This window comes from Miscanthus floridulus, chromosome 8 (assembly GCF_019320115.1).
Source record: "Miscanthus floridulus cultivar M001 chromosome 8, ASM1932011v1, whole genome shotgun sequence".
Classification (NCBI taxonomy): Eukaryota; Viridiplantae; Streptophyta; class Magnoliopsida; order Poales; family Poaceae; genus Miscanthus; species Miscanthus floridulus.
In genome coordinates this window covers 47,682,492-47,754,580 of record NC_089587.1, presented here as the reverse complement: position 1 = coordinate 47,754,580, position 72,089 = coordinate 47,682,492, and the positions used below count along the sequence as shown (strand labels likewise).

The window sequence follows — 72,089 nt, the reverse complement described above, 5'->3', positions numbered from 1 at the left end:
GAATCCCGATTCGACATTAAAAGTATATTGATTCTTTCCCAATAAACGAAGACTCTTTTCTGTAAATACTGCGTATTTGATTCCATCCATAAATCGACTTTCCCTCCTATGCTCTGAGTTCCAGTATCGATAAGAATTCGAGTTCTTATTGTTCTTATGTTATGGTATGAATATACCATACCAATTCGTTATGTATGGATGATGGATGAGATTCCATGGATAGAGAGCCAGTTCCAATAGACTTATGGAACGTTCCCGTTCGCGTGCATCCAGCAGGAATTGAACCCGCAAATTTACCAATTATGAGTTGGGCGCTTTCACCATTCAGCCATGGATGCTTAACAGGGATCATCGTACATCGTAAATAACCAATTTTCATATAGAAAGACATATCATAGAAAAATGAAATCGAAAATATTCGGAGATGGCAAATATTCGGAGATGACTATGACTCTCCGGATCCTCGAATTGAAAGAGAGATTGAGAGGGATCAAGAATCCTAATTCTCGCTATTTGGAATGGATCCAATTCTATTGAGTCTGACCCATAGTGATCATTTCTCTTTAGCAAAGAATGACCTTGGTTATCAAAGGATTGAACAACCGAGATCCATTTACTTATGATACCTAGTTGACATTGCTAACAAGGATCTAATGAATTATGAGTTTAATAGATCCTCTTTAGCAGAAAGACGTATATTCCTTGCTCATTATCAGACAATCACTTATTCCCTCGTGTGGGGCTAATCGTTTTCATTTACCATCTCATGGAAAACCCTTTTCGTTCCGCTTAGCCCTATCGGGTATTTTAGTGATAGGTTCTATAGGAACTGGACGATTCTATTTGGTCAAATACCTAACGAAAAATTCCTATTTTCCTTTCATTAAGGTACGAGGGCTTCTTATTCCACAAGAACGAAAGCACCTTTTCATTCTTTCATATACTAGGGGTTTTTACTTGGAAAAGACAATGTTCCATACTAAAGGATTCGGGTCCATAACCACGAGTTCCAGTGCACTAGATCTTGTAGCACTTAGCAACGAGGCCCTATCCATTAGTATTCCACATAAGAAATCCATTATAGAAACTAATACAATTAGATTAGCTCTTCATAGACAAACTTGGGGTTTGCGAGCCAAGATAAGACCGGCTCGGGATCATGGGACCCTTTTCTATCAGATAGGAGGGGATCTTGTACAAAATAGACTTCTAAGTAATAACCCCATAGATCCTATATCTATCTATATAAAGAGGCAATCGTGTCAGGAAGCGGCTTTTTCTTTGGCCAAACGGTACTTCGAACTTGGAACGAGCATGAAGAGATTAACGAGACTTCTTTCTCTTTTGAGTTTTTCTGGCGGACCGGTCGCGCAAGATCTTTGGTCTTCCCTCGGAACCGATGAAAAAGTGGGTCGCTTCTTATGGACTCGCTCAGAATGATTCTTCTCTATCTATAGTTCATGGCCTATTAGAAGTAGAAGGTGCTCTGGTGCAATCCTTACCGACAGAAAAAGATTGCAGTCGGGTTGATAATAATCGAGTGCCATTACTTCGTCGGTCCGAACCAAGGAATCCGTTAGAAATGTTTTGAAATGGATATTGTTCTCTCTTTGATTAGGGATGCTATATGAAAAGAAGTGGAGTTTGAAAAAGGGAACGGAATGGTCAAACCGGAACTGCTAGAGGAACGAATTTTCAATAGCATAACTTGGGCTCCTAGAATATGGGGCCCTTGGGACAATCTATTTGATTGCAGGGACAGGTACGCTGAATATGACTGGGGATTTTCCTATGGGTATTGGAGCGGGTCCAAGCAGATTAAAGAGGATGAGTTGTCAGAGACTGCTATTTATTCGAATTATTTATGGTATATTTATCATAAAAAGGGGGAGGTGCAAGAGACTGATTCGGACTTCTTGCAGAGTGGAACAATGCAGTACCAGACACGAGATATATCTTTCAAAGAAGAAGGCTTTTTTCGAATAAGCCAATTGATTTGGGACCTTCGGATCCATTCTTTTTCCTATTCAAAGATCAGGCCTTTGTCTCTGTGTTTTCACGTCGAGAATTCTTTGCAGATGAAGATGAAGAGATGGCAAAGCGGCTTAGTACCAGTACCTGGAGAAAAAAGCCTCCTAAACATATGGCTAGCAACTGGTTCACCAGGAGTACGCAAGAAAGGCAAAAGCACTACGAATTAGTGATTTAGGAATGGGAATGGGAATGGGCTAGAACCTTTTTCTTGGAGTATATAATTAATGGTCTTTTCATTCTAATACTCTATCCGAGAGTTCTCAGTATTTAGCAAAGCTGTTCCTATCTAACGGAAGGCTCCTGGATTAAATGACTAAGACATTGTTTGTGGAGAAAGAGGTGGCTTTTCCCGGATGAAATTAAACATTTCATTTGTGTAACAGGAGAAAGATTTCATACTCCTTAACCGTAAAGATATGTGGCCATGAAAAAGGGAGGGGATTCAGTGGAACAGGATTGGCCGGGCGGTAGAGTCGTGGAAACACTTGTTGATTCCTATTTTGGACCCTAGCTCCATGGAACAATATGCTACTGCGGAAACGTGGAAGAATTGCAATCTTAGATCAAAACAACACTATGTATGGATGATATGAACTGCCTAAATAAGAATTCAGGAGCGTCGAACAACCTGAGTACCAACTACACCAAACAATTTGCATTAATGAAACTGTGTAAATCCACTGGATAATAAAAAATACGCATGTCTGATGAAATGGTTGTTGCTATCTGCTTCCATAACGAATCCTCAGAAAAATCGTATAATAGTCTCATTGGCCCTTTCTCTTCGTCTCAGATCGATGGATCTTCTCGATTGGAAGATCTCCCATATAGATAATACACATTCCAGTTGACCGAGCCTAATGCTAGTTGTTTTGTTCCGAAGCAAAGATATCCGCGGAGGCCGTTCGTTCGTCCTATTCTGATATTCAGGACCAAGAGATACTGGATGATTCTCTTTCGGATAGGCCCTGAAAGGAGAAGAGAAGCTGAAATGCCACCAAGATCAATAACCAAAGATCAGAGTTTATTTCAATCCCGCCATCTCATCTTCCTTTTCATATTGAAAGTAGCAAGGCACTCCACTACGGGTACGGAGGCCAGATAGAAGGATTGAAGAATCCTGATGTTCCGGGGAAGTGAAGAAGGAGACGATGGGGAGGGAGCTGATAGAGGGAGTTCTTCACACAACTCAATATCAGGGCCTTCTACTAAGAGTGTAGCAAACTACTAAGAGTGTAGCAAATTCCCTTTCTTCTCCCTTCTAGTTGAAGCCTTTCCTGTCTATGGGAGTGCCATATTTGATTCTTTGTTCTTTAGTGCTAAGCCTAATCTAAATGCTTCCATGTCAATATCCTAGCCGAGGGAAATGTTTACAGCCGAGCTCGTGTGAAGTGTTTTCACAGATGTCTTGTTCTTGGCTATCAAAAGGGAGAGCCTAGGGATAATTGATACACGGATTTCCAAATCTATAAAGAAAGACATATATCATATAATGACTCTACTGAAGATATTGAGACACGACCTGGTCCCCTTCGAGTCCAAGTATCAGGTGAGCGCTATCCCCATCCGGCCTTCACCAAATGTCCAGTATTGGCAAATGACAAATGACAAGAGCCTACCGGTACATCCTCCAAGCCAAGATGCGGACTTTAATGATAAATGCCAGGGTTATATCAATCATGCAATACCTAATAGTCCAGCTATCAGCCTATCTGCATCTTCTAAGACAATAAAATCCTTCTATTAGAGAATGAAGAGCTTCTTCACACAAGATCTTTAACTTAAGTAAGGACTTGGTTTTCTTACCACTGCTTCCGTGGGCTGATCCGAGGGACAACACTAGGTTCCTGTCACACCGTATTCCAGTCAGAAAATAAGGACCATATGACTATTGGAAAAGGTAATAACTAAAGTGCATTTCATCCCTGCTCTCGCTTACTGTGCGCGCTTTCCTTTCGCCCACATCAAGGCAAAAACTCAGTATATAAAGTCTACCGGACAAGATTCATTCAATCAACCATAAAGCAGGGAGGCATATGAGTTAGACGAGGCACGATCGTGAGTTAAAGAAAGAGCATCGACCCTACCTACGTATTTTTGATAAAGTGCAGTATCTCTTCTTAGCCGGATGAGCCTTTTTCTTTTCGAGAACTAGTACCGCCAATTCAAGCCGTCATACTTCTCCTCGTACCTTGCGAAAAAACTGGCTTGCGTAGCGTAGGTCTCCTGCATGCCTATCTTGCGATAGCTAGTGATAAGTGGATTCAAGGGATCGAGCCAGATCTAACAGAAACAAATAGAAATCCTACAAAAAGAAGGTGGGCTTTAGCTGAATCGAGCTGGGTGGGAGAAGATACGCTTATGAGAAACCAGCAAAGACATTATTAGACCGCTCAGAAATGGAAGGAATAGCTGCTGCGAAGGTAAACCATAATGCTGCTGAGTGATCTCTTGGAGATAGAGGTGAGACTTGGAGTCAAGAACTTGTCTCTCTATCGGCAGCATCTTGATCTCGATGTGCCTATCTTGGGAACTGCTCTTTTTTAGAAACTGGAAACTGAGTTAATGGAGTCAAGCAAGAAAGAAGCTTGTTAGGAATGGCCATTGATTCCCTTGCTTTGGCCAGGTCCTATATTCGTTCCCCATCCCAAGGGCCTGAGGCAGGTTCGGAATAATAGCAACATGAATACTCGAGCGAACGAGAACTCAAACGCTCTTTTCATCGGTTCACGGTGCGCTAAGCAATGGCTCAAATATCAAATCAAATCTATTCTCAACTCCTTGCGGAAAAACCTGTTTGTTATAGTATAGTAGGCAATCAAGTTGTTTGAAAGTGAATTCATGTCCTGAGTAATAGCTGAGATGGGAGTCTTGGGCTGGGAAATCGAATCCAAGATATGATGGCTAACTGACTCTAACATTGGTATCTTTCGTCCACTGCTTTGAGGCTACTTTTAGGCTGCAGAGTCAAGTTAGGCGCACAAAAGGCATGGTTGGGGACCAATACGTACACATCCTCTCCAGAGGCGGGTATTGAAGTTGCCCGAACAGAACACTAAGGTCAACAGTTCCCGATTTGAGAAAGAAGCAAGTTCTTTTTGACCGAGAAGCAGAAGCCAATACAGCGGTGGAAAAGGATGGAATGTTGGACTATGGCCTTGCTTTATGGCAGTTACAAAACACATGAAGTTGAGAAGGGGTCCCGGAGTCTTATCCAAGTTCTTTCGGGAAACCGAGTTCTTTTCCAATAAGGCTCTGTCAACAGAATATGCTTGGTAGTCCACCGAGGGGTATCCCGCGATGGTAGATTTATCGGTGGGGTGCGCGTAATCAGGAACCGGATGGTGACACAAGGCGTAGAGATAGCGATTTAGACATGTTTGGGCCGTCTGATCGACGTAATACCCTACGTCCTGTGTCTTTGGTGTATTGTATTGATCTGTATGTAGATCTGATCTGATGGATTCTCATGCTAGGGGACCCCTACCTCTCCTTATATACTCTAGAGGAGGTAGGGTTATAAGTAAAGTAGCCTATTTGGTACTATACAATATCTTGTGGTGCACACCGAGCAGCGTCGTGCACGCCTTAACCTTGTGGGCCAGGCCACCCCTAGGGGCGCAGCCCATGTCTTGGGGGCCATACCCCCACAGCTAGTCTCCGAGCCTGATAGTAGGTGACATAGTCACATGGTGCCAGGGTTAGAAAGTAGAAGACCAGCCGAGCAGGCAGCCAGTCCCCGGGCATAGCCTCGAGATGAGAACAAGCACAATCACCGCAAGGTGAAGTGTGCCCACTTAGTCCTCGAGCCTGCTGGAAGATGAAGAATAAATCTTGTAGCAGGGTCAAAGAAAAAGAAGTCTAAAAGCTTGTCGACATCGTCCGACATGTGCGTACCAAGACCCTAGACGTGCTACCCAAGATTAGCACCTTGATCCGAATAGCATGGAGCAGCTTGATAGCACACCGACAAGACGTAACAAGATCCGAGCATCGAGGAGTCCCCGGCGTAGCCGGTGATGTCCAACCAACCAGGGAGTTCCCAGCGTAGCTGGTGATAATCGAGAACCGAGGAGCGAGGAGTCCCCGGCATAGGCGGCGATGATCGAGCACCAAGGAGCGAGGAGTGAGGAGTCCCCGGCATAGGCGGCGATGACCGAGCACCGAGGAGCGAGGAGTCTCCGGCGTCGCTGACGATGACCAAGCACCGAGGAGTCCTCGGCGTAGGTGGCGATGACCGAGCACCGAGGAGCGAGGAGCGAGGAGTCCCCAGTGTAGGCGGTGATGACCAAGCATTGAGGAGCGAAGAGTCCCCGACATCGACGACGATGACCGAGCACCGAGGAGCGGGGAGCGAGGAGTCCCCGGCATAGGCGGCAATGACCGAGCACCGAGGAGTCCCTAGCGTCGCTGGCGATGACTGAGGAGCAAGGAGTCCCCGACGTAGGTGGCGATGACCGAGCACCGAGGAGCGAGGAGTCCCTGGCATTGGTGGCGATGACCGAGCACCGAGGAGCAAGGAGTCCCCACCGTAGGCGGCGATGACCAAGCACCGAGGAGCGAGGAGCAAGGAGTCCCTAGTGTAGGCGGCTATGACCGAGCATCGAGGAGCGAGGAGTTCCCAGCGTCGCTGGCGATGATCGAGCACCGAGGAGCAAGGAGTCCCCAATGTTGCTGGCGATGACCGAGCACCGAGGAGTGAGGAGTCCCCGACGTCATTGGTGATGTCCGGGCATCGAGGAGCGAGGAGTCCCCGGCGTCGCTGGTGACGACCGAGCACCGAGAAGCATGGAGTCCTCGGCGTCGCTGGCAATAACCGAGCACCGAGGAGTGAGGAGTCCCCGACGTAGGCGGCGAGGTCCGAGCACCGAGGAATCCCCGACGTAGGTGGCAATGTCCGAGCACCGAGGAGTCCTTGGCAATAGGCAGTGAGGTCTGAGCATCGACGTCCATGTGGTGAAGTGTGCCCACTTAGTCCTCGAGCATGAAGAATCCGAGCACTGAGGAGTAACCGGCGTAGCTGGCGATGAAGCACGATCGATGAACAGTCCGATCAACTGATCGGCGATGGAGTCCATGAACCGAGTGGTCCAACCAGTTGATCGGTGGGGAAAGCCCGAGCACTAGGTGATTCGATCACCTGGACGATGATCCTACAATGCAAACATGTAGAACGGGTAGTACATGACGCACAAATAAATAAACTCTAGAGAAAAATTAGTAATGGTGATGAAACGGCGTATGCAGTTCGGCGATCAATTGGCATGAAAATATATTTATGTTTAATATAAACCGCCCGACCAGTTAGTGTGTAGCTGAGTCTCTAGCCCTAGCTAGCCCATAGTCCACAACGTCGAGCGCAGAGCCCGTGCACGTGTAGGAGGAATAGGCATGACCAAGGAGCCGCTGCCGACCACCCATAACGCAGAGCGCAGAGCCCGTAGCACGTGTAGGGAGGAGCCAAAGACAAGGCCGTCTCTAGAGGCATCCAAGCATCAATAGGACTATTTAGGGGTTCAGAAAATTGTTTGGAGAGCAAACATGAAGAAAACAGTTCAGAGAAACATCATGGCAATATATGGAGACTGGAGAATATTTAGGAAAATATTAAAGCGTGACTTAGCTTTGGACGGAGCATCTGGTCGACAATGTATGGTGTTATCTGGTTGGCATTGGTGGTGAACACCTAGCGGGCTCGGAGGTGGTTCTGAGATCGAATCTGCTATCGGAGGGGCTGGTGTAGCAGCGATGAATCATCATCGTGGACCAGCATGGATCTCCATGAGATTGACGATGAGAATGCGTTGTTGATTTGAGGTCCATCTGGTTTGCCATGGATCAAGCGCACACCCCTACCTGGCGCGCTAACTGTCGATAAAATATGCTCGACAGTCCACCGAGGGGTATCCCATGATGGTAGATTTGTCGGTGGGGGTGCGCGTAATCAGGAACCGGATGGTGACACAAGGCGCAGAGACAGCGATTTAGACAGGTTTGGGCCGTCTGATTGATGTAATACCCTACGTCCTGTGTCTTTGGTGTATTGTATTGATCTGCATGTAGATCCGATCTGATGGATTCTCATGCTAGGGGACCCCTACCTCTCCTTATATACTCTGGAGGAGGTAAGGTTATAAGTAAAGTAGCCTATTTGGTACTATACAATGTCTTGCGGTGTACGCCGCGTAGCGCCGTGCACGCCTTAACCTTATGGGCCGAGCCACCCCTAGGGGAGCAACCCTTGTCTTAGGGGCCATACCCCCATAGGCTCCGGGACATGACATCAACCTATCGAGAATACAACTCGGAGTACAGTCAGAGTACTCTAAAGAAGGTGAGTCTTTTTCCGTTCGGTCTCGGCAACATGGCAACGCCTTATCAGGCACAGCTTGAAAGATCTCTTAATCCAGTGCTTGGAATACCACTGACAGGAGCTCAGAAAGGTCTCGTACTAACCGTAACATCTCTAGACTGCATCATCCACTGGCCAGGTTCTGTTCCTAAGGATAGCAGTACCCGGCTAGTTGACACAACAATGACAACAGCTCTACCCTACTAAGAAGGAGACTTGATCTATGACCCTAAAGCCTCTACTGAAGTTATCAACAACTCTGATAGTACGGAAACCAACACTGATGACAGAACAACTCACGCTCGAGAAGTATTCATGATTCGCCGTCCCCGATCACCATTGGTCCCCCCAGAAGCGCCCGACGTCAGGTCTTCAGATGAGTCCAAATCCAACATATCACCATTTACCTAGGGGCATGATGGTGAGACCGAGAGTTAGAGGCAAGCCAGAGATAGAAAGAACAAATTGAAACAAGGACATCAACACCGTGCTAAGCAGTGCAAGGAAGCTTGGATCAAATATGAGTCAGACCTAGCCGAGTACAATAGAAAAAAATCAGAGTGAGAGGTCAAAGAAGGACGAGCGGCGAATACACCCTATGATAAGATCCGAGAAGCACTAGAAGAACTCAGGGCGACTTCACATCCCAATGAAAAACATGAACAGCTCTAGGACTTCCTCCGATCAATAGTCCTAAGAACGCACAACAGAAAGGCCCGCTCAAGACTACCTAACAGGTCAACATCTCATGAGCAGGAAGATCAAAATCAAAGGAAGTCCGCTTTCGAGAGACTTGGACCAAGTGGAAGTCACAACAGAGAAAGCAGAAGAAACCATAGTCAAAACGACCGAGTTGAACAACCAAGAAAGGCCAGAAGCAAAGCACCTACTTAGACAGCCACGCAAAACTACTCTCACCAAGACAACAGTTGGCAAGAAGGGGGCGCTGAATTAGAATACACAGAAGCCAGAACGCACGATAGATTCCCCTGTTTTGCAAATAGACTTGCTTCAATACGACTGCCTCACAAGTTCAAGCCGTCCAACCACTCCAAGTATGATGGCAAGACTGAACTAAAGCAATGGCTCAGGATTTACTCGCAATCGATTGAATTGGCTGGAGGAGATGATGACATCAAGACCTTGTTCTTTCCCATAGCCCTAGAAACCATGCTACTTCAATGGTTTGACAAATTGAATCCAGGATCAATTAGAAATTGGGAGGACTTGCAAAGAGCTTTCTGTGAAAATTTCGCAGGTATCATTACACACCCAATCACCCACGCAGACTTAAAAGGACTCAAGCAGAATGGAGGTGAAAGTCTCATAAATTACTATCGATGATTTGGCGAACTACGAGCTCAAGTATATGACATCACCCAACGAGAAGTAATCGAAGCTCTCTCTCATGGAATCATGGCTAGGTGGCAATTTCAAGACTTCTGCAAAGAGAACCTAAGAAACAATGAAGAATTCAGATGAATAGTGGAAAAGATGATTACTGTAGAAGAAAAGACACGAGAGAGATTCCCGGATAGAAACAACCGAGACAACCCGGACAAGCAAAATCATCGAAACAACAGACAACAGGAAAGAAAACATGGACCAGACAACACCGTAGCAGTGACTGACAAATCAAGGAAGTTTTCCAAGCCCAGAAGTTATGACAACATTGAAAACATGCGTTGCATCTTGCACCCCAAAGGAAATCACACCATCGAAGATTGCTACACCTTCAAAGATCGATACACAAGAAAAGATAGTAAGGAGAATACCAAAGAAGGCAATCAGAAAAAAGAAGAAGACAACCATGAAGACAAGGGATTCTAAAAATCCAGGGGGACAGTAGCAGTAATCTTTGCTGGGTTTACAGATTCTAGAAGCAAACATCAAGAAAAGCTAGCGTTATGAACCATCATGGCAGCAGAACCGGCTACACCAAGATATCTCAATTGGTCATAGTATCCAATCCAATTTTCAAGAGAAGACCAATGGACTAGCGTAGGAAATGCAGGCCATTACCCACTGGTTCTAGATCCAACTATTGCCAGTATGACTGTCACGAAAGTACTAATCGATGAGGGAGCCGAACTCAATATCATTTTTTTAGAAACTTTAAGGAAGATGGGACTACAACTCGCTGGATGATTACACCAACAAGCACACCTTTTTATGGCATAGTATCCGACAAGGCAGCAATGCCACTTAGACAAATCACTCTACCGGTTACTTTTGGGACTCCCTCAAACTACCGTACAGAGTTCATCAAGTTTGAAGTTGCGGACTTCGATTCATCATATCACGCAATCCTCGGGTGCCCAGCACTAGCAAAATTCATGGCAATACCGCATTATCCATACCTATTGCTTAAGATGCCAGGGCCTAACGGTGTCCTTTCTCTTCGAAGTGATTTGAAGCGCGCTTTTGACTGCGATGTTCAGGCAATCTAAATTGCAGCAAAAGCACAGGCCGCCGATAGAAGAAAAGAAATAGCCACTATTGCAGCAGAAACGAGCCCAAAAGAGCTAGAGATACCGGCTAAAAAACTCAGCATCCTAGCACCACCAAAAGAAGCCAACATCAAGCAAATCGACCTGGGCACCGGTGATCCCTCCAAAACGGCAACCATCAGCGCCCACCTCTCGGTAGAATAGGAACTCGCGCTCACCAACTTTCTTCGGGACAACAAAGATATCTTTGCTTGGAAGTCGGCTGACATGCCAGGGGTCCCAAGAGGGTTGGCTAAGCACAGAATTGATATCAATGAAGGCTCCAAGCCTATTAAGCAACGACTATGACAATTCTCACCCGACAAGAAGGCAGCAATTAAAAAAGAAATCACAAAACTCATGGCAGTCGGATTCATCAGAGAAATCCTCCATCCAGATTGGCTAGCAAACCCAGTTCTAGTACAGAAAAAGAATACGGACGAGTGGCACATGTATGTCGACTACATAGATCTCAACAAACACTGCCCAAAAGATCTGTTCAGACTACCATGCATTGATCAGATAGTTGATTCAATAGTAGGATCTGCCCTATTATCCTTCCTTGATTGCTATTCAGGATACCACCAGATCGCATTAAAGGAACAAGACCAGAGCAAGACATCTTTCATCACTCCATTTGGTGCCTACTGCTACAAAACCATGTCATTTGGACTCAAGAATGCTGGGGCCACTTACCAAAGAGCTATCCAAACATGTCTTGGTGATTAGATTGGCAAAAACGTAGAGGCATACGTGGATGACATAGTAGTAAAGACAAAGAACCCAGATACACTAATTGAAGACTTAAAGCAAACCTTCGAAAACCTAAAAAGATGGAGGTGGAAATTGAACCCAAACAAGTGTGTATTCGGAGTTCCTTCAGGACAACTACTCGGATTCTTGGTCAGTCATCGTGGAATCAAAGCAAGTGCCAAACAAATTTGAGCCATAACAGAGATGGGCCCTCCTGGAAGTGTTAAAGATGTGTAGAAACTAACAGGCTGCATGGTGGCCCTCAATCGTTTTATATCAAGACTGGGCGAAAAAGGGTTACCTTTCTTTAAATTACTAAAGAAGACAGACAAGTTCGAGTGGACAGAAGAAGCCAACGAAGCTTTCAAGAAGCTCAAGGCATACCTCACCTCCTCACCCATTCTCACACCTCCGAACCTCTGAAGAAACATGAAGACATGATGCTATACATTGCGGCAACTTCTACTGTGGTCAGCACAACGATTGTCGTAGAAAGAGAAGAAGAAGGGCATGTATATAAAGTACAACGCCCCGTATACTACATCAGCGAAGTACTGTCAGAATCAAAAATCCGGTACCCACATGTGCAAAAACTACTCTACGCCCTCCTGATCACTTCATGTAAGCTTCGTCACTATTTTGAAAGCCACAAGATTACCGTGGTGACAGATTTCTCACTTGGAGACATCCTACACAACAGAGATGCAACAGGGCGCATATCTAAGTGGGTAGTTAAACTTGGTGCTCTCAATATCGATTTCACCCCATGGAAGGTAATTAAATCTCAAGCCCTGGCTGATTTTATTGCCGAGTGGACAGAAATTCAACAACCTATGTCAAATACCATCCTTGATCATTGGAAGATGTACTTTGATGGATCACTCAAGCTAGGCAGAGCCGGTGCAGGCGTTCTCCTCATTTCTCCAAATGGAAAACAACTCAAGTATATCCTTCAGATACTATGGCAAGCTACAAACAATGAAGCAGAATACGAAGCCCTCATCCATGGGCTACGAGTGGTAATTACCCTCGGAATCAAGCATTTACTCGTATACGGCGATTCAGCAGTAGTCATCAATCAAGTCAACAAAGATTGGGATTGCACCAAAGAAAACATGGGCGCCTACTGTGCTGAAATACGAAAGCTTAAAAAACATTTTCAAGGATTAGAAATTCTACACGTCCTGCACGATTCTAATATTACGGCAGACGTCCTCGCCAAGCTCGGATCAGACAGGGCGAAGGTCCCACCCGGTGTTTTCATAGAGGAGTTATTAGCTCCCTATATCAAACAATCCGGTGAGATAACCCCTGAAATCTTAGCTAAAGGCACCCAGATTTTGGTAATCACCACTTCATAGACTCAGGTTTTTATTGATTACATCAAAGAGAATAAGTTGCCAGCGGAAAAAGAGGAAGCTACCCGAGTTGTTCGCAGAAGCAAGAACTATGTCCTAGTGGGAGACAAACTCTACAGAAGAGCCGCATCATCAGGAGTACTCCTAAAATGTGTCTCATTTGAAGAGGGCAAAGAGATCCTAGATGAAATACACTCAGGTTGCTGTGGAAATCATGCCGTTTCAAGAACTCTAGTCGACAAAGCATTCCGCACCGGATTCTACTGGCCAACCGCTTTGAAAGGCACAGAAGAACTTGTCAGAAGATGCAAAGGTTGTCAAATATTCACAAGACAAGCTCATGTGCCAGCTCACAATCTCATCTGCATCCCACCCGCTTGGCCTTTCTCCTGCTGGGGGCTAGATCAAGTAGGACCTCTTAAGAAAGCAAAAGGCGGTTTTGAGTACATCTTCGTAGCAATTGACAAGTTCACCAAGTGGATTGAATACAAACCACTCGCAAAATATAGCACAGCCAAAGCGGTCGAGTTCATCCAAGACATTATGCACCGCTTTGGCATGCCCAATCGAATCATCATAGATTTGGGTTCTCCCTTCACAGCCACAGAATTCCAAAGTTGGGCACAGGACTGCGGCTTTAGAATAGATTACGCATCAGTCGCACATCCAGAGGCCAACGGACAAGTAGAAAGGGCTAATGGACTCATATTAGCTGGATTAAAACCAAGATTGTATGAAGAACTAGTGGATTATGGATCAAAATGGATTGAAGAATTACCCAAGGTCGTATGGGGGCTACGAACTCAAATAAGCCGGGCCACCGGATACTCACCTTTCTTCCTGGTTTACGGATCAGAAGCCGTACTACCTACCGACTTGATCTGGACTTCACCAAGGATAGAACAATATGATGAAGGAGAAGCAGAACACACCCGAAGATTAGAGCTCAACTGTATAGAAGAAGTCAGAGTAAACGCTACCCTTCAATCAGCAAAATACCTCCAAGGATTAAGGCGCCACTACAACAAGAATACCCTGTCTCGATCATTACAAGTCAGAGACCTAGTACTAAGAAGAATACAAAAAACTGACGGACGCCATAAACTACTCAGTCCATGGGAAGGTCCTTTTATCGTCAAAAATGTCACCGGACCAGGCACATACAAGTTGGTAACTGAAGACAGAAAAAAAGTCAACAATACATGGCACATCAACCAACTAAGAAGATTCTATGCATGAAAACAACTTAAGGAAAAATATATACACAAGCCACAAGAGATCAATGTTCATGATCAATAAAGATGGTGCTCATCAACAACATATGTACTATTATAACTTATCAATGTTCATGATCAATAAAGATGGTTCTTTCTTGACAACATATGTCTTATTATGGCTCTCCCCGAGTTGTTTCCAATGAGCATACCGGCCGAGAGCAAAAGAGCTAAAAAGATGCTTGAGCCTGCCGATAAGGGTAGCTAATAAGCTAGCACCCGAACAAAAAAGCAAAATGGCTGAAAAATGCCTGAGCATACTGGTCGAGAGCAAAAGAGCTGAAAAGATGCTTGAGCCTGCCGATGAGGGTAGCTAATAAGCTAACACTTGAACAAAAAAGTAAAATGGCTAAAAAGACACCTGAGCATACCGACCGAGAGCAAAAGAGCTAAAAGGATGCTTGAGCCTGCTGATGAGGGTAGCTAATAAGCTAACACCCGAACAAAAAAGCAAAATGGCTGAAAAGATGCCTGAGCATACCGGCCGAGAGAAAAAGAGCTAAAAAGATGCTTGAGCCCGCCGATGAGGGTAGCTAATAAGCCAACACCCAAACAAAAAAAGCAAAATGGCTAAAAAACGCCTGAGCATACCGGCCGAGAGCAAAAGAGCTCAAAAGATGCTTGAGCCCTCCGATGAGGGTAGCTAACAAGATAACACTTGAACCAAAAAAGCAAAATGGCTGAAAATACGCCTGAGCATACCGGCCGAGAGCAAAAGAGCTAAAAAGATGCTTGAGCCCGCCGATGAGGGTAGCTAACAAGCTAACACCCGAACCAAAAAGCAAAATGGCTTAAAATACGCCTAAGCATACCGGCCAAGAGCAAAAGAGCTGAAAAGATGCTTGAGCCTGCTGATGAGGGTAGCTAATAAGCTAACACCCGAACCAAAAAGCAAAATGGCTAAAAATACGCCTGAGCATATCGGCCGAGAGCAAAAGAGCCGAAAAGATGCTTGAGCCCACCGATAAGGGTAGCTAATAAGCTAACACCCGAACCAAAAAGTAAAACAACTGAAACTAAGCCTGAGCATAAATCAGAGTAATTTCAAGACAAGACCCTCTAGCCCCTTGTTCCAAATAGCAAGAGGCTCGGGGGCTACACTCAAAAGATCCCAAGAAGCACTATATGGTTTCACTCAGGAAAGCACTCAGACAACATTTGTACCTACTCAGCAGGACCTGAAGGAACAAGACGAGGCTTTCAGAACTCTACCATGAAGTGCTCGGGGGCTTGACGATTCTAGGATGTTTTTGCAACCAAGGAAAGGACCAGACGTCGACCATATCTCGAGTTAAGCCGAAAAGAAGAAGCTAAAGATACTCAAGATCGTCAGTCCTAAGTCTTTTTAGTACTAACAAGAACACAAAGTTTGTCAAGACAACGATCTATACCGAGTTGTTTACAAGTCACAGACGAAATCCAGACAAGCACTCGACAAATCAAGGAAGTCTATCAAGACATCAATCTACATGTACCGAGTTGTTTACAAGGCACAAACGAAAGCCAAACAAGCACTCGATAAATCAAGGAAGTCTGTCAAGACATCAATCTGCATATACCGAGTTGTTTACAAGGCATAAATGAAAGCTAGAAAAGCACTCGATAGATTAAGAAAGTTTGTCAAGACAATGATTTACCTAAACTGAGACATCAGCAGAATAAAGAATGATAGCCTAGAAGACAAGATTCTTTCCATTATAAATGGTTTCAAAAAATAGAAGATTACACACCTTACAAGACCCAACGAACTCAATACTATGACAAGCAAAGTAGCAAAGAGAAACCCGGACACGGCTAGGCTCTGGAATGACTACGTGTTCCAAATTACTACTCGGTAGGACAAACCGCCCTCGGCTACACTGTTTTCTTCAAAGGATGGACGTAGTGCATCCAAGGTGGAAATCAGCAGCACAGCAAGACAACATAGAGCAGAGAAGGCCGGCGGGCATCTGTCTACCCAAGTCCGATGTGATGCTAGATATGGTGTTGATCTACACCGGATAGTCTCAGGGCAGGCGATGAGGATCAACCCAGAACTGCCAGATGAAGGATCGCATCCCACATCACAAGGCTCCCTCCAACTACCGCCACATACTCCCAAGTACAATGTTGCTACAGGATTAGCCTACCTCTAATCCCTATCACAAGACTCCTTCTAGCTACGGCAAGATACACAAGAACTACAAAATACGCTCGGGGGCTGCTCTACTTCAGTAACTATCATATTCATGACTATGGAGATTTCATACCACGCAACAAAGTGCTCGATGAATCAAAACAGCAAACCAGAAAGGTATTTATAGACCAAAGAAGCGGTGCACATAGACCGGGAGCACCAACGGAACAAACCTAACAAAGGACACAGTGAAAAGACAGAATTCAATGAAAGAGGACTCAGGCGTAAAGGAACAGTACTCAAGGACGAGCATATTCGAAAGGATATACCAACACTGTACAACTCATGAGCAAACAATATTTACACTCAACCACTACCATACAACCACATCTGACAATAGCAGACTACCAGAAAATATGCCAAGACCCTACACCCGAGTTCTTTTTGAATAAAAGAACCCGGATATATGCTCGGGGGGTGCATCAGGAGAGGTTTTTCAGCTCTTTTGAACAACATAAGATTCAAGACCCTCCAACTTTTTATTCCAAATAGCAAGAGGCTCGGGGGCTACACTCAGTGAGTGCACTTTTTCCTTCAAAAAAGCGCACATCACTCAGAAGACTTCTTCAAGACAGACCACTTCAAGGCCACACGATAAAAAGAACCCGGACATAGCTATATCTGAGCTCTTTTTACAAAGGACCCGGGTATATGCTCAGGAGCCCTTCGACGAAGAATCAGAACGATTTCAAGAGAAAACCCTCCAGCTCCTTGTGCCAAACAGCAAGAGGCTCAGGGGCTACACCCAAGTGGGAGTACTTTTTTCTTCAAAAAGGTATAGACCACGCGAAGATCTCACAAAGCGCTACATGGTTTCGCTCAAGAAAGCACTCGGACGATGCTTGTTCCTGCTCGACGAGACCTGAAGGAACAAGACGAGGTTTCCAGGGCTCAACCATAAAGTGCTCGGGGGCTTGTCGGTGCGGGACCCACGGGATACCCTATAAGGAAGGGAGAAGATCTAGTCTAACTAGGATTCTTCCCGTGTAATCTTAGTAGTAGTATTATTCTATAATCCTACTAGGAACACTTATTGTAAACCGACTAGGATTCTGACCTCCTGACTATATAAAGGAGGGCAGGGTTCCTAGAGCAAGACAGAGATAACACAACACTTTACAATCAATCCAACGCAAAGGCTAACGCCGACTGGACATAGGGCTATTACTCGATCAAAGATCGAGGGTCCGAACCAGGATAAATCGACTGTCTCTTGCGTTAACCATCGAGTTCTGCATACGCTGAAGCCCGAACATACTGCCCAGGTACCCCCATGGTAGGCTATCGGTGGTCAAACATCGACACAGACCCAGAAATAGGAGACTGAGAAGTCAAACATCGTGAACCCTAAGACCAAACTAACCAACGGTAGACTTGAACTTCTTTGAAAACCAGATCCCTTCTTCTCAGATTACACCATCGCCTCTGTCAGACGAACCTAGTTCCATAATGGCGACTGGATCTCATAGCTCTACTTCGAATTCGAGAGGGATGGGGATGAAGAAGAAGAGCAAGGACCAAGGGCATCTTATAGTGGCGAACGGAGATGGGGCGTAGTGCACTGGAAGTGAAGACGACATGGATGGGATACACTGCCGGTTCATGCTGTGGAGATAAAGTCGGCCATGGTGCACTCCCTGCATAAGCGAGCGAAGGGTGGAATAAAGGAGAGGAGAGAGGGTTCGCTCGACGAGGGAGGCGTGCGGGCGGCCGTGTCCCCAAAAGAAGAAAGAAGGGAGGGGGGGTCCAGTACGGGGACGAGGGCGAGGATCAAGAGCGGTCCAGAGGCCGGGAAAAGGAGCAACGCACGGTGCACGAGGACGGCGAGTGCGGCACGATGTCGCGGACATGCGAGGACAGGGTGCTAATGGGCACGATGTCGCTGCAGCTGGCCGTGACCATCCCGCCATCCGCCAGAAGCGTGAGTGCGCGGGCGCTGGCTCTAAGCCGACCAACCACCAGCAGGGCAGGCTAGCCCAGATCTAGCCACCCGGCAGCCACTGTAGGTGCTTGGGAAGGCGTGTGCGAGCTGGCCCTACAGGCCACCGCCCGATCGGCCGCTAGCCTCGGCCTCTGGGCACGCGCAAGGCGCGGCCTACGCCAGTAGCCTAGCCCCACTGGAATGCGAGCGCGTAGACGTCTGACCTTCCCAGCTCACCACCGCGTAACATAGATGGATGAAGCTACAATTTATTGGTATTCAAAATTAGCGTCCTAAGCTTGAAAATATTGGCAACCTATAATAGGAGACTAATCGCCATATTGGTCTCTATGAATCCAATATGGAATACGTTAATCATCTCCATGTGGCATAGCGAGCATCCAACAGGTGGCGACGATCAACCGAGGAAGTATGAGGAGCTGCATATATACAGGGAATTGAGTCATAAATAGAGAAAATAGGAAGACTATAGGATAGGGATGGGATAATTTGATGTAAAATGTGTGTCCAACAATTGTGCTAGCTTCGTAATAATAGTAATGCTACAGTATTTGAGAGGGTTAATTTAGAAGCGTATAATTAATTTATAGAACCATATGAAAAGACAGACCTGGCTGTAGCAAACAAATGGAACCGAAGCATAATTGCATATATGGCATAATTTAATTATTAGGTAAGCACGATGAAGGGAAATGTTGGTGACGCAAACACAACTGGACAATTGTAGTAACCTAATTTCGCAAGTATCCTGTAGAAGGACCCGAACTTACATTGAAAAAAAACAGTGGCGGCCAAATTGTCTCAGCGTAAGGATAATGTCATAATGCAGGTCACCAAGAGCAGGTAAGAAGGTGATTTGTAATAGAAGGTAGAGGAACTCAAAAGGAGAATTTCAGCAACCTAACTGACAGAAACTGCTCCCCATGTTATTGTCTAGGAATCCATGATACAGTACAATAATAATTATGTGTAAGGTGTGATAACCATGACAATGACAGATTCAGTTAAGGGGAATGTTTATCATCAGTTGAGATAAAATAACTGCACAATGACAATGTAGGAGACTGCACATGATCTGTACTTGGTAAGACCTTATTCATAGGATGTTTGTATAAAGCATATAGGTCTAGATCATCATGAGACACAAATAAGCAGAAATGCAAGAATTGGTCATTAGAAAATTCTAACAGCAATGATGAGTACGTTTGGAATACCTAGGTGCCTAAAGAACATTGTTTTATGCTTTTACCTATGGCAACATGGAGCATGTAAAAAACCATCAGCAACGTTTTTTTCTAGGGCCATTAGAAACATATGCAACAATTTTTGTTGCCCCAGTAGTAATGTACGAAGCTAACTGATGCAGTGATGGTGTGATGCACCCATTTGCAGAGATCTTTTCGCCAAAAAAAGGAAACACAGACTATACATATAGCAATATTAGCATCTTGATGTATTTGGTGCCTTGACATGTTCACCTAGAGAACACTAATGTCAGAAATAAGAACAGAATGATTCAAATATAGTAAACTCAACTATACTCAGGACCACATCATAATGGGGAAACAATAAAATGATGCGGATGTAGACGTATAAGATATACGAAAACAAGACTATTAGTTGTACCCTTGTATCTTATAGATGGGCTGAAACGCACCAGCGATAACAAATCAGCAGACTGCACCATGGAAACGGCAGTAGCCCAACGGAGTCGTAGCACCTTCAAAATTGGCTGGGGATCACAAAATCCAAACAGCAAGTAGAGAGTTTCGGAACCTCGCTCTTGCATGACGTTTTTTGCAACGAAGCAATAAATACTCAATAGGCATAGCTGCATGTAAGGCATTACGTAATTCAGTAAATTCCTAAAATGTCAATGTATTTTTGACTCTCCAAAAGGGTAAAGAACCAACAGAGCAAGTAGGGAGGTGGCCTGTCACTATGTTATGTTCAAGGCCGGCGCACACTTTTTTGTTGCAATATGACTGGAGAAAAGAAAAGTCGGTGTCAATATATATAACAGAAAATGACTGCAGATCTTAGCACTATACATGGTAATTTGGCAAGAGCAAACTAACCTAGCAGAGGAAAACATGGAGAGGAGGCCTAATTATTTGTAAAATGAGATTCATCAATTCCCTTACACAAACCATAGCAGAGGAAATATACAATTCGTATTGCAAATTGAGACTGTATATAATTGCTACTGTATATGTTTGCTATTGACATCTAACTGAATCACATCTGCATATGGTTTCCAAAAAAATGACAGAATAAAAAGAAAGGAGGTAGAGAATACATCGTGTTGAGGCTCCTGGGGGACGACGCTGGTGCAGCTTCCATGCGAAGGAGAGGGCCGTAGGCGGAGGGGGGTGCCTGCATCGGGGCAGGCTGGTCCGTGGCGGTGCCACCACGCAAGGGCTGCCCGCATGCAGGGTGCCACACACCGCCGCGACGGGGCTGACCGTGCTGGTTCCCGCCGTCGCGGGGCAGCGAGGGAGGCGGGCGTCCATCGCAGAGCGGCAGACAGACATACGTGGCGCAATGCGGAAGACCTAGTCTATAGGGGAGGGATGGCGCGGCGACGCGATGAGGACGCGCAGAGCGGCGGCGCCGCCAGCAGGGGTGGAGAGGGAGCGTGGGAACGGGAGGTTGCAGAGAGAGGTGGACGCGTCGAGAAGTTTCTGGTGGCCTTCGGTGGGAGATGGGGAGAGGATAAGGTTTGAGGGGGAGCCGCGTAGACCACCTACACCAGTCGCCCCCACGGGGCAGCCGCGGCCACCGGCGGTGCCCGCTTAGCCGTTGGCGCCGTGTCGGAGGCATGGACCCCGGGCGCGCTCATGCTGGTGCGTCGCGCACACGCAACGGGGATCTGCCGACGCTCGTGGCCTGGCGGCGCGCCGCCACCCCAAAAAAGAAGGCGCGCGAGAGAGAGATGCGAGCAGCGGGGGGATACAAGCAAGCAAGTGTCAGCAGTGCACCCGCCTCGTCCTATTCGCCTGGATGCGCTGCCGCGTGGAGAGAGAGAGAGAGAGAGAGGCAAAGAGAGAGGAGGTCGAGAGTAGAGAGAGAGGGAGGAAGGAGGCGGAGGGGGAAAACTCACCCGCGGCTCATAGATGCACGCACGTAGCAACAAGCATACAAGCAAGCAAGTGTCAGCAGTGCACCCGCACACACAAATAGATAGCTTTTGCATGCATGCAAAGCAAGCAAGGCCCCACCAGCATGCACGCACGCGTACTCGCATGTGTGTCGACCACCATGCTAATTAGGCACCGGCCATGCATGCCGAGAATCCACCGTCCCCTGCTACGCGCCACCGTCCATTTTGCGTGCCGCGTACAATCACCAGGAAAGCCCTACTTCATTGAATGCGCCTACTTACTTTATCTATCCACTGCCGAATGCACGGAGGAAGGCTGGTTGTGACATGCTTCATCTGAGTCGTGGAATTTCGATCTAACGCACCAACTAAATAGAACATATGTGGACACCTTGGGAGGCCGCCTATTCGGCGTGCCTTTATATCTTTAATATATTTTCTTTCCTGGTTTTTGTGGTTGCCTACACAAGAATCGATCACATGAATTGTATAAATGAGAATTTAGTTGCTTTCGGACATAATGTAGACTAGCCAATTTTATTTGCAAATTTAACCAGGTGCATAGAAATGTTTTAGTTTGCTGATTCTTCAGGTTCTTGTAGACTGAATTTATGTATTGGGTTATCTGTTAATCAATGACAAGGTTGGCTTGGTGATCTCGGTGAATATTGGTGTCATATATGGACAACATGTAAAATCAGACCTTGCCATCAGACAGTACTGCATAATTTTTATGTCAATGGTGAATTTTGGTTTTTACTCTGGATGCCTTTCAAAATCTATTTGTATAGGGCTCTCCATGTGAACAAGGACTTTATAAATGTTCATGCTGGCAGCAAAGTGGTCTCTTTCTTTGTCAAGGTTAGTGAATTTGCTATTGTTCCTGATTGAGCTCTCATCTTTGGCATATCAAGTGATGGAAACCAAGAAATGTATCATTGTTATCTATGGCTTTTTTTTTTTTGAGGAAAACAGGAGGGGCATGCCCCTACTGTAAGGCTTTATTTGAGGCTTTGACAGTATCATTTCAAATAGGTAAAATAGAAGGCCTTTCACTTGCAATATATGTATGATCAGGAAGCATAGTTAAAAAAATGGTCTATCGACAAGAGCTAACAAATGTTATCGTCGTCTTCAGCAACATGGCACTTGTGAATTATGTGGCCAGCAAAAGAAAAATGTTTTCATTCCATGAAAATATCATGTGCCCTCATGTTGTTGCTCTACAACAAGCATGACATAGTATTGTGCTCTACCTAACGTGAACATATGTTAGTCAGGGCCAGAATGGCTACTTCTGATCATCGATAGTATGTAATCGAGGTCATTCAAACTTACTCTAGCTCATTACAAAATTTTATCTTGTTTTATATTTTACCGTAGCGTTAGCACGGGCATCATGGCACATTACTACGAAGCTTCAAGCCTAAGGGTGTAGCAGCCAAGGCAGACGCTTTTCACATGCTGTCTGGAATGTGGAAGACCCCTGTCGAGAGGTATTTTATGTGGTTAGGTGGATTTCAACCGTCAGAGATTCTGAAGGTTTATGGTCTCTCCTCACTTGTTCTTATTGCGTCAATGTGCTTCTGTCAAAGCTGATTCCCTGCTGTTTATCATAGCATAAATCTCATGCATATAAATATTAGACAGGTGAACAATATTTGAGGAGGGTTCTTCCAATTTGAGCTTGAAGTCCACCTGAACCACCTCATGCATATCAATTAACCATATTTTTTGCTGGACTTGACTCTTGTTGGTAGATTGATTTTTTATGGTATATCAATTAATTTTTCTTTGATAATGATATCAATTAATTATTGGATCAAAGGGAGTGTGTGATTGGATAACTTGTTAGTGTTTTAAATGGCATCTTGGAATTTTCTTTTCTACAATTATGGATTGCAAACAAATTCTAGCATACACTAGACATATTTTACCTTTTATCTGGTTCAGTGCATCCTTGGGTGTTGTTGGCAGTTTCATATGTACATGCTTGTATATATAATAACTGAATAATGTTGTAACATTGCAGGGATGTCGAGGAAGCAGAAGTTGTAGCATGCTTGGAGGGGATTCGGTAGAAGCAAAACAGAAGCTGTAGCATGCTCAAGTCTAACAGCTCGTGAGTTTTCTTTCTTTCTTTTTCTTTTGTTGGCACGTGCAAGTACAACCTGATCGCTCCTTGGTGGCATTGATCGCCCATGAGCTCAGCAGGAAGGCTGGTAGCTGCAAAGCTCAAGAATTGATAAGTTTGGAGTGAGCGAAATAAAGTTGTGCATGAACATGTATGTTTGGCCAATATGTCATGGCAGACAGGTAGAGACTGAGTATTGTTTTCAGATTTGTGTCAAGAGTCTTGTTTGTAATGATATTATTGATTCCGTGATAATAAAGCTCTCTTTGGCAAAAATGTGGGTGTCTTGTAGTAATTTTGGGAAAAAATCTTTTGAAACTAAGTATTGTGCTGGTAAACCATTTTTTGTTGTGTGATTTGCACGGGCATTAGGTAAATCACTTTTTGGTTGTGTGATTTGCATTACTAAATGTCCCCGTAGCGTTAACACGGGCATTATACTAGTCCATACAAAGTTTAGGATTTGGTCCAAGCGGTGGAGCCAAACCAGGGGGCCCTAGACCATTTCATTTGGCGTTGGTCCTCCTCCCAACTATACTGCAGCGTCTGCTCCTTGACCTTACATGGTCACACACAGCTTGCTGGCGCTAAAGAGCTTTGGAAGGCTGGAGCGCCTGCCAAATGTAAATTCTTATGTTGGCTCGCTCTCGACTCTTGGGTGGCTGCCAAATGTAAACTTGTATGTTGGCTCGCTCTACATAGTCGGATCGTTGGCGTCGACACTACATAGTCAGATCGTTGGCGTCGACACTACATAGTCAGATCGTTGGCGTCGACACTACATAGTCGGATCGTTGGCGTCGACATAATCTCGAGAGCAGCAGTTCTTGTGCTGTCATCAAATCTCCACAGCAGCAGTTCTCGGCCCTCTGCGACAGGACAAGGAGAGAATTGATCACCTCCTACTTGGAAGCTCTTTTCTTTTTTTGATAAAAACACTCAAAAGAGTGTTTCATATCTGATACATGTCAAGGTAAACAAAGACTAGTACAAAAGATAGACAAAAAGACACAAAACGACCTAAAAAAACAAAGGTACATCAAAGACCATACCGGTCGTCTTCTTTCGAACATTCACTGCCTTTCGGAGCTTGAAGATCAGACTGCAAAGACAACCAAGAAAAGGGCCACCTGCAAACACCCCCACCAAACATAGCTTTAAAGACCAAAAAATCCACTCGTCGTTGACAATAAGATCCAGTATCCATTGAAAGGACGTCGACTGGAGAAATCCTGCAAAATACACAGGCTTACAACCCTTTACCATCAAAACAGTGTATCGAAGATTTCAGGCCTATACTTGGAGTAACATGCAAGGTGACCCTCTTCTGGAGCAGCTAGACTGGTTCTTTACCTCAGTCAATTGGACCATCTCATATCCAAATACAGAAGTCACCCCGCTGGCCAAAATCACCTCCGATCACATCCCATGCAAAGTGTCCATTGGTACCGTTATCCTGCGCTCCAAAATATTCAGATTTGAGAACTTCTGGGCAGAACACCAAGGTTTCTTGGACACAGTCAGCAGCTGCTGGTCATCCACTCCACAGTTGGACTCATCTGCTAAAACCTTGTCGGCCAAGTTCAAGAACTTGAGAACAGCTCTGAAAAAATGGAGCCGGGGCCTCTCCAATCTATCCCTGCTGAAAACCAATTGTAACACAGTCATTTCATTTCTAGACGCCTTGGAAGATTCCAGAGGTCTTTTTAATACAGAAAACAACCTCAGAAGACTAGTCAAAACACAGTGAGCAAAGTTGCTGCGCTACAAAAATCTCTACTGGAAGAAGCGATACACAGTAAACAGGATTAAATTGGGTGATGAATGCACCAAGTTTTTCCATGGAATGGCGACTATCTCTTACAGAAGAAACTCCATTTCACAGCTGCAAAATGAGCAGGGCATTTGGATTCATGGTCATCATGGCAAAGCTGGTCTTCTTTGGCAATCTTTTAAGAAAAGAATGGGTATTTCTTCAAACCCTGTAATGATCTTCGATCTCTCACGATTTATTGAACCCACCCTGGGTTTAGATGAGCTCATTATTCCCTTTCAGCATGAAGAAATTGATCTAATCATTAGGAGAATGCCTCCTGACAAGGCTCTGGGTCCGGATGGTTTTAATGGGCTATTCCTGAAGAAGTGTTGGCACATTGTCAAAAATAATCTTTATACTCTCTGTGATGACTTCTACAATGGTACAATTAATTTGGAATGCATCAACACTTCTTTCATCAAGCTGGTGCCTAAAATCAGCAACCCGGAGGGGGTCAACGACTTCAGACCGATTTCTCTCCTGAATGGCAGTCTCAAAACCTTGACTAAGATACTCGCCAACAGGCTCCAGGCAGTGATCTTGAAACTCATACACCAAAATCAATACGGGTTCATTCAAACCCGCTCGATTCAGGACTGCCTAGCTTGGTGCTTTGAGTACATCTAGCAGTGTCACCAGTCCCGGCGTGCAGCCATCATTCTGAAGCTAGACTTCGAGAAAGCGTTCGACACAATTGAGCACTCTACCATTTTGCAGATGATGCAACACATGGGGTTCCCGGACGAATGGCTGTCATGGATTCATTGTATTCTATCATCTGGGTCATCTGCAGTGCTCCTCAACGGTGTACCTGGGAAATTCTTCAAGTGTAAGCGTGGGGTGCGGCAAGGAGAGCCGCTATCCCCTCTTCCCCTCTTCTTTTCGTTATTGCGGCTGAGCTCCTTCAGTACTTGGTCAACAAGGCAGCGGAAAGAAATCTCCTCAAAGCGCCAATCCCATAGGCAAACGGAGACTTTCCTATCATCCAATACGCCGACGACACATTACTTATCCTCTAGGCTGATGCAAATCAACTCTTTTCCTGAAAGCTTTGTTGAGCAGCTTTGAGGAATCTTCAGGGCTCCGATTAATGTACAGCCAGATAGAATGACCATCTTAGCGAGCACCTTTGGTTATCAAATTGGTTCGCTGTCGTTCACATACCTCGGCCTTCCAATGGGAACGACGACAAAGCCACGCATTGAAGACTTGACACCGATGATGGACAGAATTGAAAGGCGCCTATCAGCTTTCTCTACCTGGCTATCCTATTCGGGAAGGCTTGAGATGGTAAACTCGGCTATTACTCCGATAACCACATACACCCTCAGTACCATCAAGGTCCCAAAAGGAGTCATTGACAACATAGATCGTGCCAGGAAAAAGTGTCTGTGGCGAGGTAGTGATCCTGAGGCCAAGGGCGGCAACTTGGTTGCCTGGCTGACTGTTATGAAGCCAAAGGAAAAAGGTAGACTTGGCGTCATCAACTTGAGACTTCAAAATGATGCACTACTCATGAAACACCTACATAAGTTCTATAACAAAGCGGAAGTTCCTTGGGTCCGCCTTATATGGGACAGGTACTACCACAACAAAGTCCCGCATGCTTCTCGTGAAATTGGATCCTTCTGGTGGCGGGACATTTTGAGGCTTAGCACCATCTAGAGCTATTGCTAAATGCACGATAGCTGACGGCTCCACGGCTTGTTTTTGGGAAGATCTCTGGTCAGATGTGGTGCTGTCTAGCCAGTTCCCTCGGCTCTTTACCTTCGCTCGAAATGAAACTATCCCTGTGCAAGTGGTCATACAGGCCGAAGATCTAGACTCGCTCTTCATTTTGCCTCTGTCTACACAAGCCCATGATGAGCTACAGATCCTTCAGCAGCAGCTCAGTGACATACAGTATGACGAAGACTCGACCGATATCTGGGAACCAATATGGGGACCTACATACTCTTCCCTAAAATTTTATGCATATGTCTTCCATGCCATGGATACTCATCCAATCTACAAGCTGGTCTGGAAATCCTGCTGCACACCCCGTGTTAAATTTTTTGCGTGGCTCATCCTAGTGGACAGACTGAACACTAAGGTAATGTTGCGAAGAAGACATCTGAACACCCATGTGCAGCGCTAATATTGAAGAAAACATAGCATCTCTTCTTCTCGTGCCCCTTCGCACAGCAGTGCTGGTCCATCATCAACTTCAGCTGGTACCTGGCACTTCCAATCCAGGAACGTTTTATGAAGGAGAAGGAGCTCCAAGGATTACCTTTCTTCACAGAGGCTGCTCTCATCGGTGCATGGGAGCTTTGGAAGCTCTGCAACGATAAGATCTTCCAACGCAGAGACCCCACTATTGTAACTTGGCTAGCTAATTTTAAGAATCAGTGTTTTGCTCAGGCTGTTAGGTTCAAGGACGACCTTAGGTCCTCCTTTTGCTTTTGGTTAGATGCTTACAGTTAAAACCAGGTCTGTATATCCGTAAACTCCGGTTAAATTAATTTAAAACCAAACTGTGGGGATCTCCCCCACACTATTTTGCCTAAAAAAAAAGATTTCAGGTCTTGTAGTAGAACAAACCAAAAGAAGAGGTTGAGATCGCTGCGTCGAAAGTCAACCAACTACTTCCTTTGATAAGGACACCAACTGCCAAGATCTGAAGAAGATCAACAGATCTGACGGACCAAACTCTAATTGCTCCTTCACCGACACAAACAACGTCGAGGTAGGGATAGACCGGAGAGACCTTATTCTAAAGTATCATCGTCGCCACCATCACGTCGATGACACCAAAACTCTCATGAGCTCGCACAGTTGGCGAAACAAAACAAACACTTAACGGTTTGGCATTTTAGTGTGCCGACTTGTGTGGAGCAACATGTAACTCGGGATTATATCCCAAACTCTGAGTAGTTAATAAAGCTCTCTTCTTCGAAAAAAATAAAAATACTCTCTCCTCTTGCTCTCGCTACGGTCTAGTTATGCTCTTTCAAAACGGAAATACTCTCTTAGGGCATCCGGACGCTCCCGTTGTCGTGGGCCATGACAGCCTGAGAGGCCCACTGCGTCTTGCCCATATTCCAATCCATAAGTTTGTAAAAAAAATCCACTCCAGAATGTTCGGAGCCTGGCTTCACGTGACCTCCACTCGACGCCGAGCCCGCGCCACCGCGGATTCCAGCGTGGTCCACTCCGAACTCTCCCCCAAAGGTCGCAGCCATGGCGGAGGACGCCCCCGACGTTGCCGCCGAGGGCAGCCAGCCTACGACCCCCGAGGATCCACCAACGCCGCCCCGGCGGCTGCCGCGAGCGCTAAGGTCACGAAGGTGCTGCTATCGTTGCTCAACATCTGGCCACCATTGTAGCGCATGTGCAACGCCGTGGTGCGCCGCCTTGTGCAGACGCTTGCGACGCCCAGCGTCCTCTTCCAGCGCTACGGCGTCGTCCCGAAGCCCGATGTTGAGCGCGCCACCGCGGCCATCGAGGCCGAGGCCTTCGCCGCCTCCTCCAAGTCCATTGTCGTCGAGTCCCCGAACTCTGTCGAGAGGAGGGGGCTACCGCAGTTCCCCACCAGGTAGGCCGTGGTCGCTGACAATGTCGTATTTCAAGCGTTTCATATGTTTCAGACGTACGTTTTCAAGTATTTCATCTGGATGTTGCCTATGTTGCAATAGCTATATAGGCATGTTGCAAGCGTATTTCATGTTGCTAGCGTATGTTTTAAATGTTTCAGGTGTTTTAGACGTATGTTGCAAATATTTTATCTGGATGTTTCAGATGTAGATCCACATGTTGCAATGGCTATACATATATGTTTCAAGTGTTTCATCTATTTTAGATGTATGTTGTAGATATTTCATTTGGATGTTTCAAAAGTAGATTCGGTGTTGCAAATGTTGTTATGGCTATACACACATATTTCAAGTGCATGTTTCAAGTGTTTCATCTGTTTCAGACGTATGTTGCAAGTGTTTCATTTGGATGTTTCAAAAGTAGATCTCGTGAAAGCACGTGCTGCTGCTGCTAGTGCGCCGCCGTGGGTCACCGCGCGCGTCTGCTGGTGCTGATGCTTCCATTGCGAGCATGCGGGCGCGTGAAACGAAGCTGGCTCAAGGTGGTCCCCGCGCATGCGTGGACCCGCGCGACCTTTCGGAGCAAGATGGGTGCGGGCGCGAGGGAGCTGGGTGTGTCAGGCATGGGCTCGGCGCGAGGGAGCTAGGTGTGTTAGGCGCGGGCGCGAAAGCACCGTCCGACACTAGCGCCCCGAATCGGACGTTCGGACGCTAGCAAGTCCGTTTTTTCAAAATTTAATTACTGGAATTGTTACACCGTGTGATTTTGTGGAACGGAAGCCATTACCAATGGGCCGTGTTTCTTCGGGTTACACGGGCTGGGCTCTATCATGGTTTGACGTGGTTAGGTTTTAACGGGTGGGCTGCTAAAGCAAGCGGTTGGACCGGAGCGGGTTCGGGTCGAACTCGGCACCCGCGGGCACAGCTGCTTCTTCATCCACACCCAGCGAATCCTCGCCGCTGGAGTCACGCAACCGCCGTCTCCTCGCCGGCACTCTCTGCCGCCGCTGCCTCTCTCCTCGTCGTCTCTACCACCGCCTGCACACGCTGAAATAAGGAGGGAGAATCAGAGGATCAGCAGAACCGCTAGCCCTCACCCTCGTCGCCCCCTGGTGCAATTACCCCGCCCGCCTCCTCCGTCCCCCGCCGCTTCCCCTCGGCGTCCTCTTCCTTCCCATGCCGTCCATACCAAGCGACCGCAGTCGCTCTGAGCGTTGTTGATCCGGTCACCCTTTCCCCAGATCCTCTCCTGCGACATCTCAGTTCTTCATCACCAAAAGATGGTCGGCGGCGGCAACGAGTTCCGGTTCTTCTTGTCCTGCGACATCAGCCACCCGCTCGCCTTCCGCGTTCTCCACGCAGGTATATCACTACTACCTCTCTTCTCCACCTCAATTTGGTTGCCAATTCGGTCCTGATGTACTCGCCGTGCTACCACCCGCTACAAAAATCCATCTTTTTCCAATGTTTTTCACACAACAAATTCGCCCCCAACAGCGATCTGAATCCAATATTCCTATATTCTCATTTGCAGATTTGTAACTGCTACCATCACAGCATTTTACTGTTTTGCACTGTTATTGCACAGCACTGATCTCTTTTCTGTTCTAAGTGCCTGTTTGGATAGCAAGGGCTAATTGTTGTCCAGCTAAAAAATAGCCAAAATTAGCTCTAGCCCATCCAAACATGGGCTAATAAGTGGGGTTAGTTTTTTAGCCAAGCCTCCAACTAATTGTTAGCTGGCCAACCCCATCTAATTTGGCCTAATTTTTAGTCTCAGCTAATAACTAGCCCTCTGTTCTATTTGTCCCGAACCAAATTTGTGCTGGGTTGTTTGTAAGTAAAGTAAATAGTACACGATGAAGCTCGAGAGGACATAATTTCTTTTTGATCAAGGGAAAGAATCTAGGGTTATTGCTCAAATTCAATGTTTATCTTTAATCCTCCACACTACCTGTTTTCTTCTTCGTAATGCATCTCAATCCTCCACGTTAATGCAATGATACTAAGTTCTCTTGCTTATTCGAGAATACCGGTCTACATTTTATCCCACAGGAGAAGAAAACCTTTTTACTTATTTGTTCTATACTGCTGCCAAATAAAACTTTCCTGTGTTCACTAGTATGCATCATCATAATTAAAATGATTAATACGTTGTTCGTCTTTGTCTTTCATATATATATTTCATATTCTCAACATTTCCTGTTTCCAGAACATATCTTGTTGACCGACCAAAAAGTCCCAGAGCTCTTTGTTGAGTGCAAGCTATACATCAATGGGATACAATTTGGGTTGCCTGTAAAAACAAGGTACAGATTTTTATTTTTATGTATTCTATAATTATATCAGCCAATTGACTGCACTCACCAGTTCTGTTTCTTGGAATTTTAATGCACATTTTTTCTCATGCTAGGTTGGAACCTTCAGGACCGAAATACTGTTGGAATGAGCTCATAACACTAAGTACCAAATACAGGGACCTAACGTCCCTCTCACAGCTTGCATTTACGGTATATTTCTTGGATTTGTACACCACTCGTGTCAGTTGCTTTTTTACTCAAACTACACAAGAGAGCTGTATGTCATTTCATTAAAAAACAAAAGGGTACAAGAGCTAGGGGAAAACAGCCCCACACAAACACACTCCTGTCAATTGTTAATGAAAGGAATTATATCTTTGTGGGTGTCAAGGTTGATATCTTTTTTAGCAGACCTGTGGAGGGGTTCCGTGTGAGTATAGGATTCAAAAAATTGAGCACATGTTTAATCTGATAAAAATGTCACTAGATGGGTCATACTCAACATGTTGTATAGTTCATTTTATTGGTAGAAAGTTTTAGCTTCTCATTTAAGTGGAGACATTGATTTATTTCCAAGTGCACCTTGAATAAACAAATAGGATGGTGTTTTTTCAGTCAATTTTATTGGAGATCACCATAATGATGAATCAAATTTATTGACCTGATTATACCTTGATGGTAGTGGTATCACATTATATTAGGGAAGTAATTTTGCTATGCCCAATGAGTATGTGGTGTATCATGTTAATAAGTTCAGTTCATAGGATAATTGCCCACCTGTATGGTTTTCCTTGTGTTTTAGCTTCGTATGTATTTTAATCTCTGATGTAGGTGTGGGATGTCTCATCTGGTGAGGACCCTGAGATTGTTGGTGGAGCCACCATATTTCTTTTCAACAGCAAAAGGCAGCTTAAAACAGGAAGACAGAAGCTGCGGCTATGGCCCAAAAAGGAGGCAGACGGAGGAGTCCCCACCACAACTCCTGGCAAGGTAACACTCCGCTTTACTCTTCTTGAACTCAGGATTCATCTGTTGTAGTTCTCTCTCAGCTAATCTCTGCACTTCTTTTTTACTTCTATTACCTCAAGGTGGACTTACCTTTTTTTCCCTATGTAACTTGTAGGTTCCTAGGAATGAGAGGGGTGAGATAGAGCGTTTGGAAAGGCTTGTTAACAAGTATGAGAGAGGGCAGATACAACATGTTGATTGGCTTGATCGTCTTGCCCTCAGTGCTATGGACAAAGCTAAGGAGAAAGAGTGTGAGAGGAAAGAAAATTTGTACCCTAGCCTGGTTGTTGAACTGTGCAGTTTTGAACATAGAATTGTCTTCCAGGTTAACATTACTGACCTTGTTATACATATATGTTATGGCACTGAGCTATTTTTCCCCCTGTAACTCTTTTACCTGTAAAATTGATCCTTTTTTTTTTGCACAAGGTGATCCTTGTGTATTTAGAATAGTCTTCTGCTACTCTCATAGTTGGAGGAATTTACATTTTGAAGTTGTTGAGTCATATAATATTTATTTATCTGAACATGACTTCTCCTGCTTGCAAGTTATAGAAAGTGTAATTTTATCTTCACCAGAGAAATGCTGAGTGTTACTTGTCCATGCAGGAATCTGGAGCAAATTTTTATACACCGGCCCCAGTATCGTTATCCAACGAGCTGGTTACTGTATGGGACCCAGAACTTGGACGAACCAATCCATCTGAGCACAAGCAGTTAAAGCTTGCTAGGAGCTTGACTCGTGGGATAGTTGATAGAGATCTAAAACCAAGCTCAAATGAGCGAAAGTACATGAAATATGCATTATTTTTCCCCCTCCTTTTCCCCTCTGTCAACTTATGATCTTTCGTGAGGAATTTTCTGACTTTTAGTTTCATGCTGTCATGAACTTGTGAGACAACCACATTCATATGTGAGCTGACTGAATTAGAAGATGCTGGAAGCAGAATTTTGTCGTTTATGTTTGCACAATTGGTTGTTTTCTAGCTGATTGATTTTGTCCTTTGTAGGTTACTACAAACAATTATTAAGTTTCCTCCTACACGCACTTTGGAAGTGGATGAGAAGCAGTTGGTGTGGAAGTTTCGTTTCTCTTTGATGTCTGAGAAGAAAGCTCTAACAAAATTCGTTCGCTCAGTGGATTGGAGTGATAACCAAGTTAGTAAAAGAAATCCCTATGTGCAAGTTCTGCTTTTGTTTTGTAATGTCATATTTGGTCTGGCTGGACTAAGTGATGCACATAAAAGTGTACTGCAAACCTGCAATTAGCTTATTTGATGTCAAATTTTTTCGTCATCTCAAATTCTTTTATTATATACTGGAACGAAGTGTATTGATTTTTTTGGAGCTGTGAACACTGCATGATCTGTTTCCTAAATGTGATAATGCTTTGCAGGAAGCTAAGCAAGCTGTTGAGTTGATTGGAAAGTGGGAAATGATTGATGTGGCTGATGCACTAGAGCTTCTCTCACCTGATTTTGAAAGTGACGAAGTATGCTGTCTGCCACCTTTATTTGTGCATGTTTCTGGTCTTCTTTTGTTTAGTTTGTTTTTTTTTCCATTAGATTACATATAAATGTTTCTTCTTCGCCCTTTGTTTAGTTACGCGAATTAGTCCTGAATCCCAGCGCCGTTCTTTTCTGGAATTTTTTGTGGCAGTTTGCTATCAACAAGCAGAAAGAAATACATTCTTTCGGCAAATTTCTTTGTTTGTGTTTTGCAGTAGGTTGCCTGTTTATCTTCTTTCTCCAGTGTTATTGAAACAATGCCTGCTGCTCTTCCTTAAAATCATATTTATTGTGTTGGTTTATTCTTATTCTTGAAATCAGCATCTTGAGGGAAAAAAGTGTGTTTTGTGGGGTTTCGTAGTCTACATATGTCCATCAATTATAGGCATGCAGGTGGATGACAGCAGTCGCTCTACAGGGTTCACTAGGTTGCCCTGCAGTAGGTGGTGGTAGGCAACAGAGTGTCAATCCAGTGCCATCTGCCAGTAAGGCCCAAGTGAACAGCCATCAATCCAGATGGAGTGTCGAGGCCCAAGTTGCTCACATCAGTCTGTATGGTCCAGAATGGATATGAGTTGCTTGTGTAAGCATTGCGGGCATGACCTGCTGTAGTCATTTAAGACAAAGGAAAATCAGAGAGAGGCCTCAATGAAGTTGTATAAAAGTTTTTTTATGGAACATGAGGGACATGACAGTTACTTCATTCAATACAATTCCTCCTCTCTTCTCCAATTCAGATCTAATCCTTCCCAATTCTTCTAATCCTGATCCTAAAATTCAATCCACCTACCTGTACCCTAACACAGAGCTGCACCTGGAAGCAGTGAGATGGTGGGGTTTTGGCTGGGTTGGAAGTAGGATTGCAGTTGTATGCATTTGCATGGTGCTTATCTGGCACACTATCACCATTTACTATCCACCTTGTTTTCTTGTTTACTTGATACCCAAAATGCTGTTGCAGTAAAGAGTTGTCAGCGTTACACTGAGCTGTAGATTTTTATCCAAGATATGTATCATTTACGTGAGATGATCTAATGTACCCTCTTTCTCGACTTCTTGTTGGCTTTCCTGTTTTTCATTTTTTTCATTTTCAAAAGGTTTGTGCACTGGTAATAGTTTTTTGTTCCTGGAGAAATGTTTATTAGTTAAGGTTATATAAATGATTATCTTATTATCTCATTTCCTAAAGAATATTGAATAATTAGACTCTGACTCTTGCTATATGCTTTATTATCTCATATTATTCTGTAAGGTAACAATTGTTTTTGTGCAAAGGTTCGCGGTTATGCTGTCAGCGTACTTGAAAGGGCTGATGATGAAGAATTACAGTGCTATTTACTTCAGTTAGTGCAAGCTCTTCGGTTTGAAAGATCTGACAAGTCCCGTCTAGCACTCTTTCTTGTAAACCGTGGTATGTTTAAATACCTATGTAAATATTTGTTCACAACTTCATCTGCCACATTTGATCACTGTGAAATTTGATGAAGTAACATACTACTTGTTTGTTGAAAGGAGAAAAATGTCATTTTGTGTCTTCATGACTTCCATGGCTGTACTTTGAATTATTTTAGCACCAAGTGCAATCCAACCAAAACACTTAATATTTTTATTACTGTTGCAAAATTGATTATTCATTGTAAACTTTGAGGTCACCACGAAGCTTGCGTGACTTGCGGAAATTTTACCTGCAGACCTTTTGTCAACTTATGTTGTTTATTATGTCATCACGAAACTGTTTCCATAGAGAACTATCTGCAGTGTTTTGATCTTTTTTCCCACTCCATTGCAGCTTTGTCAAACATCGAAATTGCTAGCTTCCTCCGGTGGTATATATTAGTTGAGCTTCACAGTCATGCATATGCAAGACGATATTATGGCACATATGACATGCTTGAAAATAGTATGATGAAAGTACGGTTTTCTTCCTTTTTTACAATCTTCTTGGTTCTTTCATTCCCTGTCTGTAACTTTGCAGTGTTTATATGTATATGTTGTTGTTTCTGTTCTTAACAGTTGGTTGGTAGGGAGGATGGGGATGAAGATGGGTTTCGACTGTGGCAGAGTTTAACCCGGCAGACTGACCTCACTGCTCAATTGTGTTCTATTATGAAGGATGTAAGAAATGTAAGAGGTAGCGCACAAAAGAAAATTGAAAAATTAAGGCAGCTATTATCAGGAGTTTTCAGCGAGCTTACAAACTTTGATGAGGTAAATCTGTATTGTTGTTAGTGCTAAAACATATGATCACAGATTAACTTTACTTTGTAGCTGTAACTAACTTGTTCGTTTGAACTGATTCCAGCCAATTCGTTCACCATTAGCACCAACTCTTCTCCTAACAGGAGTTGTGCCTCAAGAATCGTCTATATTTAAAAGCGCCTTGAACCCTTTGCGCCTGACATTTAAAACAGCAAACGGGGTAACATCCAAGATTATTTACAAAAAGGGAGATGACCTCCGGCAAGATCAGTTGGTAAGTAATCAATGTTGCTTTACATATGCTATTGAATGGTTTACTTCAGTTCCAGTCTGTACACAATATTACCCTCATTACTATGGTTCTGGTTCCTGACATTCTGAAGTCTGAACGAGTGATATTATTTATCAGTTTATTATTTGACACTTTAATTGAATGTAATGAAACATTGTGAGCTATAACATGTGTAACATTTCAAGGATGTCCATTTAGATGACTTGAGTGGGAGAAAGAGAATCATAGCTAATTGTTTCTGTATGATTATAGGTTATTCAAACGGTTTCTTTGATGGACCGCTTACTCAAATTAGAAAATCTAGATTTGCACCTTACTCCATACCGAGTTCTTGCAACTGGACAAGATGAAGGGATGCTTGAATTTATTCCTTCCAGTTCTCTCGCACAGGTAACTTGGTAGTGGAAGCTCTTGTTGCCAAATGCCAAATGCTCTTTCCACTGCAATGAACTTCCTAATAATTCTATCTTCTGTTTATTACTTCTCTCTATTTCTACAAACTTCATAAAGATAGCTATGTTGATTTAAGTAGCATGTTCCCAGATTCTATCAGAACATCGCAGTATTACAAGTTACCTACAGAAGTTCCATCCTGATGAGGATGGTCCTTTTGGTATAACGGCTCAATGTTTGGAGACATTCATAAAAAGCTGCGCCGGTTACTCTGTCATTACATATATATTGGGGGTTGGAGACAGGTTTGTCTTCTTTACACCTGGTTTGAAGCACCTCTTTGATAGTAACCTTCTAGTTTGTTTTCTGCTCTATGTAATGTAACAAACCAAGGAGTTATTACAATATTATGATCAGGAAGCTAGGATGAGGACTCTGAACTTATTTATGTGTTTACTTCATTTGTTTCTTTTGTGAAGATTGTGAAGGCATGAAAATATGTAAATCTGTACATAAATAAGTTCACAGTATTGCCCAATTAATATTCAAGTATCGTAGTGCTCATCATACTTCAATGGAAGTTTGTTCATGGTCAGGACATATTCTGTAGCAATGTTTTTACATCCTCTTTCTCCTGATAGATGAAGTTACCCATGTTGAACATGGACGATGATACGACTTATAGAAATGCAAATTTAACAATAATAACATTTTTTTCCTTTCTCTACTCTCTAGGCATCTGGATAATCTTCTTCTAACTGATGATGGATGCCTTTTTCATGTTGACTTTGCTTTTATCCTTGGTCGAGACCCAAAGCCATTTCCACCACCGATGAAACTTTGTAAAGAAATGGTTGAGGCCATGGGCGGTGCAGAAAGGTAATTAGTTGAACAATTTCATCAAGTCTTTGCACTTTCATTCATTTGCCTCATGGATATGTACTGTCAAAACTTGCTTTCGTGTTTCAGCCAATATTATACAAGATTCAAGTCCTACTGTTGCGAAGCATACAACATTCTAAGAAAGTCAAGCAGTCTCATCTTGAATCTATTCAAGCTTATGGAACGATCAGGCATTCCAGATATCTCTGTTGATGAAAGCGGAGGTCTCAAGGTAAATTGGTTATTTACGAGCTCAGGAGCTTGTGAGCTCTACAAAGAGCAGTCAAAAACTCAAAGTGACATGTTCCTCCTTGTTTGTGTGGTGCATCGTTGATCAGCTCCAGGAGAAATTCCGGTTGGATCTGGACGATGAGGAGGCTATACATTTCTTCCAGGATCTTATCAATGAAAGCGTCAGTGCTTTGTTCCCCCAAATGGTTGAGACCATCCATAGATGGGCTCAGTATTGGCGGTAAGCTGATGTTACCGAAGCAAGTGTAAATCTGTACATGGTGAGTTGGGCAATACTTCCCTGTTATGATATTGTTTAATCTGGGAGTTTGATACTCTCTTGGCAAACGAACTAATATATTTATATCTTTTGGTTGGTTTTGATGTTCACTCCAGCTGACTGTCACGAGCCACGGTAATCAGTGAGAATTGACACTAACGGGAGCCTGGCATTTGGGGGTTCAAGCTGCGGCACACGCTGCTGTCTAAGGATGCTACTAGAGGCTGTTTTTTGTTTTTTGTTTTTTCCTTTTTTGACGCCTCATCCCTCCAACTCCAAGTACTGTGGCGATTTGGGCAGATGGGTAGAGTTCCGTGACGCACTACCGTACCCATGTGCATTCCTCAAATGCATATATGTTAAATTACTAATGTATATCAACATCAATGGTTTGTAAGGAAAAGACTAGCCTGTCAACAGTACACAGATTTGCACAGCATGCCAATATAGCTTGGTAAATGGCAATGCTAAAATTTTAAAAATGTATATAGCTTTTCTAGATACATTGCTTATAGTGTACATATATAAGTGCATAACAAAAACTATATATTGAAAAAGTTGAAACGTCTTATAATTTAGATCAAAGAGAGTATAACATTAATATCTTTTGCTCATCCATGTTTGATATAGTAACAAGCAATGAAAACAAAGTCATATAAAGTAGTTTGATGCCACATAGTTAAGAGGCGACAAGAATGCTCAATTGTATGCTTGAGCAACATTTTATGGAATTTGTCTTGTGCAACATTTTATGGAATTTTTCTTGAGCAACATCTTATGGAATTTGAATTATCCACGCCCTCAGTATTCAAGTATCTCACATTTTCTTCACTAGAGTTTTCTAATCCTGTATGGAATTTGTCTACTCTTTAAATGCCGGCAAGCCCCATTCCGTAGGTTTGAAGTCCAACAATGAACTGAGAACTTGGTCAGCTCCTTTGTGATATGAAACATCCAGCCTTGGGTCTGGGACCATCACTGCAGACCTGTATAAGTAGCAAGAGTTGTAAAAAAAAGGGTACAAATGGTTGAAAAAATCGTGTATCTATGACAGCTCCCTTACATTCCAGCATTTTTCGCTGCAGCTACACCGGCAGGAGCATCTTCAAAAACCAAGCACTTACTGGGTTCTATGTCACCCTAAAAAAAATGCAATGCAGTTGCATCAGTAGAGATTCTCACAGACAGCATCCAAAAGGAACATTCTAATTGCAACTGTTGCCATATGATCAAATCCAATACCTCAAACCTCCTCATTGCAGCAAGAAAAATATCAGGGGATGGTTTACCAGCCTTCACCTCCGGATCATCACCCATGACAACATGATGCATCAGGGAAAACATTTCCCGGTGGTTCTGGGTCTTTAGTGCAAAATGACGTTTATGGGATCTGTAAGCCACAGCAAGCCAGCAACAAACATTAATAGGGTTCTAATTCATGGAAAGACGATGAGCATTGACCATTGAGAAAAGGCCAAATGGATGATCAGATGTAAAGAAACCTACCCTGTCGCAACAGCCATTGGTATTCCGTTGGCATGAAGATGATGGACCAAACGTAGTACTCCTGCAAGAAACAAGATTCATTTTACACATCATAAGCAAACCATCTATCACAATTTGAGTAAATTACTGAAAGGAAACACAGACCACTTATATTAAAGCAACTTGATCAATGATGCCACAATGTTGATTTTTATTCTTCAAAATATCCCACCAGTCAAGGCAAACCTTAAAGAAGCAGTAATTTTACCACAAGAGATTTTCTTAAGAGGAACAGTGTAAAATCAAAAGTAAGTCTGGGACAAGAGTCAATTGCAAAAGGCCACAATCTGAAATCTTGAAAAAATATGGCAATTTCCTTTGGCTCCACTTCAATGGATAAGTAGACAACATTAGCATTAAACAGCCTGAAGTGCATATGCAACAAATTCCATATGATACCATGAACCTAAGTTAGCACAAAATGGCCAATTGTGTTTGACATCACCTCAAAAGTATAATCACATATCTGAAAGTTGAATTTATATGTTCACAGAAAATGTTATGCAAAAAATATTCTGTGTATGGATTTATTGATATATAATACTTAACACGTAATGTTCCTCCAGCTAAAGTTCAATTCCTCGCTTTGATTTCATGGTGGTACATGAAACAAGAAATCAAAGACTACATCTTGTTAAGAAGGACAACATTGAATGGCCAGAGCAACTATGGAATTACATCTGAATATATCAACTTCAGAACTCAAGCTCGTTCATTTTGAGTTATATTTTCCCCAGAAATTCAGTGGACCAAAGTAATCGTCAACATAGAGTACAACGAATCGATTATGCATAATGGTAGACCTGTGGTTATAGGTATCCTACAAGGAGAGAATTCTGAGAGGCGTCCATGTTCATCTTTGGCTCACCTGGCAGCTTGGTGCAGGATGGGAAGAGCGCCTGGAGCATGCTCTCGCGCTCCTCAAGGAACTGCTCGGGGGCGAGCAGGCCGTTGAGGCCGCACTCGTCGACGAAGATGCGGGCGGACTCGGCCGCCTTCTTGCCCATCATCTTGGCCTTGAGCGACCAGTCGAACACCTTGCCGTACCTCGCTAGGATCTTCTCCTGCACCTCCGTGTAGAAGCCCTCCGTGTCTGCACCCCGCGCCACGGACCGACGATCGTCAGCGCACTCCGGACATGGGATGCGGCCAAGAACATGAACATCGCCGATCGACAAAAGACGGAGAAGATAGAGATACCGAGAAGGAGGCCGTCCATATCGAAGATTACGTGCGAGATGGCGGCCTTAGGTTGCGCCGCCGCGCCGTCATCGGCGCCAGCGGATGCCATTGCGCGGGGTGAGCAAGTGCGAGTGAGAGAGATCTGGGCGGGGCGACTGTGGGAAGGGAATCTCTGGTGGATGCCGATTGGCGTGCGCTTCTTCCCTCCGATTGGGAAGGGAAGGGAAGGGGAGGGGAAAGGGATGGATGACCTCAGCATCTTGCGGGCCGGGTTGGGCCAGGACCAGGATAGAGGAAAGTTGGCCTATGCATATAGGAGTACTTTAAAAATACCATTCCGGTTTTTGTTTTAGAATAAATTTAGGGTCTCTTTGGTACGGCTTACACCGGCTTCGACTTCATCTATTTTGCATAAATTGAGGCACTGTAGCGTGAAGTCGTTTTGTAAGCCGGGATTAAAATGAACTAGAAGCCGGGAAAAACCAGTTTTTCTAGCTTCACCGGTGAAGCCGTTTTGATGAGCCGCGCCAAAAGAGGCTTTAGTATCGGTCTATATTGGTGTACCGTGATATATTTATATATAATAACTTGATCCACAATTATTTTCAGAAATAAATAAAGTTAGGTAAAGATAGTATGCATATAAGGTGTGAAATGCTTATGAATAATTAGCTTGCTAATTTTGATGCTTCCACTGTCCCGCGCTCACATCCCTAAACTGAAGGAGGTGCTCTAACCTATCACTAGTAAACCGATCTTTTCTTAGTACTCTCTCCGTTTAAAACTATAATACATTTTGATTTTCTTGTTGTATTACTGTATATATATAGAGAAAATATATATTTAGGTGCATAGCAACAACTATATATCTAGAAAAAACAATGTCTTATAATTTAAAATTGATGAAGTAAATATTATACTTATAATTTAGAATGGATAGAGTAAATATTATATATAGTAGGAGACATACAATTTTGTGGCGATATTTATACCAAGACTACCGGCACAACAAAAGTATATTAAAATTGATAAAAATTGATAAGAGATTGACTTAATTCGAACAGATGGTTACTGTGACTAATTATGAGTTCGTCATCTACATATGGTTACTGCGTCTACTTATAGGTTCGTCACGAACAGATGGTTACTGCATCTACTTATGAGGTCAAGTGGCGGAGCCTGAAGTAAAATAAGGTGGGGGCCATTTGTCAATTGAATCTATATGTACATAAGTAGTGAACAAAATTAATAGAAGTACTTATAATTAAGCCACAGTATATAAAAATATATTTGACAACACAATAGCTGAGCATAAAAAATTCTATAAAAAAGCAACATGAGATATCAATTGACAACCCCTATATATATTACTCAATTAGCAATTATAAATTTATAATACACATACTATGTAGAATTTATCGATTGAAAAGTTAGGAAAGAAAAAAGATAGAAAAATCAACCAGACTCAAAACGGCGCATAGCAACAAAAGCAAAGAAAACAGGCTAATGGAATAACGGCTGAGCCGAGCGAGTGGGACCACGGGTACATAATTGTTTTTTTATTTTTTAGATGGAGGAAATGCTACACGATTTCTATGTCTACGTAGAGACATGCATGCCTGACCTTGGCCGCTGGCTTACAATCCATACAGACTTAGAGCGCATGCAAACTTACTGCTAACTCGCAGACTTCACAGCTCATGCAGGGACTGGGGCTTCAGCAAATCACGGAGGCAAGGGGGGCAATGGCCCACTATGGCCACCACGTAGCTCCGCCGGTGATCGTCACGACACAATAAATTATTCGAACGATCAGAACAGAGATTATTTTAAAATATAAAAAATAACAAGATATTAACTGAATTTAAATAAGCAGTTATTGCATCTACCTATGAGTTCATCACGGCATAGGACGACTAGCAGCATGTTCGTTGTTCGTTTGCTCGTATACGATCGTGGATTATAAGCTAGAATAATATTTTTCTATCACACTAAACCAGCCAGCAGTAAATAATCCACGATCGTTTACGACGAAACGAACCAGCTGCAGATCATGACACAGTGGTTTTATTATAGTCCAAATTTTCGTTCTTAGCATACGAAGATCGAGGAAACGAACATGGGTTTTCAGCTTCAAACTTCGTTTCAAGAAGGAAGGGTGAGAGTGATGGACATAAGAAGGGAGAGGAGAGAACCGAGTAGCACTCGGGTGGCTAGCACAGCCGGTGGACCTGCAGCCGGTGCAAGTTCGATTCCTAGAAATTTTCGTTCTCTCACGCGTAAAGCTGGGGCCTCGATTAGATCGGGGGTGAGGAATCAGTATTCGACATTTGTATTTAATAATTATTATTCATTTATGGTTTAACTAGACTTAAAAAAATACTCGTAATTTACAATTAAACTATGTAATTAGTTATTTTTTATCTATATTTAATATTCTATGTATCTATATAAAAATTTGACGTGCTTCATATATGTGTATAAAAATTTAACGTGACGAAGAGAGAGTGAAAAAACTTTGAACGAGGCCTAGCCTACGAAGTCATAAATAGACCCGGAACACGATGTAGTGATCTGTAAATAGCTGTACGTTTGTTTACGTGCGCGTGTGTGAGTGCGGTAAAGGCAGAGGAGATAGTGAGAGCGACTCGATATTTTGCACCTTCAATTTTTTTTGAGTTTTTCATTCTCTCTTTTTTTTTGAGGATTTAAACTTTCATTACATCACAAACAAATTGCAGACAGGTTATAGTGATGGGAATAATATTGTCCAATCGAACTTGATATTCAGCCTGTTCGTTTCGGCTGAATTGGCTTATAAGCCATGGCTGAAAGTATTACTGACTGATTTGGTGTGAGAGAAAAATACTGTTCAAGCCATGGATTATAAGCCAGATACGAACAAATAAGCCGAAACGAATATCCTGATTACACGTAAGAGATTAAGCAAATGCCTGGCACGAGAAAAAACATGAAGTCCTGATTACATACAGGTTACGGAAAATGGAGATCATTATCCCAATCAAACTCGATATTACACGTTAGAGAATACGTTACGTTAGAGATTGAGCAAAGTGCCTAACAAGAGAAAAAGCATGAAGTCGGGGATCATGTTTTATTCCAATCAAAATTTTCTTTGCGAGACCCGTTAATTCAGGCAAATGCGAGTACCCGTGAAGTCCGTGAACAGATTCTACCACAAAGGAACCTAAATAGCCGAGCGTAAGTCAGAGATTTAAAGCCAGGTGGACAGATATGAGCTACGCTAAAAAAGACAGAACTTTTTTTATTATTACATATATAAATAAAAATATTAGAGGTATATGGAAGGTAGAGAGTACATGTACGTATTAGAAAATACTCTCTAATACCAGAGATACATTATTTGGCATACACTATCACACAGCGTCCATTCGTGTACATAGCTTCTTCTGATATACATCATACTGTTACGCGTCGCAGCAGCTCATCACTGGTACTGCCCGCCGGTGCCACGCGGCTGCGGGACGTCGCTCCCGACGTGCGGGTTGTGGGCGGCGCTGGGCCGCGCCGTGCCGGTGGCCCTAGCGATGGGGCGGGTCTCCCCAACTCCGGCCTCCACGTGCCCGCCCTCGGGGGCAGCTCCGCCGCCGTAACCCTGCCGGGAGGCGTCGACGATCCCGGGCGCGCCCTGCGACGGGTGCTGGTACGTGGCCGCGCCGGTGGCGCGCTCCTTGGCGGCCTCGTTGGCGCGCATGGCGTCCTGCTTCTCCAGCTCCGCGGCGCGCACGCGCTCCCGCTGGTTCGCCTCCGCCACGGCCCTGTCCGACGCGTTGTGCGCCGTGGCCTTCTCCACCTGGCCTTGCACGGCGGCGCGGGTCTTCTGCATGCCGGCGTTCGCCGAGGCCCCGAGGTTGGCCGCGGCCTCCTTGGTCGCCTCCATTGCTGTCTTCCCGGCCTGCATGGCTGTTTGCGCTTGAGATCTCTCTCGCGCGCTCGCGGCAAGTGTCGTAGCTAGCGTCGTGATCGTTTGACTAGTAATCGCAGGGAAGAATGATGTGCCGTGTGCGGTGTAGCCGAGAGAGAACGTTCGGATTTTGCCGCCGCTTTATAGGTTTTGTGGATGTGGACACGCGTCTGAGAGCGGGGAGCCCGACATACAAAGCCGCGACGTGTTGAGTGTTGACACGTTCGCTAGCACGTGTGGATACACGCGTAGCTGTGTGTGGAGCGCGGGACACGAGGCAGCTTGGCAAAGAGATGCACGCGTCGACGTGGTCACCGGAGGAGGAGGCGATCCGTCATCCACCTTGCACTATTGCACCTTCCATTACCCACGTATACTTATTCTAGATTAGTTGTACTAATACATTATTAGCACACGTCTTACCGCATAGAAATAGAAACTGCAAAGTGAAATCCTTGTCCACCACATGTAAGACAAGAACTGGCAAAATGCAGAGACACCACAGATCTAAGCCCGTTTTAGCAGCTCAGCCCAAAATTTTAAATTACTATATTAATTTACGAGATTATAGTAACTCCTTACCCCATATATATATATATATATATATATATATATATATATATATAGTCACTTTGAGTTACGATAATTACTATGTTAATTTACAAGATTATAGTAATCCTTACTAAGTGGTTTACTATAACATTATGGTAAATATCTCCATGTGTTATAGTAACCCAACTATCATAAATATGTATTGACATTATCGTAAATTAGTATATAAAATTATCGTAAATGGAGGTGACTACGGAATAACTTATTTTGTAGCTGGCTACTGAATATATATATATATACAAAATAAGTTATTCCGTAGTCACCTCCATTTACGATAATTTTATATACTAATTTACGATAATGTCAATACATATTTATGATAGTTGGGTTACTATAACACATGGAGATATTTACCATAACATTATAGTAAACCATTTAGTAAGGAGTTACTATAATCTTGTAAATTAACATAGTAATTATCGTAACTCAAAGTGGCTACAGAACAAGTTATTTTATAGTCAGTTACAGGGTAATAGTTTTATATATATATATATATATATATATATATATATATATATATATATATATATATATATATATATATATATATATATATATATATATAGGGAGAGGCTATTCAGCAGCCGGCTACAAAATAAGTTATTCTGTAGCCACCTCTATTTACCATAATTTTATATACTAATTTATCATAATGTCAATACATATTTACAATAGTTGGGTTACTATAACACATGAGAATATTTACCATAATGTTATAGTAAACCACTTAGTAAGGAGTTACTGTAAATTAACATAGTAATTATCGTAACTCAAAGTGGCTACAGAATAAGTTATTCTATGGCCAGCTACAGGATAGTAGTTCTATATATATATATATATATATATATATATATATATATATATATATATATATATATACGTGCGCACGGCGGACTAAAAAGCTGAAATCAACAAATTTCTCTCTCCTCATTCTCTGTCTCGGCCTCTTCTCTACAGCTAAAAGAAATCTAAAAAAATCATTTATATGGCTAACCCTATGGCCACGCTCGTCCCTCTTCCCCTGTTGATCAAGCGTCCCTTCCTCCTAAATCGAATTTTCCCTATCACACACAGGTAAGTGAGCTGAGCTGGAAGTCTAGCTCCCTGTTTTAACAAGCCAGCTCGAATCAGCTCGTGAGCTGCTCACGAGCTAAGGCCTATCAGCCCACGACCATAAATTCAAAAGATAATGATGCTGACTAGAAATGTAACCTTATTTTCAGCTGTTTCATACGAATTTTGATTTTATAATTGTCGTGGTACTTAAATGTTGATTTATGGATTAATTTCTAGGGAGAAAATGATAATGCTGATATTGAATTTGTGGACTTTTCTAAATCTGTGGTGGCAAGCAACTAATAAGTATGCTGAAACTGCATAGATCATGGATGGACCAACTATGTTGCATGGTTGGTACTTTTAAGAGGCTTTTACTAGTGTGCTATTATAAAAGTTGATAATTACCCATAAGCCATTAAAAAAGTTAAGTTTTCACGAGTGCCACTGCTCTGAACTTTTTTGCCCTCCACACCACTTCCATTAAATTTGACTCTAACGGTGTCAAACTGCGGATGTGAAAAATTAAAAATACCCTCATGTCTAAATATGCAATTAATTTTTTTAGCATCTCAATGATCTCAAATAAAAAAAGTCAAAACTAAAAAGTTATAGATCTCGTCGAGATCTATAATATTTATATAAAAACTACCTTGATTCCGTACAAAAAATGTGACTTTTATAAGACATATTAATCATATCAAATCATATATAAATATCTGATGTTGTGGACCTATTCTAAGAAATGCGACTTTTCTAAGACATATCAAATCTTGATTCCGTACAAAAAAATGTGCTGATTGTGCCATTATCAATCTATAAAAATCTGATGGATCCTTTGGCATTGCTATCTGCTGTTGTGGACCTATCCTGTGAGTTTGGCACCGTAATGGTGTCTCTAGTTGGGGAGGTAGCAAGCTTTTAAATTTGATCGATCTTAACCATCGTTATGTTGAATCTTCTGTGTGTTATGAGTTATGACATGAGAGGTATAGCGCTGTTTTAGCCTTTTGGGGGTCGAACACCCATGATCCATGTGGAGATCAATAAGGTTTACTTTTAGGGCTGGATATCGAGCCAGCTCGGTCCAGCTCGAGCTGGCTCGTTAGGCTAATGAGCCAGTTCGGCTCAGCTCATTAATATTACGAGCTAGAGGTGAAGCTCAGCTCGGCGCGTTAGCGAGCTCGAGCTGGCTCATTTAGCTCGCGAGCTACTAAAAAATAGGATACACATGTTTATAATGTTTATGCTATATTAATTCCAGAAGGCCATGTCCATTATTATGCAACAATACATGATTAATACACATCATGTTCATTAAAAGTACCAACCATGCAACATAGTTGGCCTATCCACTGTAGCACCCGGTTTTAAGAACAAAACCAGATACACACCATATGTGAGCTCAGAAAGTCAAATCTCACATATAGCTACAAATAAGGGTAATATCAAAAAACAATGCTCAAATACATATCGTATTAGTATAAATGTTATAATCTCAGAGTATAGACAGCGGAAAGACAACTCCGATCTTCAGGCAAAGACTCTAATTCCACAGGGACAACTGGCTGGTTGATTACAAGCCTAACTTCTCCAGACTAGCAATCTGGTACCCATCCGGGATTTTTATCTAAATAATGAAAAAATAAAGCAAACGTAAGTACATGTCATACTCAACAAATATAACATGGGGTTCATGAGGCTCAAAAGGCTGACACTGGTTTAACTGCATTTAGCTTTTAATTGTCACAATTTTAGCAAAGGAGTAGCAATAAGTTTATCACAAGCCCATATAAACACATAATCAGGTAAACATGAATAATGAGTAGCATAAACAATAATCATTAGTGAGCATCTTCATCATAAGTATCATCATTATTCATCATCATTAACCATTAGTGATCATATATTCCGTAAACGTTCCAAGGCCGCTCGCAACCGTGAGTATGACTGATATACCAGTTTTACACTCTACAGAGGTTGTACACTTTCACTGTGAGTCGTGATTTACCCTTTCGCCCGAGGTAGCTAATCTCTTGACCTACTTCCAAGAAAGATCGACAGGGTTTACTATGAAGCATTTCAAAGGTTCGTCTAACAAGTTAGGGCCATTAGATTCACTCGGCAAACAAATATAGGAACCCCCTGTCGAATGGTACAATTCCATCACGGCTATCCACATAAGAGTAGAGGCTGCCCTATACTCGATTCGTCAAGTCATTCTTACATCAATAAAGGTAACCACTAACAAGCTAGAAAATGTTCTCATACTGAGCTAAAGCTAGAGCCATGTAGCCCTCACAGTTGTACTGTAAGTCTCGGATGATCACTTACAGATAAGTCCTTAGGGAGAGGAATCTAGAGCACCATAGAATAGCCCAATGCTCTAGCCCCCTTGTTTCATGTTGCTAAAAAATATCTTTTAATGTTTATTGTATATATCATTAGTCAAGTTACAAGATCATAGTTGTAGTTGAGCACTAGCATCATACTACCCAATGCAATAACTCAAAGGTATCAAGGTACAAGGTAACAAAGTACTAGGAAATCTTTAGTGATAGTCAAGGTAGACACATGCAATATAAATTGAGTGATTAACAATGAATAGGCAATAAGGATGGTCCCATGCTATACTTGCCTTAAACACCGATCCTTCGGTAAGCTTTAATCTTCAACGTTCTCCTTCTTCTTGATCACCATGTATATCTCACCGACTAGATGTAATCATAAAGCACCACACAAGCATCCATACAATCATACACGAAGCAAACAATAGAACTAAATCAGAATAGTACACCAACCATAGAAAAATAAGTAAAATGGTTTGAAACACGATTCTACGCATCGCTACGAACACACAGACGCAAGAGGCACACTAATCGGAGCTTCGGTGAAAAAGATACATCTACCTATAGATCTGCTTTATGCGCGAAAAAGAAAACTCATGGTGGAGCAAACCGAATGCGTAGAGCTGAAGGTAAGTGTACAGAGAACTCACCACAATTCTTTTTGGGATCCAAGACGGAACGGGGAGGATGCGCGGTGCTCGACGGTGGAGTCACAAGCGGCGACGGTAGGTTTTCACGGCGACGACACGGTTTGAGGTGAGGCGACATAGAGGCTCTGGCTTTTATAGGGGAGGAGCGACGTGGGCGGCACGACAAGGCACCGACGGGGTGGTGTGGGACTCTCGGCCCAACGCAGAGGCGGGACGGACGCGGAGTCCATGGCGGCGGCGGCGGAGTCCGGCTCGGTGACGCCGTAGGGTAGAAGACGACTGATAGGTGGGCCATGATGACCGCCGTGGACCGTAGGCCCTTCTCCATGAGCTCCGACGAGCTCTCTTTGCTCCAGCCATGGCGCCGCCGCCGTCTCGCCCGTCGCCGGTAGCCCCTCCCTTCTCTCTCCGTGTCTTACAATCTCCACCGTCAATTCCCAATCCGGTGGCCCTGATTTGCCTATACCAGTTCGGCCGGCCAATATTGCAAAAGAGCCCCTACGTTTTCTAATACCAAACCCGCTGTCCATAACATCTTTCGCAATTCTGTTTTCTTCTTTTGAAAGCGTACTTTGTTTCGGTTAGATTGAAAATACATTTACACTTATTTACAAATTTGCCACTGATTTTGTTTTAGCCATAACTTCTCTGTTTTAACTCCGATTTGATCCGTTCAAATTGCGTTAGGTTCATAATTTCATAATCTACATGTTCATACTACTGTTAGATATGTTTTCAACTTTTAAAATTCAAGGTTAGATTTAATCTATTATTTTAATAAAGGAAACCTTGTTTATTTCATATCTTTTGTGTTTTAGGTCTGTTTTGATCCATTCAAGTTGTGCTCGATTCATTACAATGAGATCTACGTGTTGGTGACAATGTTTATCATGTCACTAATACTAGAATTTCATGGTTTGACCTCTAATTTGAGTAATAATTATGCTACTGAATTTTATAGATAAAATATAATTTGTTTTACTTTAGTTTTATAATTCGAATCTAAATTTGATTTAATTCAATTTATATAAGCTTTTATATAGTTAAAATAAATGAAGCCTATAGTTTTATTTTCCGCGCATAAAGCAGATCTATAGGTAGATGTATCTTTTTCACCGAAGCTCCGATTAGCGTGCCTCTCGCGTCTGTGTGTTCGTAGCGATGCGTAGAATCGTGTTTCAAACTATTTTACTTATTTTTCTATGATTTGTGTACTGTTCTGATTTAGTTCTATTATTTGCTTTGTGTATGATTGTATGGATGCTTGTGTGGTGCTTTATGATTACATCCAGTCGGTGAGATATACGTGGTAATCAAGAAGAAGAAGAACATTGAAGATTAAAGATTACCAAAGGATCGATGTTTAAGGCAAGTATAGCATGGAACCATCCTTGTTGCCTATTCACTGTTAATCACTTAATTCATATTGCATGTGTCTACCTTGACTACCACTAAGGATTTCCTAGTACTTTGTTACCTTGTACCTTGATACCTTTGAGTTATTGCATTGGGTAGTATGATGCTAGTGCTCAACTACAACCATGATCTTGTAACTTGACTAATGGTATATGCAATAAATATTAAAAGATGCTTTTTAGCAACATGGAACAAGGGGGCTAGAGCATTAAGCTATTTTATGGTGCTCTAGATTCCTATCCCTAAGGACTTATCTGTAAGTGATCATCCGAGACTTATAGTATAACTGTGAGGGCTATATGGCTCTAGCTTTAGCTCAGTATGAGGACATTTTTTAGCTTGTTAGAGGTTACATTTATTGGCGTAAGAATGGCTTGACGAATTGAGTATAGGACAACCTCTACTCTTATGTGTATAGCCATAATGGAATTGTGCCATTCGACAAGGGGGTTCCTATATCTGTTTGCCGAGTGAATCTAATGGCCCTAACTTGTTAGACGAACCTTTAAAAGGCTTCATAGTGAACCCTGCCGACCTTCCTTGGAAGTGGGTCAAGAGATTAGCTACCTCAAGCGAAAGGGTAAATCACAACTCACAGTGAAAGTGTACAACCTCTGCAGAGTGTAAAACTGGTATATCAGCCATGCTCACGGTCACAAGCGGCCTTGGAACCCTTACGAAATAGATGATCACTAATGGTTAATGATGATGAATACTGATGATAAAGATGCTCACTAATTATTACTGTTTATGCTATTTATTATTCATCTTTACCTGATCATGTGTTTATATGGGCTTGTGATAAACTTGTTGCTACTCCTTTGCTAAAATTGTGATAATTAAAAGCTAAACGCAGTTAAACCAGTGTCAGCCTTTTGAGCCTCATGAACCCCATGTTATATTTGTTGAGTATGACATGTACTTACGCTTGCTTTATTTTTCCATTATTTGGATAGAAATCCCGGATGGGTACCAGATTGCTAGTCTGGAGGAGTTAGGCTTGTGATCAACCAGTCAGTTGTCTCTGTGGAATTGGAGTCTTCGCCTGAAGATCGGAGTTGTCTTTCCGCTGTCTATACTCTGAGGTTATAACCTTTATATAAATACACTATGTATTTGAGCATTGTCTTTTGATATTACCCTTATTTGTAGCTATATGTGAGATTTAACTTCCGGGGCTCACATATGGTGTGTATCTGGTTTTGTTCTTAAAACCGGGTGCTATAAGTATCAATGGGATGACAGAATGCCTTGATATTAGTTAGCTCATCTAGAAAAAGGTGCAAGCTACCCTTCTTGTGTCCCCTACTTTATCTTTTCTTAAGGGGGGTAGCCAAGTTGAAGAATTTGCAAGATGAGGTGTCCTACGTTCTTGTTTGCGCAGCGGAAGCGTGGTGGTACCCAAAGATGTGAAAGAAGTTCAGAGTCTCAATGAGGTTTGGTTAAAAGTTCAATGAAGGTTTAACCAAGATCATCAAGATATTGATAATACTACTGGAAGAGATTTTAAGTTAGTTGGATCAAAAGACCTCAGCTAAGTGTTTGAAGAAGTCTAAGAAGAGGTTGAAGGAAAACCTATGTATTAGCTTTGCCAGATCTGGACAAGTGCTTTATATCCGCTAGGATGCACCCTGTCAAGATGTGGAATGTGTCCTTATACGCGAAGAAAAGTAGTGGCTAGTTCATTAAGTCAACTAAGGAAGCATGAGTTAAACTACCTAACATGTTATCTGGAGTTATCCATTGTGGAGCATGGAAGTAATATCTTCTTGGAGTAAAAGTGACATCTAGGAGGATCACAAGAATCTACAGGACATCTTCACTAAGTTGGTCTTGAGCTTGTGATATCCTCATTGGAATGAGATTGATTATGACTTGGAAAAGTGCTAACACCTGGAGAAGTAAAAGTCGCGATAGGTGCCCTTAGCAACGGAGAGTCATGCTAAGAAGGTTCGGGTGACACCAAGGATTAAGAATTGTATTCGAAGTTCGAGCAACTTGACCGGAAACCTTAATGTTTTGAAGGTTGGCAGTAGAATTTCCTTCTGACCAAGAGATTCGTCAGGCTTCGTTGGAAGGTGAATATTCTAAGAAAGAGAATTGATATTACGGACTAAAAAGGAAAGGTGGCCTAATGATTGGAGTTACCTGAGAATTGTTCAATGTACCTGTCAGAATCTTGGAATCAGTTTGATAAGTTACTTGGAGTAAGGATAACAGGTACGCCAAGTAAAGTGGAATCCTTATCAAGAGGATGGAACTAGACGACGAAGTAAAGAAGAATCCAAAGGTGGAGTAGTCCCATCTCTTAGTCGACGTCTTCCGAATCTCGAGGACGAGATTCATCTTAAGGAGGGTAGAATTGTAACACCCTAAAATTTGCCTCTTTTGAAAATAGGTTTAAATTGATTTAATTTGGAATTTTTGTGCTCATAAAATATAGGAAAATAAAATTTTTTATTTAATTAAAATTCATCATAAGGTTTAGCAACATGTTTGTGCATACATGCCCTTGCATTTGATGTATTTGATTGAGTGGTTTTGATTGAAAATTTAAAATGGTTAAAATTGCTTTTGTAAATGAGATAAAAAATGCTTTGAAGTAAAAGAAAAGAAAGAAAAGAGAATTAGAAGTAAAAGAATTTAAAAAGGTTGTAAAATTTATTTTTGAGAACTTATCAAAAAATTTCTTATTTTTAATTTAGTTGAAAAGTGTATTTGAAGTTCTATTCAAATTTGGTTTGGTTCATATTGCAATTGGTTTAGAAATAGGAAATGGAAAAGGAAAAGAAGAAGAGAACCCTCTCTTCTCCCCTTAGGCCGGAGGGCCTGCTTCCTCCTCTTGCTCAGCCCAGCAGCTGGCCTGACAATTAAAAGCTAAACGTAGTTAAACTAGTGTTAGCCTTTTGAGCCTCGTAAACCCCATATTATATTTGTTGAGTATGACATGTACTTATGTTTGCTTTATTTTTTCATTATTTGGATAAAACTCCCGGATGGGTACCAGATTGTTAGTATGGAGGAGTTAGGCTTGTGATCAACAAGTCAGTTGTCCTGTGGAATTAGAGTCTTCGCCTGAAGATCGGAGTTGTCTTTCCGCTGTCTATACTCTGAGGTTATAACCTTTATACTAATACGCTATGTATTTGAGCATTGTTTTTTGATATTACCCTTATTTGTAGCTATATGTGAGATTTGACTTATTGGGCTCACATATGGTGTGTATCTAGTTTTGTTTTTAAAACCGGGTGCTACAATGGATAGACCAACTATATTGCATGGTTGGTACTTTTAATGAACCTGATGTGTATTAATCATGTATTGTTACATAACAGTGGACGTGACCTTCTGAAATTAATGTAACATAAACATTATAAACATGTGTATTCTATTTTTTTAGTAGCTTGTGAGCTAAACAAGCCAGCTCAAGCTTGCTAACGAGCCGAGCTGAGCTTCGCCTCTAGCTCGTAATATTAACGAGCTAGACCGAGCTGGCTCGATATCCAGCCCTAAAAGTAAACCTTATTGATCTCCACATGGATCATGGGTGTTCGACCCCAAAAGGCTAAAACAGCACTATAAACCTCTCATGTCATAACTCATAACACACACAGAAGATTCAACATAACGATGGTTAAGATCGATCAAATTTAAAAGCTTGCTACCTCCCCAACTAGAGACACCATTACGGTGCCAAACTCACAGAATAGGTCCACAACAGCAGATAGCAATGCCAAAGGATCCATCAGATGTTTATAGATTGATAATGGCACAATCAGCACATAGTCACACCATACTTCGACCAGACAAGTACTGATACACTTAGCTTCAGTTATCATCAGAGACCATTAGACATAGTACGAGGATACGATAAGTTCGTTCGACGAATTTAGCACCTAGCTCAGCAACAGCTTCACTTCAGCTCTGAGGGAAGAGCCAAGTCCCAAACACCATGCCAGGCTCCCATGGCACAGTTGGCAGGGTGTTGGACACCTTGCCGTCCGTCATGCTATAGACCCTGCAAGAACTTGAGCCAGCACACAAACTGCGATCCCAGCCCTTCTCCAGGAAGAAGATGCAGTCCCCTGGCAACACGTTATGAGGAACACAAACAGACCTGCTGCATCGTCGACTTAGAAACAAAATCTCGTTGTTCCCAATTGTCGTCACCTTAAGCCACTGTGACTGACTGAGGACAGCTTCAAACACCTCGAACTCATTATGTCCAGCTGCATCGGAATCCTGGTCGTCGAATGGGTCGCACAACTTTCTCATCACCACCAGCAACACACCGCGTAATTCAACTAGATAGGCCATCATGTGACCACCTCTTAGGAAATAACCTATGTCCAAACATGGACATTCGATGACATTTCGTATTTGAGAAATCATATAGCTTGCCCTGATGGAATACCATGTCATCAAAGCTGACACAGAGATTTTTCGCCCATACAGACCACCACGAGGTAGCCCCTGCCTGGCACACTGCAATCCGTTGGCCTCCCGTGAAATAGATTGTTGCTACAATGAGATTGGATGAACAGAGCCACAGTTTGCAATTCTTTGGCTCCATCTCCAACTTCAACGTTTCAGCCATTTCCATCCATGCTAGGGTTGCCTCATCAACAGACTCATCACCCACTTCCACATGCAGGGGCCGTTCTTCTAGAGTCAAAGAGGGTCCAGGGCTCAGGCCATCTTCATCCTTCAGAACTACTCCTCCATCTCTTCCACAGCGAGTAGAAGGAGGGCACTTCATGGTTGTGGGGGCAGTAGAGGGGGCTTGACTCCAAACTGGTCCACCGTCGTCCGTGCCCACAAGCCGGGTGGGACAGAGGTGGAAGTGTCACGGTGGCATTGGAGAAAGGATCCCTCAGGAAACGGCCCTCTTCACTTGAAAACACCAACCAGTCGCCACAAGCGTCGTTGTACCCCGTGGAGCCATGGAAGTGGAACGGCTCGCTTCCGGGCAGGCTGTACACCCTACTGTCCGAGAGCAGGAGTAGAGGCAGCGGTGGGGGCAGGGGCCCGTGCCGCGTGGCCGCGCGCCACTGGGGGCACACGGCGGCGAACCGGATGCGGTCGACGTGGGCAGGCAGGCGGCGGAGGATCCGGCCGGCGAGGTCCAGCGGGATGTCCGACCATAACGTTCCCGTGGTATCCGCCATCGGTCGATCCGATCCTGCAAATACAATCGGAAAAAAACAGCAGCCGTCAGCGCGGACACACATTGCGTTCATAAACCGGCAGCGAAACACGAGCAGCGTAGGCGGCGCGTGCTTGCATCGCAGGCAAACAGGCAATGCATCGAACACCTTGCGCGCGCGACCCGCGGCGAGAGCGAGGGGAGCCGAGGGAGTAGGGACTGAGGAGCGTCGAGTTCGGGGGAAGGAATGCTGGCGGCTTACCGGAAATCGACGACCGCGGCAGGGTGAATCGTGCTCCTCCTCTTGCTGTTCGGGCGGAGGCGGTGGTAGTGGCCCGGCCAGCGGCACAGCTTACCGGAAATCGACGACTGAGAGCGACTGTTCGAGTTCGAGTCAGGTTGTCTTGAGCGGTTGAGCCGCGAAAGTTGTTGACCTCGTGAAGTTCAAAGCGGCCCAAAAACCCAAAAGAATTCTTTGAAAACTGAGTTGGTAAATAATGGCCCCGTTCGGCTGTCCAGATAAACGGCTGATGATAATATTAATTTGTTATGAGAGAAAAACACTATTATATTGCTGAAACGGTACGACTGATAAGATCAAGCTAACAGGGCCAATGTTATACTGCACGTCCTTCCACAATTTCAGGTGCAACATTTTAAGAACTGAGATGTTTTGTATGATTTTGATGTTCCAGTGGTGCTGCACAAGAATTTTTTTTTATTTTTAATCTCATATATGTGGATCAAATTTTTACGTGAAATTTTGAATAATGGATGTCACAACATAAACTCATGTAGTATTCATGATTTTTAGTCTTATTTTTAAGTTCTGGATTTTGTTTACAATTATTTTTCACCATCCTTCAAAACTAGAACATTTTCACTGAGTGCTCGATGGTCGATCACACCTAACGTTTTTTATCTTTTTTTTTGAATCTATGCTGTTTTTATTTTATTTTAGACTTGAAATTTTGCACATTATCTTACTTACTAAAATATTATTATCTTCTAGTTCTTTTAAAATTTTAATTTGCACTATCTTCTATAGACTGTCCATTTTAGCTAGAGTTAGACCTGTTCGACCACTCAGTTTTATTTATGAACAAAATTCACTAGCAGGCTTGTTCGGCTACAGCTGTAGCCACCTTTTTCACATAAATATGTGAGGGTAAACAACACAACCTTCGCCAGGCACGCAGCCTCCGCAAAGCACGCAACCCATGAACCTCAAGAAACCCTCCCAAAAGCGCAGCCACGACAACAAAATGAGAGCAACTGAGCCAGGTAAAAAATGAGTCCACCAACCCCTCATATTTATAGGCCCAGGGCGCCCAGCCCTCACCACGATGCGGCGCGGGTATGGAAACCAAGGAATGACCCACTGATCCATGAGGAAACGCTTCCTCACGCCAACACCCACAAACAGTACCCTAACCAACTCCTCAAAAACGTGACAAAAGCGCCTCGGGCCTAGCGCCATTGGCCGAAGACAGACTGGGCGTCGCTTGGGCCAAGGGCCCCAGGCTCGAGCTCCGCTCGCCCTCCTTTTGGTTTAGCACTACTTCGTCCCATCAAGCTTGCCCAAACCCTCGAGGAGCTACTGTTGGGGGGAGGCCCTCGATGTGCCACCCTGTCCTAGCCTTGCGCGAACACTGAGGCCCTGTTCGCTTCGCTGAAAAAACAAGCCGAAACACTGTTTCGGCTGAAAAAACAAGCTGAAAAGTACGGATTATAAGACAAGCGAACAAGGCCTGAACCCTCGACTGCTCTTTTCCTTTCCATCCAAGGGAACAGCTGGCGTGGCTCTGTCCGATGGGGCCTGAGGACGACCCTCGGTGGTACCCTCGCCGCCACGCTCAGCGGCACCCTCGGAGAAGGGCACCGTGCTAACGTTCAAGACAAAGGAAACTTTGGTCCTGTGTCTTTGCAGGTGTCGCTCGCAAGGCCTTTTGAACAGGAGGCAGCCCTCGCGTGATCGGCTTTGTGCTGTCGGGCATTGGATGGAAGTCGATGGTCCCCAGAGAGGGCGGGGTCCCTATACTCCTGTAGAGTGGCGCCCTGGATGGCAAGCTCAATTTGTAACTTTGCCACGTCCCTAGGTATGCCCTATAAATACCTGGTGGGTGGCACAATAATAAATGATGCATTAATGATCATTTACTTCTAATTTTATTATGATTCCCCTTTGTCCCTCCATGTTCAACCCTCGCTTTACTTCTCCTGTGGGCCACCCTCGGCCTCCTCGGCGCTATTCCTTAGCGAGGGTAGGAGGACAGGCGAAGCCCCCACAATCCCTAGTCCTGCTAGCTAGATATATGTGTGTGACCGTGTGAGTTTCATTGCTATGAATGTGAGGATATATGTATGTGTGCGGGTTTCATTGCAACAAATGTGAAGGTATATAGGTGCCAAACATATAGGGTCGGTTTAGTTGGGTGGTTAACCCCCAACTAGGCTTCAGGAAGACACTTTCGGGTTGTTTGGTTGCCTGTTTGGAGTCCGAAGCCAGGCTCCAGGAAGCCACCAACCACCCTCTAGCCAGGCTCTAGGAAAACGTTGGGGATGGTCGTTTTTTAGGAGCCAGGCTTGGCTTAGCACCAATGGCTGTTCTCCTCACCTCCCATCTCACTCGCGCTCACCCCTCCGAAGTCACTGACGGTGATCTCCACATCTGCTCCAACTCTGGCGGCCCGCATCTGCTCCTCCTCTGATGCTCCTACCACCCGCCAAATTGCCAGGTAGGGCCCCCCGCGGCAGTGGGTTCACGCGTCGCGGGGCCAGGTGGCGTGCCCGGTGGGAAGAACGGAGGCACTAGAGGACAAGAAGGTGCTCGCCGTGCTTAGCAGTTCCTCCTCCGACAGGCGCCGGACTCATGGAAGAGTACATCAAGAATGCGTCGGCTCCCGCGTAGGAGATGCGCCACCGCTCGGTCACCGCCGGTGACGAGCCCCCGCCCTCTTGCGCCGCCTCCTGTGTAGGAGATGAGCCGCAGCTCGCCGGACGTTGGCGACTAGCCCCCGCCCTCTCAGACCGCCTCCCTTCAGGAGATGCGCCACCGCTCGCTGGTCACCCCGCGATGAGCCCCGCCCCCTTTGTGCCATCAATCGACCTCTCGTCCTCCAGGTCGTCATGCTAGGGAGCACTGCGCTTGGGAGCACCCACTAGTCCACTATGGATGCGGCTAGCTCACACGATGCAGGGAAGAGGATGATTCAACACTCAACACAGCAGCAAAGCTAGCTTCCACCGATCTCCCATGAGTACACCTCGGAGCGGCGAGGGGGCGGAGAGGAGCAGCGCGAGGTGCTCAGGGCCGGCCTGGGCATGAGTGCAATGGAGGTCCTCATCGGCGAAGAGCAAAGTAGCACCACTGCGATGGAGCTCACCACCTATTTGATAGAATGTCTCGAAGGGGTAACCTTACCAGGATAAATATGTGGTGATTCTATGCAAGGCAAAGCAAGCAACTAAACAAACTCTTATGAAAATCAGGCCAAGGATAGCAGCCCAACCAAACAACCTATGTTGGCTTGCTAGGGACAGGTCTAGCCTAGCCAGGCTCCAATCCTAGCCAGGTTCTAACTAAGACATGAAACCAAACAGGCCCATAGCTCAGATCTATGCGGGATGGCAGGGTAAGCAAATTGGGGGACCAAAGAAAAAGTGCTTGTGTAATTAAAGTCCCACTCCGTGATCCATTGGGCAGGCAGCTGGGAATGACGATTCTTTCGAAGCCTGCGGGGGGTATGTAATCATGCATGTGCATTGTCAAGTTTGGGATCATGTTCTCATAGATAGCCATACAGATACAGAAAAAGCACCAGTAGGTTCCCTCTGTAGAAAGGGTGCCATCGTACCTCTCCACTTTGCTTTTCCGCTGGCTTGCTGTGTGCGTGTGGAACATATATATATATATGGGAGAGAGCTATGTTTCCACATTCGCCTGCACTACACATCCATGCATGTCCTCCTCCATTTGCTATGATGCTGATATATATCTTGCAGATAATTATTAATCACGGGGGACTTTGAATCTGGATCATCCAATGAATAGATGCTGCTTGGCAAAACAATACACATCACAGATCTCCTTGTTGTCCACAGGGACAGTAAGCTAGCGTTCACAAAATGTTGCGACAATGGCAACGTCTCGTTTGAGTTTGGTTTGGGTGGATTGTGAACAATCACTACCGGAGGCGGCCTCTCTGCCGAGGGCCCAGGGCACTCGGCAAAGGCCCAAAAGCCCTCGGCAAAGGCTTTGCCGAGCGCCGTCCTCGGCAAAGAGCCCTCGGAAAAAAAATAACGGCAAAGAGGCTCTTTGCCGAGGGCCATTTGTCGGGCACTCGGCAAAGCCTCTTCCGAGGGCCAACGGCGACACTCGGCAAAGAAAAGCAGCCATCAACGACGCTGCTCCGTTGACGGCGCCTTTGCCGAGTGCCGACAGTTAGGGCACTCGGCAAAGATATTTTTTATTTTTTTTCAAAAACCCTTTGCCGAGTGCCGCGGCGGCAAGGCACTCGGCAAAGACATTTTTTAATTTTTTAAAAAGCTCTTTGCTGAGTGCCTCCCCAGCTTGGCACTTGGCAAAGATTTTTTGCTTTTTTTTAAAAAAAATCTTTGCCGAGTGCAATGTCCTGGCACTCGGCAAAGTTTCCCAGCTTTGCCGAGTGCCATGACCATTGCACTCGGCAAATCAACCGAAATTATATTTTTTTTTGTTTTTTGCATTCCACTGACACAAACAGTTCAAATATATATCACATGTCACATATATATCACAAACATCACAATAATCACATATATATCACAACGAAACCATTTTCACACATTATATCACAACTACAACTCAAATAACAACATATCGCAACCACAAGTCAAATATCACAACCACAAGTCACAAATTCACAACCACAGTCTATCAAGTCCAAGCACAAGTCACAACCACAAGTGAAGCTCAAGTCCAAGCACATGACGAAGCACAACTCCTCAAAAAAGCGGCCTATGACACGATGGTGAAGCAAAGGCTCTATCATTCGGTGACGCATGAGTGAGGTTATTCGAACCCGCCGACGGAAGCTGCAAAAAGGATAAGAGGTTGCATGTGTGAGATTCATCTAGTAAGTTTCTATGTGAAGCATTGGTGTATGTCATAGCTAGTGCAAGCATCTAGTAAGTTTCTATGTCAAGTATCTAGTAAATTGAGAATGTAAAGCATGGCTGTATGTCATAGCTAGTGCAAGCATGTAGTAAGTTTCTATGCCAAGCATCTAGTAAGTTTCTATGTCAAGCATCTAGTAAGTTTGTATATCAACCATGGTTGTATGTCAAGGAAGCATCTAGTAAGAGTGAACTTTCATACTTATAGGAGTGGCCGTAGGAGTAGGCGGTGGAGGAGCTGCCAACAGCAAAGGTACACCCCCTTGCTGGACACTCCGCATGAAGGCCTCCATTTCTTGCATCCTCCTCTCCTAGGCCGCGAACGCTTCCCTCTGGGCCTGCAGCTGCGCACTCTGAGCCTCGACCACGAGCTTCTGGGCCTGCAGCTCGGCCTGCAATACAAACTTCAATGTTTCAGTAATGCAAATGCAACTTAGGTGTGCAAAGATGAACGTACGATGAGTAAAACAGGACGTACCTCAAGAGCGTTGACCCGCTGCAGTGACGGAGTAGGCCGTGGCGCATGGGCTGGCTGGAGCTCGTGCTCCGTGCTCGGAGCACGTCGAGAGAGGGAACAGTGGTGGAGTCGATGGTGCCGTCTGCAATCCACAGCCGCCCATGCTTCTTGCCTCCTCCTAGCCTCATGATGGTCTCTGCATCAATGGGCTCAGTGCGCACATCGTAATCTTCCTCATGGACCTCCCTCACCTTTGAGGTGTACTCTTGGACCTTAGTGTGCATGGTCGGGTCGGAGTACACCTCGCACGGAGCAGATGGGTCGAAGGAGATAGAGGAAGACACCCTGCCCATGTGGGACATAGCCCACGTAGAGAACTTCGAGACCTCCACGCCCGGCTGTGCAGCCTCCTGCGAGTAAGACTGCAAGATGGTGAGAAATAGGGCAGAACTCAGCATCAAATAAGATAAAAGAAATCACTTACATATGCTTATTTGTAGGCGGGGAGGCTGCGGCTGCCTTGATGGTGAGTAGCACCTCGCCTCAGCAGACACTGGTCCCGCTGCCTCGTGTGGTTCTTAGCGAAGTCGTTGGACAACCACCTGTCCACGATCATCTCCCAGCACACGGAGTGGGATTGGCACCATCAGGGAATCACCTACAAGTCATCGATTATTTGACATAGAAAAAGATAAAATTAAACTGACTTAATCTCAAAACGAATCATTATTAATGTTTTTTGTCTACCTCAAGGTACTAGGCCCGGGACAGCTCCACCTATCTTGCATCGGCTTGCTGATGGACTGCTTCAACACCACGGCGTAGTAGTCTCTGTGGGCCTGCACGCACGCCTCGTGGTGCATGTCGGTGACGTACTTCCTACAGGCGGCGGCAGCCGCCTGATCCGCCCGGGCCTCAAGTCCTTCTTCCGGCTTGAAATACCTCTGCATGCAAAACCGATGTATCCATTCATTATTTCAATAAAAGACTTGCCCAATGAAAATATTGTGCGAGAGAGACTTACCCAAAACTCCGCCAGTACTCGCTCCTTCTTGTTGCGGTACCTGTCATCAGGGGCCAACTGGTACCTGTCCCACGTGTAGGCTGGCTCCTATCAACGACAAGAAGACGTTATGCCGTTGAAAGGAGATGCCAGGGGGGGGGGGAGATTTAGGGGGATAACAAACATGGGCCAACATGTGTATGGGGCAGACAACTGTCCATAAGGATTGAACCCATCTGTTGCCAGCGTGACACGTACATTACGAGCCTCAGCTGCTTTATCAGGATGTTTGTCATTAAAGTACATCCATGCTTCGGCATCAGACGGATGCACCATCATCCATGGCTTGTACCGTACACCTTCTTTATGCCATGTCATCTGTTTTGCGGATTCCTCAGTCATGAAAAGCCGTCGGATCCTCGGCACAAATGGAAGGTGTCGTAGGACTTTCGCGGGGATCATATGCTACCTCTTCTGGCCATCTCCAGAGTCTACCTCCAGGTACCTTGAGGATTTACACTTCGGACAGTACTTTGCATCCTTGTGATCTTTCCTAAATAAGACACACCCCTTCGGACAAACATGTATCTTGTCATATGGCATCTTAAGCATACGAAGTAGTTTCTGTGACTCGTGCAAGTTCTTCGGCAGAATGTGCTTCTTCGATAGCATGCTGCCAAACACGGCCAACATCTTATCAAAGCCTTCACGACTTAGATTTAACTCGGCCTTCAACCCCATAACACGTCCAATGGCATCCAACTGAGAAACCGTTGTACTCTCATGAAGGGGTTTCTATGTCGAGTCCAACATTTTGTAGAAGGCCTTAGCGGCTTCCTCCATCTCCTTCTCACATCCTTCTGCGAAGTGAGCTTGGTGAGTGTCATCTAGCATGTCTGCTACTCCGGCATCATCATCAAAAGCCTCGAGGCGTGGTCTCACCACCTCCGCTCTTATACGATCTGCTTCACCATGGTGGATCCATCGGTGGTAGCCAGCAGTATAACCATTGTACACAAGATGTTTACCCATGGTCACCTTGTCTACCCTTCTGTTGTTATCACATTTGCTACAGGGACACCAAAGTTTAGAATGTCCTTTAGCTACACCCGAGCTCCATGCATGTTCCAAGAAAGCATCTGTCCCATTCACCCACTCAATGTCAAAGTCACTCCTGCTTCTCCGGCCCGTGTACATCCACTGACGGTCTTCCATCCTTCTATATATACAGCACATAGTAATGTAACCATCAATTGCATCTACGCGGTGTTCCTACTCTCTAATAGGTGAGGATAGGTCCTAATCCCACCCGCGGATGCGTAGATGAGGTTAGTTTCCATGCTCCGCTCCCTATCCGAGATAGAATTTTGGCAGCACCTCCCCGCTGTTCTCCCGATGCACATCCTGCAAGGCAGAGTGTGTATCTAGAGAACAACAGGGGGTGATGCCGAAACACCATCTCGGACCAGAGCAGACCATGGAAACTAACCCATCCACGTATCCGCGGGCTGTCCAAAAAACGTGGACAATCCAAAACAGATACGGTCGTAGATATACAAAGATCTGTATACCTCCAACCGTATCTCTTTTGGACGGGAGACACCTAACTAGGTTACGCAACAAAAGACCACATACGGATAGAGGGGTTATACCTAGGGTGCCAGTGAGGTCAGGGTAGCGGGGCGGTGGAGAGTCGGTGCAGTGGCGAGTCGACACGGTGTAGGAAGACCCGCAGCGCCGACGAAGACGATCGGGGTCGCCAAGTCCCTCCCACAGGTCCTGCAAAAAAGGGCAAAAATAGTTAGCGTCGACTCAAAATTTCGGCAGCACCTCCCCTGCACGGGGAGGTTCCCAAAACCTGCAAAAAACATGGCACAAAAGGCCAACAACCACATATATACCAAACATGGGCACGAAGGCCAACAACCACCAATATATCAAGAGGAGCCATGTACTTTAGTTCTCTTTTCATGCAGATGAAAGTATTGAAGTAGTACAACAACAATTACTACTAACCCTATAACTACTACTAACACTGCTACTAACAACTACTTAACTACTAACAGTACTAATACTAAGAACTACTTAACTATTAACAACAACTACTACTAACCACTACTACTTACTTACTACTATTTACTAACTACTACTACTACTACTAAGCCTACAACTAACACTACTAACTACTACTAACAACCACTACTACTTACTAACTACTACTATTTACTAACTACTACTACTACTACTACTAACCCTACAACTAACACTACAACTAACACTACAACTAACTACTACTAACACTACTAACTACTACTACTACTAACACTACAAGGGTAGGGCTTACCTTGGCGGCAAGAACGGCAAGAGCGAGGGCCGGCGACGACGGCGGGGATGACCGCAGCAGTGCGAGGATCAACGGGCGGTCGGAACGGTGCGAGGATCGATGGGCGGTCGGGTTGACAACTTCCTCTTCTTCCTCCTCCCTCTTCTCTTTCTTCCTCTTGCTCCTCTCCTTCTCCCTCTGCTGGCCGACCGCAGGGCATGGTGGGGCCGGTGGAGCTCGGGGCCGGCGGGGGAGCTCAGGGCCGGTCGAGTCGCTGTCCCCGGGGAGCTCGGAGCCCAGGGCACCGGTGAGCTCGGGGCGGCGGCCGGGGACCCGGGGACCCGGGGCACGGGCGCGGGGCCACCGGGGCGCGAGCACGGGGACGCCGAGGTGGGGGCGCGGGGCCACCGGGGCGGGGGCGTGGGGCCGCCGGGGCGGGGGCGCGGGTCCGTTGGGGCAGGGGCGCGGGGCCACCGGGGCGCACGCGCAGGGCCGCCGGGGTGGGGGTGCGGGTCTGCCAGGGCGCGGGTCCGTCGGGGCGCGGGACGGGGGCGCGAGGCCATCGGGGCGCGGGACGGGGGCGCGAGGACGGCGTCGGCGCGGCGACGCGGGGCCGGGTGGGAGACGAGTGAGGAGGGGGTGGGGTTGGGCCGGCCCATTCTGGGCCTTTAGGTTAAAAGATTTGCCGAGTGCTAGGCCCAGCGGCACTCGGCAAAGGTTTTTTTTAAATTCTTTGCCGAGCGCCCTATGACCTGGCGCTCGGCAAAGGCTTCTTTGCCGAGTGCCAAGGTTGACACTCGGCAATTGTTTTTTTCGCCCCATTTTTTTTCTGGGGTCTTGCTACAGTAATTAAAACTCCATTTCAAAATTTGGGACAATTTTTAGTTTTTTTACTTTATTTCCTTAATTAGTTTTGTTTCGTTGAATTTTTCCAACTATTTCAAATTTGAACTGCATGTACATGAAATAATGGAATTTGGTCATTCAAAAAATGGTATTCATGGTACTTGGTGTATGTTGAGTCTCTATCCACGAACTCGCATCAAATTTCGCGCATCTTCTTCACGTAACATGACGAGCCACTTGCCGAAAAAGTGTTTTAAAATTATATAAAGTCCATACGAAGTTCGAAAATCACGAAACTTGTCGAGGTGTCATGTTATCGCATGTGTAGGTTGTGGTAAAAAATTGAGAATGTTTCGAGCAAGTTGCGACGTCAGATGCATAAAACCCAGACATCTCCACATGTGATAACATGACACCTCGACAAGTTTCGTGATTTTCGAACTTCGTATGGACTTTATATAATTTTAAAACACTTTTCCGGCAAGTGGCTCGTCATGTTACGTGAAGATGCGCGAAATTTGATGCGAGTTCGTGGATAGAGACTCAACATACACCAAATACCATGAATAACATTTTTCGAAGCACTAGATTGTAATATTCCATGCACTTGCAGTTCAAATTTGAATTATATATAAAAATTCAACATAATTAAATTAATCAACCAAATATAACAAAAAAAACTAGAAAAAGCAACCATTTTGAACATAAAGTTGTAAACAATGTAGGCGGGCCCAACAAAAAATTTACGGTAAAAAAAACAAAAAAAAATTGAAAATTTGCCGAGTGCCAGCTTGGCACTCGGCAAAGACTGTGTTTGCCGAGTGCTGGTCCAGGGGCACTCGGCAACAACTTTTTTAAAAGAAAATTTTCAAAAACGGTTAAAAAGTCTTTGCTGAGGGCCTAACGGTGATGCCCTCGGCAAAGATTGACGGCAGGGGATGGACGTCGTGTCAGGTGGTGTTGCCGAGGGCCGGCCCTTTGCCGAGGGCTTAGCCCTCGGCAAAGAATTATTGTTGCCGTGTGCTTGTCTTTGCCGAGGGTCTGGCACTCGGTAAAGAGTCTTTGCCGAGGGCTGTTCTTTGCCGAGGGTCAGGCCCTCGGCAAAGACTCTTTGCCGAGTGCCCGAGCATTTTCCCTCGGCAAATCCTCAGACCCTCGGCAAAGATGCTCTGTCCGGTAGTGAATTTTAGGTTTTGGTTAAAGTGAAACTATAGCGGTGGAGGCTTTGTGTGGAGACTAGAAATTTTTCGGTGAGCTGAGGGCTGTGGCATTATTGCATCGTGTCTCGCTCCCTTTCCTTTAATAAAAATTATTAGGCTATACAATGGAACATGTTTAGCAACTAATCGCTCTTTAAGGAGGTTGAAGAACACAAGCAAAAGCAAAACTATCTCCTTCTCCTCAAACAAGCTCAGCTATCATCTGAAGAGATTATGGGCATGTGGCGCAATCATGAATCAGTGCGGCACTCGTATTTTCCGTGCATGTACGGATGCGGATTTGAATTGACTAATGTTCAGTTTGCTCTCATGATTTTCTTTCTAGTCGTCGCCACTCATCATGATCAGTCTCACGCATGCATTGCATGCAAAAGTTGAGGAGTAAAGGAAAGATAAAAAAGGGGGTGATTCCTGGGAAGTTAATTTAATAATATTGAAAAGAATTCGTGTTTCCTGTTGAAAGATGACTAGATCTTTAAACGTCAATCTATTATTTTGTTAACTATTAGTGTTAAAAAAATCCATGACATGGCCTAGATTTTTTTAAAAACAAATGATATCATTAGATTTCTATGATGATCTAACTGCTTATATTAAACCGAAGTGTTCATTCCTTTTACAATTAATAAAAGTAAATAATAAGTTAAAGAAACATAGCAATTTGAGATTTTGGTATGAGTTGAAAAAAATGTTTAAATAGATATTAGTGAAGTCAAAATTTGACTAGAAGAAGTCTATTTTTGGCCATCCAACATTTAAATAAAATAAGTTAGTGTTTTATTACTATAAATAAAGTTAAAAATGTAGTCTCTTTCACTCTTAAGAGCTAAAAGCTATCAACATTGATCTTATAAATCCAGATTGTAAGGTCTAGATCCATCAAAAGATATAGAAAAAATTAATAAATAGTGTGTATCCAATACAGATATAACAAGTATGAAAGGAAATGATAGTATATATAATTTAACAATGTTACAACTAGTTTTTGCCAATAGTAATAAAAAACATAGAAATCACATGAAAGTCTATGGGAGGAATTGATCACATGCATTCTTAGGTGCTACATGCCTCCAAAATCATCAAACACTTTTGTTCCCCATGCAGTGCAAGCTCTCTTCTATGCACCACTTATCCGTTGGTTGATTCTTCTTTTCACCGTATCATATATCCGGTGGGCATTGTCTTTTTGGAACTCCACACTGAGTCCTTGATGAAAGAGTATTCCAACCTCAAGGCAACTTGTGGTATTGCCAATCATAGGTGCCCATGGATGTGCCAGTGACATGTAGGTCGAGGCTACGGGCCTCCTTAGCTGGGTTCTAAAACTTGCCCAACCTAAATAATGGTAAGCCAAAATCAAGGCTTGCTAAAGTTAGGGCAAAAAAACATAGGAATGTAATTGGTTGAGTGCCATGACATAGTAGTAAGCATTTTTCCTCTTATGAGATTGAAGAAGTTTCTAGTGGTTTTGCCATGATTTTGGCCATAAAAATTGGTGTGGCAATTTTTTTTTTAGTAATGAACCAATCAATAGCCAAAGTCTATAGGTTTTCCTTAATTTTGGTTGGGCAAATTTTAGAACCGAACCAAACATGCCCTATATTCCAACCTCAAGGCGAGTCTACTTCGCGTCCACACTTTATTTGTATGTTTCTCCCTTGGCTTTCCGTAGTTTACTTCTTTCTATATTATAGTAGATCCAATACCTCTTCCATTGCAAATTTTTACTATTGTCTATCTTCAGACCCATATGTAAATTTGAATCTTTCTAAGCTGCGAGAACCTTAGGGATCCCAGGTGCTCCAGGTCCTGTACTGTACATGTACTGTAGATGTATTGTACATGGAGCCGGTGGAGTTGGAAACGCCGGCTCCCGGTGGGTGGCTCTGTGAGAGGAAGAGAGATGAGAAAGAAAATCAGCCCAATAAACAGTACATAAATAGTGTTGTTTCACGGGATCCATACCAAACGGGCCCTTAGTTTTCGGTGTAAGGTGGAGATAGGAATGCTATGGCGCATGTTTTTGGCACAGCTGGCGAAACGTACAATTAAGTAGTGCAGTGTATGCAGGCTCTTCACTGCGTTGGGCATCTGATTGCTCAAGATTATACGCCGTCTACAAGTAATCATAATCAATAAAGCTCTATCTGTATAAAAAAAGGGTCTGTCTAGGCACAACTCGCGTGTTTCGAGGACGTCTCACACCCGAGTGACACATACCCTAAAAACACTCGATTCAACAAACAAATTCAATCGAGTGTCACATCCGTGCCAAACACTTGATTCCTATAATCACTCGATCTAACGATACAAATAAAATATATCAAATAAATGCAAAAAAATCAAATAAAAAGTAACCAGATAATTACTATGAAGTGCAAATTGGAAGAAATTCAAAGAAAAAGCAAATAAAACATACAACCAACAAATAAAAAATGCTGCAAAATAACCAGATCATTTCTATGAAAAGGCAAATTGGAATAAATCCAAATAGAGACAAAAATGACATACAAATACACACACAAAAATCAGAAAAAAATTCAGATAACCTACCAGACAGTGCAAATCAGCTATCTATATAATGCAGTACCAATTTACACCAGTCGTCTGAACAAATTACATTGCCTCCTACAATGTAAACTAGTGATGGTAGCGTGTCACTACTACAATAAGCATTTGTAGGGGCTGTTAACGATGGTTTGTAGAGGCGGCTCGGCCAGCCGCCCCTACGATACCGTCTCTATAAATCATACATTTATAGGGGCGGTTCCCAGACTGTCCCTACAAATCGATTTGTAGAGGCGGCCGTAGTACCAGCCGCCCCTATAATACCGGTTTATAGGGGCGGTTCAGTCTAGAACCGTCCTACAGTATGTTTTTTTGTCAAAAAAAAAATTTAAATTTATAATTCAAATTCGACCAGAACATATATATATATATATATATATATATATATATATATATATATATATATATATATATATATATATAATTTAAATTTGACCAGAACATATATAATTCAAATCTGACCACAAGCACAAGAGCACAAGGTGTTGGTACTGAGGATTTCTACCTAAAACAAAAAGAAATACTCAAGCAATGCAGCAACACTTGTGTTTTTGCTCGACACAAGCTGAAATCTATTATATCACTGAACTAGCAACTTAACTGTGCATTACAACAACAACAACCAAGCCTGTAGCAACTGAACTGGACATTGCAAACATAAATATGAACTGAGCTGGAGAGCCCTGCAATCAATTTCTAAACTCTGAGTATAATGAAACAATCGTATATTTGTGGGGGCATAACTTTCATCAATTAATAAAGGGCGTAACTTTTTTCATCATACAGAGGCGAGTATATTTGTGGGGCTAAGAATGGATGGTCACATCAAAGGGGCACACTTTCTGGTTATCAATGATCATACTTAATTGAGTACTGGAAAATTGTTTGAGCCAAAAACTTAAACTGTTGCTGGGAACTAATCCAACAATAATTAAATTGTTCTATGTCCTGCATGGTTTGATATGCTAAATATACATCAACGACTAACCATAGTACACACAATAATTTTCGGTTACATAACCACAGAAGATTGCACACATTACCAATAAAATGAATCTGAGATCCTTGGATTTAAATTCCCAAAATAGCACTGCTTTGCGGCATTTTGTATCATTGCTCGATTGCATAATCAGATTACAACATAACATCAGGTTTCACTTCTAAAACCAACCATGTAAGCCATTTACAATGTTATTAGCTCTAAGAAACAAGAGTACATTACCTGTTACTAATGCTGATAACAAAATGTTTCTTGTTCTTATCAGCCCTAGTAATGGTCCTACCTGCACCTGCAACCGTACACAAATGCCTACAGAATTAAAGGCAGATGTCTTTTGCATCCAAGAAAAAAGAATTAAAGACTTTTTCTTTTTTAGTTTCTGGCTTCTTTCATAAACAAGGGAATGCAAATTGTAATGACAAATAACTGTTTTATCACACATAGCAACAGCTGACATGCCAGTAATATATAATGAATAAGTAAGATCACCTGCAGCCCTGTACAAGCAATATTCATTTGTATATATATACATTGCAGCCTGCTGAGAATAGGTGAAGCAAATGAGGACTCATGCCTTAACTTTGATAGCAGCTCACACCTAGAAAAGTAGTCATGAATTATTTTTCATTAATGAAACAATAACTACATGCTGGAACTCATTTTTCCTACATCCAGGGTCACTACCAAATCTAGTACAACTGCTGCATTAACAAGAGCTCTACTAAATCATATGAAAACAAACGAGACTAGGCCATTAAGTATGTGACAGTTTGACAGAAACTAACCTTGTAACCTTAACATGATTCAATTGGCACATGCCCTCATATCACTAGAAAATCCAATCCCCTCGACGAGATGATCTCCTGCAACATTGGTGTTTAAATTGAGCACTAAAATAAAAGATTTGGTGTAAGAAAAAACATCAGGCTGATATAAATACTCCGTAACATAAATGCATGGTATACAGTTCCAAGTTAAACTAAGTTAACATGGGGAATGCAATTTTACGTGATAGAGTAAATCAGCAGCAGTAGCAGGCAAACAACAATCTTGTCTATTTCAATGTAGTTGCAGTTGCACATACAGTAGTGCTAGTGGAGTAAGTATTATTATTGTTCTATCCTATAAATGGCACACCGAAAGAATGCCATGAATGCATAAACTTTGATGTAGTATCCCTGCAACCAAAAATAGAAGGTTTCCACTTTCCAGAAAAAATAACACTAGAAGTCATAGAGGAAATCAATTCTCTAAAAAGCATTATAACTTGCAGCATACTTTAACACACGGAAAGTTATTTCTTAATTTCCAATTAGATGACACTTTTGGGTTAAAAATTACCAAACAGACTTATCAAAGAATTACTAATTCTGTAAGTTCGTCAAGCCACGAATAGCCATCACGTATCAGTTATCAATTCAATGCATTAGAGCAGATCTAAGTGGGGAAACGTATCCAGGCAACCTAAAGAGAAGGAATATCAACTGTATGGATGCAGATTTGATCATAGCAACT

At 43.8% G+C, this 72,089-nt stretch overlaps 3 protein-coding genes and 1 pseudogene across 4 annotated transcripts; 1 reads left to right on the top strand and 3 right to left on the bottom strand.

The window, feature by feature from the left end:
• The first annotated feature begins 29,902 nt into the window (after positions 1–29,902).
• On the top strand, positions 29,903–38,585 carry LOC136476312 (phosphatidylinositol 3-kinase, root isoform-like). 2 transcript variants are annotated; one of them, XM_066474096.1, is made up of 19 exons: positions 29,905–30,118; positions 30,248–30,368; positions 31,219–31,315; positions 31,420–31,516; positions 32,138–32,296; positions 32,430–32,639; positions 32,924–33,102; positions 33,325–33,472; positions 33,711–33,806; positions 35,098–35,233; positions 35,612–35,733; positions 35,836–36,030; positions 36,125–36,295; positions 36,566–36,703; positions 36,857–37,011; positions 37,442–37,585; positions 37,676–37,820; positions 37,927–38,100; positions 38,216–38,585. In XM_066474096.1, the coding sequence occupies exons 2-18, from the start codon at positions 30,287–30,289 to the stop codon at positions 38,062–38,064; spliced, it is 2,412 nt and encodes an 803-aa protein (XP_066330193.1). In that variant the 5' UTR covers positions 29,905–30,118; positions 30,248–30,286; the 3' UTR covers positions 38,065–38,100; positions 38,216–38,585. The 2 variants fall into 2 exon arrangements, with proteins under 2 accessions (XP_066330194.1, XP_066330193.1); XM_066474097.1 differs by lacking the exons at positions 37,927–38,100; positions 38,216–38,585 and having other exon boundaries at positions 29,903–30,368; positions 37,516–37,585; positions 37,676–37,813.
• Positions 38,586–38,673: 88 nt separating this feature from the next.
• LOC136476314 ((DL)-glycerol-3-phosphatase 1, mitochondrial-like) lies at positions 38,674–40,950 on the bottom strand. Its single transcript, XM_066474098.1, has 6 exons — positions 40,845–40,950; positions 40,513–40,737; positions 39,606–39,666; positions 39,342–39,489; positions 39,163–39,239; positions 38,674–39,085 (listed from the first exon to the last, which is right to left on the bottom strand). The coding sequence occupies exons 1-6, from the start codon at positions 40,933–40,935 to the stop codon at positions 38,962–38,964; spliced, it is 726 nt and encodes a 241-aa protein (XP_066330195.1). The 5' UTR covers positions 40,936–40,950; the 3' UTR covers positions 38,674–38,961.
• A 3,344-nt stretch (positions 40,951–44,294) lies between these two features.
• Positions 44,295–44,769, bottom strand: LOC136471901 (11 kDa late embryogenesis abundant protein-like). The gene has a single exon (XM_066469650.1). The coding sequence runs from the start codon at positions 44,767–44,769 to the stop codon at positions 44,296–44,298; it is 474 nt and encodes a 157-aa protein (XP_066325747.1). The 3' UTR covers position 44,295.
• A 9,940-nt stretch (positions 44,770–54,709) lies between these two features.
• LOC136471899 (uncharacterized) lies at positions 54,710–56,348 on the bottom strand (annotated as a pseudogene).
• Between the last annotated feature and the right edge of the window lie 15,741 nt (positions 56,349–72,089).

Excerpts from the sequence above, each read along its gene's own strand:
- LOC136476312 (XM_066474096.1), top strand. The coding sequence starts at position 30,287 with ATGGTCGGCGGCGGCAACGAGTTCCGGTTCTTCTTGTCCTGCGACATC. Across the intron at positions 36,296-36,565 it reads ACCTCCGGCAAGATCAGTTG|GTTATTCAAACGGTTTCTTT; the intron begins GTAAGTAATCAA and ends GTATGATTATAG. Across the intron at positions 37,012-37,441 it reads ATATTGGGGGTTGGAGACAG|GCATCTGGATAATCTTCTTC; the intron begins GTTTGTCTTCTT and ends TCTACTCTCTAG.
- LOC136476314 (XM_066474098.1), bottom strand. The coding sequence starts at position 40,935 with ATGGCATCCGCTGGCGCCGATGACGGCGCGGCGGCGCAACCTAAGGCC. Across the intron at positions 39,490-39,605 it reads CCAATGGCTGTTGCGACAGG|ATCCCATAAACGTCATTTTG; the intron begins GTAGGTTTCTTT and ends TGTGGCTTACAG. Across the intron at positions 39,086-39,162 it reads GCAGCGAAAAATGCTGGAAT|GTCTGCAGTGATGGTCCCAG; the intron begins GTAAGGGAGCTG and ends CTACTTATACAG.
- LOC136471901 (XM_066469650.1), bottom strand. The coding sequence starts at position 44,769 with ATGCAGGCCGGGAAGACAGCAATGGAGGCGACCAAGGAGGCCGCGGCC.